At 43.2% G+C, this 72089-nt stretch overlaps 3 protein-coding genes across 3 annotated transcripts in view; 1 reads left to right on the plus strand and 2 right to left on the minus strand.

Moving 5' to 3' along the window:
• Positions 1–3361, plus strand: part of cspg4ba (chondroitin sulfate proteoglycan 4ba) — a 27808-nt gene extending 24447 nt beyond the window's left edge. The window contains exon 10 of the mRNA XM_076269869.1: positions 82–3361. Within this exon, the coding sequence (XP_076125984.1) occupies positions 82–2159 (2078 nt within the window). The 3' untranslated portion in view covers positions 2160–3361. The remainder of the gene's footprint in view (positions 1–81) is intronic.
• An 11251-nt stretch (positions 3362–14612) lies between these two features.
• Positions 14613–33211, minus strand: snx18a (sorting nexin 18a). Its single transcript, XM_076271431.1, has 2 exons — positions 31327–33211; positions 14613–16636 (listed from the first exon to the last, which is right to left on the minus strand). The coding sequence occupies exons 1-2, from the start codon at positions 32816–32818 to the stop codon at positions 16383–16385; spliced, it is 1746 nt and encodes a 581-aa protein (XP_076127546.1). The 5' UTR covers positions 32819–33211; the 3' UTR covers positions 14613–16382.
• A 1307-nt stretch (positions 33212–34518) lies between these two features.
• Positions 34519–35221, minus strand: hspb3 (heat shock protein, alpha-crystallin-related, b3). Its single transcript, XM_076270335.1, has one exon. The coding sequence runs from the start codon at positions 35184–35186 to the stop codon at positions 34743–34745; it is 444 nt and encodes a 147-aa protein (XP_076126450.1). The 5' UTR covers positions 35187–35221; the 3' UTR covers positions 34519–34742.
• Between the last annotated feature and the right edge of the window lie 36868 nt (positions 35222–72089).

The raw sequence follows: 72089 nt of genomic DNA on the forward strand, positions 1-72089 counted from the left end.
TAAACTAACTAACTAACTAACTAATTTATGAACAGTACATAATGTAAAATGTCAAAAAATATGTGCTGTTTTTGTCACCAGGTGCTGTAGTGACTGAGGGAGATAAAGTCGTCATCGACAAGTCTAAGCTGGACGGCAGCAACCTCATAACCAAGCGTCCAGAGTCACAGCGCCAATCCTTTGAGGTCTGGTACCAGGTCACCAAGCTTCCACAGCATGGTTTTATTGTTGTGGGCGAGCGGAACGTCACCAAGGAGAAGCCCAACTTCTCTCAGTTTATCCTCAACAAGTATGGCATCACCTACCATCACGACAACTCCGAGAGCACCAGCGACAGATTCGTGTTCGACGTCTTCCTCAACTTGAAGAGCAAGCCCACACAGCGTCCCCTGGATGACGACGAGGTAGTGCAGGAGTCCTTTAACATCACGGTCACACCCGTGAACGACCAGCCCCCCGTGCTGAAGACCAAAGCTCCAAGCCTGAAGGTTGTCCAGGGCGACATGGCAGTGCTGGGCCCAGGCAACCTGAATGTGGTGGACCTGGACAACCCTCCAGAGGAGATCCGGTACACGGTGATCAGTCAGCCCAACAACGGCTTCCTAGCAATGGAAGGAAAGCTCAATGTGTCGGTGCAGACCTTCACCCAGGCTCAGATCAACAGTGGGCAGCTTTACTTCGTCCAAGACGGGTCACCCGCCTCGGGTGTGTTCTACTTCAGCGTAACGGACGGACACCACCGTCCAGTTTACAAGCTCTTCAATCTGGAGGTGACCGAGATCACTGTCTCGCTCGTCAACAACAGCCTCGTGCTGCTGGAACAGGGTGAGACGACCGCCACGATCACATCTGCACAGCTGGCCGCAGAGACCAATGGCAAGAATACCACCATCCGCTATCGAGTCACAGAGTCACCGCGTTACGGGAAGCTTCTGTTGGACGACATATTGTCGTCGTCTTTCAGTCAAGAGGACCTACAGGCTGAGAGGCTGGTCTACCACATGCTGGAGTCCACCTCGTCCACAGATAGCTTTGAGTTCATGGCCTTTACGTCTGAGGCCAACCTCACGGGCCAGGTGGTCAACATCTCGGTGACGCCCAGGGTTAAATTTGTGGAAAGGCTGCAGGTGCCCAATGGAGTTCAGTTCAAACTGAAGACACGCTTCCTCAATGCCACACGGTTGGCTGCTCTTAGTGGCAGCGATCCCATCTTCGAAATCCTGGCCCATCCGAAGTGCGGAAAGCTTGTCAGAGCCACGAAACACGGGAAGAGAGCCACTCCGCTCGAGTCTTTCACTTCCCGTGATCTTGAGCAGGAGAAGGTAGCCATCGACGTGAAGGCAAACTTGACAGGAATCCAGGAACTGAACGATTCGCTAGTGTTTGTCTTAAAAGCGGACACTGTTCCCCCAGCCAGAGGAGAGCTGATGTTCACTGTTGTGCCGTATAGTCCAGTGCTCTTCACGACTACTGTGAGTCCTGTCCCCTCCACCAGGCCGATGGTCCTCAACCACACCTCAGCAGCCGCGGGCCCAGGCTTGGCTCTCTCCCTGTCCACCTTGGCACCGGGCATCACTGCCACACAGCGCCAGTCCACCCGGCTCCTTCCAAAGAACCGGGGCCGTGACCGCTGGGGGAACCAGAACCAGAACCGGACCGACCCCGCGGCCGCCTCGACCGTCCCCCGACCGGCGCTGGAGGAGCCAGACGTGGCTCGAGTGAGGAACACGCCGGTGCGCGTGGAGTCCTACCCGCAGAAGAGCTCCAACCCCCTGCTGGTGATCCTGCCCGTGCTGGCCTGCCTGCTCCTGGTGGTCATCCTGCTCATGTTCATCGTCTACCTCCGCAAGAAGAAGAAGAAGCAGCAGCAGCAGCAGCAGCAGCAGAAGACCCTAAAGAAGAGCGACGCGGCGGCCAGCCTGACGGCCTCCCCCTGCCCACCAAGCCCCGCCGCCCAGTCGGAGAGGAGCGCCGCCATCCCCACGGTGACCGTCACCCCGCTGAGCCCCAGTTGCCCCGGCAGCCCCATGTCGGAGAGGCCTCACGGGGCCTCGGACGCCTCCCTGCCCCTCTGCTCCTGGGGAGGGACGGATGCCGAGGCCGAGCAGCTCTGCCGCACTCCCAAACCCACCCTGCAGCGCAACCAGTACTGGGTATGACCTCCAGGTGGCGCTGTGACTATTGGACTTGACTAACTAGCACCAGGCTACTCTGCAGCCCCTCCTCATGCTGGCTCACATGGTACATCTTATGGTGCAAAGTATGCTGGACTTAACCATTCATCTACCATAACCTTTGGTCATTACTGTATTTTCCAAGCTTTGCTCTGCTGTGCATGATACTGAACACTGTCTCACATAACTGTAATTCTTTATGCACCTTGGCGGTTCTGAAGATTAGCGTTTCCAGCTACGGTAACATTTCAAGCGAAAGCTAAGCTTCAAAAACTACTGAGCCGTTCTACACTAACCAAACATTATATCTGTGTTGCGGAATAAACATTGTTCTTGTTATGGTACTGTATTGAAGCTAAATAGGAAATCATTTCTTTAACTTGTATCAAAATGTCTCAGCATGTGACTGTTGAAGTGGAACCTATCAAACTGTTCAAAAACCACTGCACTCTTGAAAGATATTACAAGTACTATTTGAAACCAAGTCTAAATACAATCAAATCAAAGGCACCAGTTGAAATTGCATTAGCAATGGCTAGGATTGGTCTCCATTTTCTATGCTGCTGGCTGGCTGGAAGAGCAGGTGTCATTTGTTTTCAACCTAGTCTTGAGTTACTACCTCCATACATGAGCAGTCAGCTGGCTGAAGTGAATAAGGGAAGGCTTATTGATGTATTGTGCAGACTGTCAAGTTATGACCACTAGGTAACCAAGGGCACCCCGCTATTTTGTCTATGTTGGAAAAATTAAGGGGTTGCATTTATACCCTAAATCTTGATAAATCTCAAGAAATACTTTATTTTAACACTGAAAATGATTTTAACACTTTTAGATTCACATGGTATAGGTGTGAATATGATATTTTTGTGTTTTTTTATGATATTTTGTTATTCTTTTTTATGTATGGATCTCTTTTGTAAACTCAGGAATTAATATATGGGAATAATCCTCTGTATAGAGACTGCATCATGTCGATTTGTGCTATTTTTATTATACTGAGTCGATGTAAGGTAGAACAATCACTGTAATACCTGCAGTAGTCTGTGAAGGTATGAAAAGCATTATCATCACTTTAACTTCCCTCCAGTATTCACTGTGTAGTGCCAGTCTCTACCCAGGCTGATAGTGAATCAGAGGCGATATCTGATGTATGTTTATTTATGATGTCCTACGGATTCCTACCATGCACATCATGCCGAGCCTTTAAGGCTTGTTTTGCCGCATTTCATCCTTATATTGTGAAACACTCCTTCAATCCATGCTGAATCCATGGTGAATGACTGCTGAGTATTAAAAGACTATAAAGAAAACTCATAACCACTTATCTCTTCCTTTTGGTACGGAAGCATAGCATCATCTGCTGCAAATTAAATAATGGCCTATGTGTTGTCTTTAAGGCTTGCATAGTGTTTATTGTCAAGTTTGCCAAAAATATCTGTCTGTGGAAAAAAATCACACTTGCATACTGTCAAAGGCTTGTATCATTTAGCTGATATGCTGTCTTATATTTATTTTGATCTATGAGTATTAATTAAAAGCTGTACATATTTTAATGAAATGGTGTGTGATTTGTGGTATTTTTTTCACTTCAGGCCAGGGACAGTAAATTGTAAATTGCGTTGTAGTTTCTCATACCAAACCATCTGGTTTCTCTTATCTGGATCTCCCACTGCACTTGAGAAACGTGCAGATAATGAGGGCTGGAGATATGAAGAGTAATCCAGGGATAATTATCATGATTACTCCTCTTTCTGCCTGCTGTTAATTACTGTGATCTTGGAGACTAAGTGACAAGCAAGAATTCCCTTTCAAGACCCCCAGCTACTATAGATGGATACAGTGAATGGATGTTACGTGATTTATCCCATAATTGGGGAGTATTAAATAGTCAAAAGCTTGAAAATGAACTGTTGAAAGTGTATTGACTTAGCATGGTTTGGCTTGTTTTTTTTTTTTTTAAATGGCTTTATTTGCATGTTAAGTGCCTGCTTTGTACTGTCATTTGAGCGCATCCTTAAGTAGAGTCCCAACATACATACCCACAGCACTGATACCTGCTATTAAATATAAGATATTGTCAGCTCTACTGACCACATGCTGTCACAACAGTTGGCACTCACACAGTAGTAGAATTCAAACAGTGGCCTTGAATGTAAACACTACCAAGCTATGAGGATCTGGAACTTGGAATCCCAGACATGGCAGTGACTGCTGTGAGTGTGCTGCAATGCTGCTTGAAAACCACAGAATTTGTTGTACCCAAAACCCCTGAAGCACGCCTGTAATTTGGCTCCCGTTCATTTAGCTAACTATTTCAGACTTGTTTACTTCAACATTGCACTGCACAATGTACTCAGGCGGTGACCCTGTGACACAAAGGGAAGTACCCGCTGCTTCAGTATGAAAATGAGTGTGACTTTTCAAATGCCTGCCAAATGTTATGGAGTGAATTGTTTTTGACCGTATTTTTATTTGCTATGTTCTAGCGAAACCTGCTCACTTCTCTGCTATCAGTGTTTCCCTATCAATAATGGAATAAAGAAACTCAGTGAGATTAAAGTTCTCTGCGCGTAATTATCAAAGAACCTTTCAGTTGTGAATTCTAGGTCAATGTCATCCATGGTTTCCAATGTAATAGAGTCAACAAATCCGTGAGGGGGAAAAAAAAGATGACCTGTGGTAATGTAAGTGAAATTGGTTTGTGGCTTGAGGACAACACAATCTAAGCAGAGCACTAATGTGAAGCTTATCTCAGCGGGCAGGTCTTTGTTAATAGCCACCTTCTCACAAGCCTGGGTTTGCTTCCAGTCCTCTCAGCTGTAGAGAGGGGACCAGTTGCCGAGTAATTGCAAAAGCACATTTCACGTTTCTCTACTTTTATGGCTTGAAATCGAGTGTTCTCTGAGACTGGTGTGTGTGAGATGCACTGATGTGCATTCTCTGTACAAACTGAAGTTGATGCAGAATTGGAGAAGTCAAACAACCATGTAGAATAGTCTTTCCAGCCCTGAAACAAATGTGCTCTTTTTTTTTAGAGCAAGATGCAGGGACAGTTCAACACCAAACTAACAGCATAGAATAACTCACCATCAGACACTAGATGGACTCTGAGAACACTGATGGTTTTTAGGAGTCACATGAATTCACCTATAATAGGAGAAGAGTGCTCATGCCATTATGAGAGATACACAGAGACATCTTTTCTCCTGTGCTGCTGGGTGAACGCTAATCTAATTTGACAGCTTATCAGGCTGCATCTTGAAATCATGCAGATGCAAAATGCTCACAGTCCCTGTAGAATCAGGTTGTGTTTTAGTATTGTTCACGTGAGCTCAAAGCAGGAGCTCATCCAGAGAGGGGAAAGTTCAGTCTTTACTTACTTCAAATTTCAAATGTAATATTTACATTTATTCATTTAACAGGAAGAAAAAGAAAAAATGGGTTTATTTGGCGTTTTGAGAGCCTGTGGAAATGGATTTGGTTTAGTTCCTCTTGTTCACTGTGGTCAGTGGTCACTTGATCACTTTACAGGCAGGACACTAATAAAGAAAAAGTGAACTGACACTTAAACATGATGTTGAGATGCAAACCAATGAGTCATCGAATCATATGGTGCTTTTAGCTTACTCCTGAATGCACATATTTGACCCTTAATGAACTCTATGACCCCAAGTAATGTAATTCACAAACTAATTAGATCAGCCAGAATGAATGTCTATGGGACACAATTTAGATTCTCTAAAGGTTCTCTGCTCTTCATTCAATGATTATTATTCAGTCATGAATTTTCATTCATTTCGCAGAACACGTCACAAATCTATTACAAGCCAGCAATCAATATTTCAGCACTATTAATGGTAAACATTCAAAATGTATTGCCAATACAGCCAAGTAGACTTTTTTTTGCTTTTTTTTTTGGCTTAGATAATAATCAGTAATCTAATAATCAGTCTGGTTATGCTTGCAATCTGTACTGGCAATCTATTCATTCATACTGTTCATCTGTTCATACCTCAACATCATAGAGCAGGACTTACAGTGAATGGAGACCAGAGAGTGGATAAGAATAGATAACAATCATGAGCATTGCCAGGCCATTTTACCGGGGCTTCAGCCCCGAATGTTTAAGGTGTAGCCCCGAATAAAAATGTTAAAAGTAGACCGGTAAAGCCTATTATTTCGTGATGCAGCTAAACACTAGTCCCTCTCTAACCATCTATATAGAACTTCAACCAAGTAAATATTAAATGCATAAACAAAGACACAAGCATACAGACAAAGACATGCATGTGCACACACACACACACACACGCACACACACACACACACACACACACACACAAACATGCACGCATGCCGGTATGCATCATGAGTCATGTGCTTTACTGTTTCGCTTTTCATTTCATTAAGGTGTTATCTAGTTATGCAGACAGCGCAGTGCAGTCAGGGGGACAGCTGTCAGCTTGAGAGAGCGTCATCATCATAACAAGCTCAGCCCTTTCAATCACAAGAGCTGTTCCTCGGCGGGAATGCATGTGTAAAGCAGGCATTTGAACCTAACCCAATTATCAGGCAAAGTGCAAACACAGGCCAGGAGTGGAAGCAATACACAAAGGCAAAAACTCAAGGCACAAAGATAGATCACAGCCTCAGCCACAGACAAAGATGGTTTGATCCCCAAGAGTGGACTGATTTTATTGATCATCATATTCTTGCATAATTACGTTTTTTAACCGCAATTAGAATGATTTATCCATGCATGGAACTTCACTTGTGATGAATGTGTTCTAATTTCATATCCTTGAACCTAGAACTAAAGAAAATCCACTGAGAAATAACAATATCACTTAGTATTGTGTGAAGACTGGAGTGTTCCATGCATAGTGTCGGACTGTACAGGGATTAAGCGAGTACTAATTACCCATTGTGAAATCTCTCCTTGGACCATGAAGTACCACATTGGCATGAGAGTTGCTCAGGCAGTGTTTTCAGCTAAAAAGGCATCAAACAGATGAATGATGACGGTAAACAGGGTGTCTGGTCATTGTTTGGGCAGAAATGAAAATAGAGGGACTATAACAAATAGCATTCTCTCCATATCACTCTTCACCTTCCTCATATTCTTTTTAGCACATTAAACATATATGTATGCCATTACCTGACATTAAATCATGCAATTCTTAAATGAATTAACACAACTGTAATGGTTTAAAGGCTTCTCAGTGATATATGCTGAAAAAAACACAAGCAATTTGGATAAATGACATCTTGCTAATAGCTGGGAGAGGTTCCATTAACCCATGTCTCTATTGACAATATGTGACAGTAGCTGTCTAAACATTTTCCTTGAATCTGATCCTCTGGTTATTTGCTCTGCTTTCATTCTGTCCTCTTTGTGGCGCCCCGTCCTCTACTCAACTTCGGGCTTGACGAGATTAGTCCGCCCTCAAATTGACAGGCTTGTCCCCTATAATGTCTCCGGCGCTGCAGAAGGCTTTCTCACAAACAGATGCTGCCGAGGATTTTGATCTGCCGGCCCGGAAAAGGTCAGAGTTGATCTCATCTCCCTTTTCACTGGCACAAACATTCAGATAAGTGACACGAGATAAATCCCACCAGGCTCGTCCATCCTCGGTGATGTTATCCAGTCATGAAAGACCCATTGTATGCTGTTCTAAATGCATGTCCCAGAGATGATACTGTATCCTAAAACTCAATGGTCAGGGGAGCTGCGTCATAAACTCCAACAGTGTAACCTCTTGACGAAAAGATCATACGACAACCAGTAAAAACTCTATTAGGGTATTGATTCATCCGACCACACCAGACACCAGAGAATAAATCAATTTAAGTTTTTCATGGACAGATGTCAGACTTGTGACCTAACATGGAGCCCACTGACTCCAGACTGAACCCTTAACTCTGTGCTTTATTTATGTTATCCCTTTGCTAATACATACTGTATGATGATATATACATTAAAAAACATATGTACGTTAATTATAGCTGTTTTGATATATAACTATAATTTAAAGCTATATTTAATCTAACAGAAAAATACTTCATTTGATGCCATCAACATGGGGCCATTCATTAATTACAGACTTATAAATGAATATTTATATAATAGATTTGGCATTTGACAATGAACATGATTTGTTTGCACATATTCTTGAGCTATTATGACGATGAAGTTGAGTTCAGAACCTCGATTTCTTGATATAAGACAATGTTATATTGTAGCCTATTTACATAAGAATGCATGCAAATTACAGTTCAGCACCTATACTAGGAAATTAAAGCGTCATTGAGGTTATTTTCACATAGTTTCTCTCACAGTACAATGAGAGACGCGGTGGATGACTGCTGAATAACCTGCCAGTGAATCTGTTTTTAGATTTCCTTTTGTGCAGCATTTTTCACGGCTAATGACGTTTATGAGGATGTGACTACAAACTACATTTCGGAATCACCTCTCACACTGTTCTTCTGAAAGTGCACTGTGGTTTGATGAGTCGAAAGAAACTTCTTATCTTAGTCATGAGGAAGTTCTGAATCACACTAGTGCACTGCCCTGTCAGTGCAGACAGCAGCTCTATTGCCTAACATTAGTCACTTGCAGACACCACAGATACAGTGACCCCCCCCCCCCCCCCCCCACCCACCAGAGTTCCCATCCTCAGCAGCCATCTGCAGGGGCTCTGTGACACTTCAGCACCACACAGGAACACACATCATTACAGTTAATGGAGGCGTAAAATGCTGACTTGGCACTTCAGTCATCCCAGGAATGCTTCAGAGTCTTAGCCGTGAGGCTTTAAGGCCATCTGAGTATCAGGTAGGACCCTTTTAGCTGTTTATGGTGATGAGAAGGCCATACATGTGTGTGTGTGTGTGTGTGTGTGTGTATCTGTGTTTATGCATTAGTGTGCATGTCTGTAAGTGTGTGTGTGTGTGTGTGTGTGTGTGTGTGTGTGTGTGTGTGTGTGTGTGTGTGTCTGTGTGTGCATGAGCGTGTGTGTCAGTGGGGCTCTTGGAGTGCCGCCATAGGGAGGAGGAAGCGGTCAGCGTTTTTTCATGCGACATGAATGAGGCCCCATTGGCCAGGGCTTCCTGTGTGAAGACTATAAAAACAGAAAAAGGGGGATGGGGGTGAGGATCGCTCCCACATTCCAGAAGCCTCTGCCAGGTACAGACGACATGGATGGCTCAAAGCCCCTTATGTACAATGGGGAAGAATGCAGAATATGCCTGCCCCATCATACACATACATACACACACAGGCACACACACACACACACACACACACACACACACACACACACACACACACACACACACACACCTACACACCCTCTCACAAGGTATAATAACAACTAAAAAGAGCAAGGTTACATCATACTGAACACTGGGGAGGGTGAATACAAATAGAAAAACAAACAGGATTAAACAAATAGCAAACAAGGATTACAGCAGTCGTTTCAACAGCAGCGGGGATAAAACCAACCGTGTACTGAGGACAGACAAACAAGAACGGGGCGGACTGAGAGGCGTCTTTCTCCAGTCAACACTAACAGTAGAAGATTACGCTAGGGTTGTCTAGGATCACCGTAAGCCTGGGAGCTGATATGCTTGGGCTCTATCGCGTTTAACATACGTGTGTTTTGGAGTGGACTGGCCATCCTTTTGTCCACAGAGAAGTCCAAAATAAATACATGATGTCATGAGATGTGAAATGTTTGTTTTGTTAATAGGCTGGGTCCATTTGTTGGATACAGCCAAGTCTAACGTTGAGACATAAGTATAGGGTTTTAGTGATACTGATATGATGAACAGCATATAGTTCCAGGATCTGTCTTAGTTGTAAATAGTTATAAAATGCTGTCAAAACTGTTTTTTTTTAGATCTTTGAGCTGTGATATTTATGTTGGCTATATGTTGTGTAAATCCAATTGAATGTGTTGTATCTCTGTAAAATAAATGCATATTTGTATAACATGCACAAAATCATAGTGTTATATGGTGAGTTAAAACACACTCAGTTCTGCCAATGAATGGGTGGCACTCCTGCTCTGCATTCCAATTTTATAGCACAAATTCTACCAGCTTTATCACAGTATTCTTGCCAAAGGCAAAAATCAGTCACTGTGAACTTGGAATTCACAGAATTCTACTGATTAGCAAACAAAATTGACTGGAATTAATGGTTGGCGACTGGTTTTAAAAGGAAACTTTTACTCATCTTTGATGACTAGAGTACTATTAGTTAGCAGTGTTTAGCCAGTCGCATGGCTAGATGTTTGAATGTGAACAAATGTTAGCCTGTGCTTTGTACTATTGCTTCATTTGCAAATATTTGATCAGCAGAGGTTGTAGATTATCAGTCTATTTGCTGGTAATATTTTGACACCCAACCCAATCCTATACTCATCTCAGCTTCTGAGTTGGACACATGAACTAAAGGGTTCAAGGAAACACTGCTGCAACAATTCCTGTCAGTGTCAGGAGACATTTTCCCACCACAGCGCTGTCAAACCACTATGACGTCATCTGTGTAGGTAGGGTAGGTATATTAGTGAGCTGATGCAAAGCTTTCAAAATGATCTCACTTGTCATTGGACAGGAAATGGAAAGAAATGGAATGGAAGAAAGAACGGCTCAAATAGAAAAAAAATCATTGCCTCTGTTAAGAAGAATAAGAACAACTCGCCAACACAAGTCTATTGGCAATGATAGAATAGAGAAATGAGAAGAATAAAATTAGAAAACATTTGGCCACTACAGAAATGGTGCTAAATTAAACATACATTGTCTTTGTAATAAATTGAATCAGGTACTTTGTAATAAACTGAAAATGAGACTGTGATTGTAGGCTACTATAAACATAATTATGTTCTTTATGTGAACAGAACTGACATAGCAACACTATCTACCACAGCAGTTAATAGCACAACATTACATTATTGTATCCTGATGTGTGCATGGCATAGTGCCTGGCATTATTATTGTTTTTTTAGCTTTAGAGATGCTAACTGCATTCTCTCCCTCTCCTCGGTGTGCTGTTATTCCTCTCATTACTTCGTTAAAATGTTCTATTTGAAGGCTGTGTGTGTGTGTGTGTGTGTGTGAGTGTGTGTGTGTGTGTGTGTGTGTGTGTGTGAGAGGTGTGGTTAATTGTCTGAAAAGAAAACAAGAGTCTGGACAAAAGCTGAGCCTGTGTTGTTCCAAGTGTGTAATCGGAGCTTTGATCTGACAGGGAGTGTCTGACATTTTCCACTTGAAAGAAAGAAAGAAAGAAAGAAAGAAAGAAAGAAAGAAAGAAAGAAAGAAAGAAAGGAAGACAGAAAGAACGATGTGTGTGAGGGGGCAGAAACTGAGAGAGGGAAAAGAGATAAAGAAAAATATATAATATATATATATATATATTTAGAGAGAGAGAGAGAGAGAGAGAGAGAGAGAGATTAAAGAGACAGAATGAGTGATTTCCGTGCATTCAGTCCCCCTGGGTAGTTCAGTCAGTCCAGCACTATGCCAACCCTGGAGGCCCCGCTGTGATCAGAGCCTATCAAACGCTCAGTAATGGGAAGCAGAGCCGACTCCCTGAGTCACTCTGCCAAGCTCTGCAGGTGAGCCCAGACACTCAGGATGCAGAGAAACACTGCAATAAAAGAGGAAAAGGTGGCTTCTTTATCTTTAATACAAGACAACAAAGTGTTGGATTTTTGTTGTCAAATTTCTTGGCTTGTTATCCTCAGTGCACAGCACCACTGAATGCTATACGAATAGAGTTTAGGATTTGTTTTGCGCTTTTCAAACTCTTGATTTCTTTTCATTTGGCAGCACTGCTTTGCTATTGTTTGAAGGGTATGTATGACACTTGTGAATTGTAACAATCGAGGCCGTGTTTTTGGCAGGCAGCACATAATGCCACCAAGACTTCCTGTCACAGGCTGGTACTTCCCCTCCATTAAACCAAACATTATGAGTGTAATTCTCACTCGCCAAAATATTTCCTGACCATGAATGTTTTTGGAGTTAATCAACTCCCTGCAATTACAGGAAATGCCAATCAAATATTGAACCGAAAACAGTTAATCTGTAGAAAGGTCAAATAAGGATATCATGCAGATACATCACAGTAGTCTCAAATTGTTCAGCTCAGCACCTCTGACACATACTGCTGTCTGGTTATGCAGCCATGATCTGTCTCTGTTTACTAACTGTTGGATTGGTTTATGAAACAGAGATCTTTTGAAATGAGCTTTTCAGTTTAGGGTGGCTAAAGCGTGTTTTTGTTTTGCTTTCGTGCGTTGTTCCCCTGGACGTACCGGGCTGGGTGGAGCAGGAATTCCACTTAATCTAAGCAGGGATCTTGAGACTCCAATTGAGTTGTTATTATGAAAGAGAGCAACACAGCTGAATTCAGGCCTCCATATGCCAGATGTGCTTCCCTCAGTGTTCCATCATTCTTTATTCATTGTGAATCTTTTAGTCGTGTTTAACCCATTATTCTTCAACTCCCCTACACCTTCAGAGGGAAAAGACTGTCTTTCAAAACCTTGTATTCCCATTAATTTCAAACACTTTATGCCTTAAGTACTGTAGATTTTAGACGACACAGGGAAAGGCTACACTGAAATAGGACAGAAAACAGCAGCTCGTACAAGATCTGTTTTCTTATGCTAATGTAGTCGTTATCCAAAAATAGAAGCCTGTGAATGTTATTTTATTCTTTTTTTTTGTTTGTTGTGGTGGGGGACCCCCTGGAACACCACCTGAAGATTTCATTCACATCTCCCATGGGAAGCCCCTACTTCTATGGACTTTAAAACGGCATCTGGAGAGCATTTCCTGCTCTCTCTAGTTCCAGGCCAAACATTTCTGCACGTTCAAAACCTCCAGCTGCTGATGCTGGAGCTTCAGGCATTTCAGACGTGACCCTATTGCTAGTGCTGTTTAAAAGCACATCCTGCCCTGCCTAGCCTGCTCCCTCTTCAACCAATGCAGTAGTGATTCACTATAGCATTTGTGTACAAAGTTAAAATACGGCCAGCAGATGTTCAGTGCAGATGTTCCCATGTCTTCATTACTATGAGACACTGAAGAATAAACAGGAAAAGGACTTACAAAAATGTTCTATTCCACAGGGAGTGGTCAGAGGGTTATATTAGTCAATGCACTTGGGGCCTGTAGTGCATAGCATCCCCCTATATTTAATTGACAATGATGTATACACTTTCTGACTTTCTGACCTGTATGTTTCTACCATCATTTAAAAACAGATAAGGCTTTAATAAAGTGACTGATAATGTTTTCCCAAAGGACAGTTCTTTTTTTTTCTTTTCCAATGAAAGATACATTCCAATCTTTGTCAGAAACTGTTTTGGGGAAAACTATTGGGATCACCCATTTCTGGCGGCGCAGGCTCTCTTGGCGGACGGCCTGTGGGGTCCATCTTGCCTGAAAGCCGAGGATGCTCTGTTTGCTGAGGGCAGCCCAGGGGACAAGGGCGGCCCACGCCAGAGGCAGAGGAGGCAGCCAAGTGTGGCAGGAGACCAGGGCCCTGTTCCCACGCCGCCACCACCACCACCACCACCATGCTGAAAAGCATCTGTCAACACTCCAGGGCTAATAGGCCTCCTGTTAGCAGAGCCCTGAAGCTAAGCTAACTAATAGACTAGTTCATTCTGAGTCATCAAAGATGGGTAGCCTACATGCAAACTGCTTTATAGAGGAAGTGTTTTGAAGTTGCTCTCTCAATGAAAGGAACATCTGGACAATGACTAGATGGTACAGATTTGGTAAATACATGATGTCAAGCCCTCACTAGCATTTGCCCAAAAAGTATCGCGTAGCCTATGCCCACATCCCCTTTGTTCTGCAGGATCAGAGGGTTCCAACTCTGTGGGCATGAGACAAACAGCACATCTCACAGGTTTCCTTCCTTATCAGTTGAGATATTTGGGCTGTCTGGCGAGGGATGCCGGGTTCTCAACACTGATAACCTCATTGGGAAGGCTGCCAAGTAGGACTAAGGTGGAGGTATGACAGTTTGGAACACTTGATAAGGAGTTTGCTGGCAGATGACAGATAGGACACAAGTATGCACAAGCAGTTAAAATGCCACTGTACTGGGACTATAAATACTGTAAGACTAGTGCACATATAAGACTGGTGCACATATATACTGATTTTCATAACTTCTGTTTCTTATGTAAATATTAAGTTACCTGCAAGCAAATTTGCACACTGGTTTATTTCTGCCTTCAAATATGGTGCTTGTTGACTCCGGAAATATCTGGGGGTTCCAATATACCTGTAGACACAAACGTTTCTGAGAGTCTAAAAGTAACTCATATAAAGGGTTTGAATGATTTTAAACTGTCTAGAAGTACAAATATAAGGAGTACATACATATTCGGGACAATATGTGTTTGGATTCTTTTAACAAATCACCACAAACCAGGAGAGTTATTGTGAAAGGCTTTAATAACATTTAAAACCTTTTAACTATCCACATGTGGACAATCCAACACATGGTAGGATGAATTCAAATTGAATAAAATACAACAAAATGGAGACAGTGGAGACTGCCAAATGGCCTCTGTGGTCACATAAGTTGGGACCGCTCAGACTGTAGTGCCAAATGGCAGCGTCGGCAAGGCAACAGCAGCCCATAACTGCTGTACTGATGCGAGGAGAGCAGCATCAGAAAAGTGGCATATGACACGTAGCCGGCCAACTGTCTCCCCCACAAAACAACAAGACCTCTGAAACAAACACTAACTCATCGGTGGATCAGTGTTAAAGAAACAGTTGGCATTAAAACAAGCAGACAGGGACCGTCAAGAATGAAAATAAGTCAGCCCTCGCATTTCCCTTCTTGTGTGTGTGTGTGTGTGTGTGTGTGTTTTCTTCAGGTTCAGTCTCTCTTGGCGTTCTCAATGAAATGAGCCGGGACTAAATAAAAGTCTCCCCCCTGGAAGCCCCCCCCCCCCAACATCTAATGGTGCGCTCTAACTAGGATGACGTATCCTGGGAAAAGTTGTCCAAAACACCACAGAAGGGCATCGCCAATCAGCATAGTTCATCTCCTCCACCCCTCCACTCACCCTCACCTCCACAGACACCCCCCCCACACACAGCCTAGGCCAGGCACATACTTAGTAATGGCCATCTGTAAAATTAGGCTTCATAAAAACATGTCTGTGAGACTATATCATATATATATATAATATTTACACATAAACTTATTTTGTCTGTCTTTTAATTTTTTAATAGTAATTAGAAAAATACTAAAAAAAGGACATAGTTGAAAGGCACAACACAGTGATGGCAGCTGCTCTGCAAAGGCTCTGTAAACATTTGTTCTAGTTTGCTTGCCTTAGAGGAGGGGGCAGCTTCACCCCACAATGGCAGCACGCCATACATATAAATCTTTAAAATCTTACATTTCAACAGAGTGATAAGGCCAGAGTTTGATACATTAGAAGTGCAAGCAATCTTTGTGTACTTTTTGTCTTTATGAAGATTGGTTTGTTGCTTTCACTAAATAGACTGCCTCTCCCGTATGCAGAACTGCAGGTAGTGACCCACCATCACGTAAGTTCTCCCCTCTCATCTGATGGGCCGAGAGTGTTTCTTCACTTACACACACACACACACACACGCATGCATGTGGGCAGTCCGGTACGCCGTGGTGTTTTCGCTCAAAGATCCAAACACCTCCTCCTGAACAGGAAATTATCATTCTGATTCCTCTGCCTTAGGGTCAAAGGTCATAATGCTAAGCAACAGTTTACCAGACCCCCCCCCCCCCCCCCCCTTAGAAGGCTGGCTTTTTTTTACAGACTTATTTCATGCCAGTGTGGCCAAGCGGCAAAATTCCAAAAGCTTTGTTTTCTCTCCCTTTCTCCCTCTCTGGAATGTGCCTTGCAATCAGGGGATGGAAGTGTTCACCAAGTCCTCATGGTTCCGTCCATTGTATTGCTGAGGAAAGAATGGAGCTAGCTGGCTAACATGCTTGCTCTCTCTCTCTCTCGCCTTAGCTGGCTGGGTTTTAATACAAACATGGAGTGGTCCACGAGGTCCATCCCTGGACGTTCAACAGCAGCAAGATGTCACAAGGTCACAGATAGAGGTGGGCGTGAGGGTTAGGGGGTGTTGCAGGAGGAGTGTGCTGGGGGGGGGGGATCTCATCCGGTGGCCTTAAGCCTTGTCGTACATGTGCAGGGCGTCCTCCAGCTTGCTGGTAATCTTCTGGAAGAAGCCGATCTGCTCGCGCAGGTAGTGCTGCATCTGGGCCTTGAAGTCGCGCACGCGGATGTGGTGGAAGTGCTGGATCTCGGCCATGGTGGCGAAGGAGATGATGTTGCAGCGGTCCCGCACGCCCTCCGCCTGCGCCCCCTCCATCTTGCCCTCCTCCACGTGTTTCTGGCTGTCCTTCACCTTCGTCAGCGCACCTGAGTGGACGGCCGGGGAGAGAGGGAGAGGGACAGAGAGGGAGAGGGGAAGGAAATGAGAGAAAAAAGGGAAACTTGGTTAGAAATGTCAGACAGAAAGTGCTCCAGAAAGAGTTCTTCAAACTTCCTATTTCGTGTCTGTTATAAAGCTTTGGAATCCCTTCACTTAATTGTGAACCCAGTTAGTTGACTCTGAACCCAGCTCAGCGTGGATCTGGTATTTGGATTTTCAGACATGCACCCATTTCACAGACCCAGTTTTCCTAAAAGAGACGTACAAGACAGTGAAGGGAGGTCTTCTATAAGCAGTGGTGCTCCATGCCTGCTGTAAACATGCTCCGTGTCTGTCTGTCATCCATGGTATGGATGGAAAAAGGACAAAACGCATATGGTCTGTGGAGCAAAAACATCTCTTAAATGTACACAACTGCTCACTGACATCTATAAGGGACAAATACCGGAAATGCCCAAATACAGAAGGTGCTGTGTCCACACACGACTGCATGTCAGGCCTCTCTTGTGAAGCCCTCTCCCCCTGTTAGCAAAACTGGGAGTAAGTGCAGACTCGTGGGCTGAGTCGAGTGTGTCACAGGGCTCAGAGGTGTTTGTAAGTGGAGAGCAGTTTGCCTCACGAGCGTAGCGGAAGGACTGGTCTGATGGCTTCAAGAGGGTCGCGTTGGCTCTCCCCTGACCTCTCCTCTCTCCCTCAGATGAATACACCCGCACAGGAGCACTGTGAGTGGTTTCATTAGAATCACTTTGCGTGACCTTGGAGAGTTAGGATGGAAATACTTCTCGCTGACTCTGTGGCATGCAGTATGTTTGCATGCTATATTTACTTATACTCGGCGACACTTTTATCCAAAGCGACTACAATTATTACAAGGGCCATCCTCCCCTGAGCAACTCGGGGTTAAGTGCCTTACTCAAGGGGGCACAAGGGTGGAGGCTGGGAATTCAACCCACAACTTTTCCTCTTGACTATTGCATGCTAGCCCAGCTCCTAAGCCACTACACTACTACTGTTAAATGAACACAGCTAAGTGGATTTGCAGATCTTAGCTGAGGTGCTTGTTTAAAGAGAACAACACACACAAACACACACACACAAATAGGAAGACATTTTGTATCTGTTAAAGCGGAGTTGGCATCTGGACAGGATGGCGATGCGTGCTATCTTGAGTGTCTGGGTCACTCCACACGGAGGTGCCAAGCCACATGTCAGACAGACGAGAAATCATTGTTTAGTTAAAGAGCCAGATTCACACGCTGATGTTTATCTGTTATGTTGCATCAATAGCAGTAGCTAAATGTTGCGTCATTGGCGGACTGGGACATTCAGAGATATTTCATTCATTCAATTTTTTTCAGGAGTACTTTAACCAACAGTGGGCAAACTCTCATCATCATCCAGTCAGAACACATGGAACCAGTTATGTGGTTGCTCAGAAGCACCTTGCTCAAAAGGTTGCCCTCTGTATCATCACCTTTAGAGTTTTCGGACTGGATATAACACCTTGACAGTTTTGCAGCATGCACTGTGAGAATGACAACTTCCTGTGGCCCCACAATTTCACACCTCCACCCATGTGAATGCTGACAGAATGAGCTGTGAGGGTCTTGCAGACAGCAGCATCAACAGTTGTGCCGATTGCTTCTCTCCCTTTATCTCACTTGCTCTCCCCTCAAAAAAGGAAAACACTGTGAACAGCATGACCACAACTAGACTTGCGTCCTTATGTTTCATGCACTTCTACGGGCATCTAACCCAGGGACACTCCAGTATCTGACACTGATTCTTCCCAGCTAGACATAAAAGTCAAGCTACAGTCGTGCAGGCATTGGATGGGTTTGTGGATGAGATTTCTGCCGACTGCAGTGTAATGCATCAAACTGTGCTGTGTTCACCCAGGCCAGCAGGAGAGCCAGGTTAGAACCCCTTACAGTGCGACCCCAGAGTCTCACGCACAACACACACACGCTATACAGCAACTCAGCCCACACACTCCTCCTGTGCTGTCCACACTACAGCAAATAAGGCATGCGGGCATAACACGGCAGGCGCCCTCCCTCTCTCTCTCTCACACTCACACACACACACACACACACACACACACACACACACACACACACACACACACACACACACACACACACACACACACACACACACACACACACACACACACACACACACACACACACACACACACACACACACACACACACACACACACACACACACACACACACACACACACACACACACACAGAGAGAGGGTAGGAAGCAGCGAGCTCCACTCCAGTGAGATGGCCCACTAATTGGAACGCTGCAATGGATCAGAGATGAGAAGAGGAGGAGGAAAGGAGAGGAGGAGGGGAGGAGAGGAAAGGAAGAGAGATCTGTGGAGTGGGCCATGATGATGAATAGAAGGGGAATCGGAGCGACACCCTGTGCTGTCCTCCAGCTGGAGGCAGATTACTTTGAGGTCAGGGGAGGACAGCAGAGAATGTGTGTGTGTGTGTGTGTGTGTGTGTGAGTATGTGTGTCCACTTTGTGTGCATGCATGACTGAGTGTAAACATATTTTTGTATGCGTTTGTGTGAGTGTGTGTATTTGTGTTTGAGTGTGTGTGTCCACATTGTGTGCGTGCAAGTGTGTGTGTAAACATATCTTTGTATGTGTTAAGTGTGTGTGTATGTGGTGAAATGCGTTTGTGCCTGTGTTTGAGTGTAACTATCAACATTGTGTGCGTGCACATGTTTGTGTAAGATGTGTATTTTGTGTATGTTTGTGTAAGTGTGTAAGAGTGTGTGTAAGAGTGTGTGTGTGTGTGTGTGTGTGTGTGTGTGTGTGTGTGTGCGCGTGTGTGTGTGTGTGTGTGTGTGTGTGTGTGTGTGTGTGTGTGTGTGTGTGTGTGTGTGTGTGTGTGTGTGTGTGGTTAAACATGCAGGAGGGAGGGCAGACAGGATGTGTTCCAGCTGGGCAAATTTCTTTGTCTGTCTATGGTGTGTCCGCCTACACCCTGCATGCAGCCTAAGCCCACAAGACAAGTCGGAAAGCGCGCATGTGTGTGTGTGTATGTGTGTGTGTGTGTGTGTGTGTGTGTGTGTGTGTTTACATGTAGTAAATAAGAGTAAATAAGAGTATAAGTAGAGAGCTAGTGGATAAATAGAGTAGGCTTAACTTAACTCATTTTGCCAGACATGATTACTCAGTGTGGCTCCTCTGCAGCCTACACACTGCAGTGCTGCACTTCCCTACGCTTGTCTACCCTAGACATCTTAAGTAGGAACTAGGAAGTGAGGTCGTAAGTGGTACGCAAGTCACGTAAAAACTACTCACAGGAGAGCACGGTGGAACAGATGGCAAGTGACATATACACCAGACGGCCTCTTTTTTTAGCCCACGTTAGATGATAAGAGCGAGATGTTCAGTGCAGAGTTTATATCAGTGCTGACTGCTGTCTAATGGAAAGGAAGTCTTTTTGCCACAAATCAGTCAAAGGATCTTAAAGTCAAGTCTGCAACAGGTTGAATGTGAGCGCACTCAAGCCCTCAAGTATCTTCCCTTCATTTCAATGGTAAAGGAAATATGTTATTCTGGACTTCAGTGTCTGTTCACAGCTGAGGGTGATAAATCAGATCATAGGCAAGCCAAATGAACATAGGTCCAGTAAGGGAGTAAGAGTAGTTCATCCTACTGCATTTAGGGTACACACACACACACACACACACACACACACACACACACACACACACACACACACACACACACACACACACACACACACACACACACACACAAACACACACAAACACACACACAGTCCTAATGCCGCATACATATTGGCAGCAATACACTTGTAGCCTGTTGCTTCAAAGTCAAAATGACTTTAGCGTTGTTGTGCAATGTTTTCACATCAGCAGTGGCTATTCTGCCTGGGATGGCTGAATTCCATTAACATTCCATGGTCTCTCGTTTCTCTCCTCTCGCAGTCTGAATGGGCCTTAACTCAGCACTCACGGGCAACTCCTCAGAGAGCACAGACAGAGCTTGAGCACACTATGAACGCCAGTAAATCCAAAACCTGCCAGCCCTTATACGCGCTGCACTGATTTTCTGCAGTTACAAGTGCCGTTGAAGGAGCTCTCCTAGCCCACTACAGCACAGCGCAGCACTTCACCTCACCTCAGTCAGTGGACAGCCATCAGAGGCTCCTGAGGTGATGTCAGTATCAAGGCTTGCAACAGACCAATAGGCCTATAGACCTGGCCTGTATGGCAGTAATAGATGCCCAAAAGAGAAACCCTACAAGCAACCTCAATTCAACTCCATTCTCTCTTGCAGAGGGAGCTGCTCTAATGCATAGGGAAGTGTGTGTGTGTGTGAGTGTGTGAGTGAGTGTGTGTATGTGTGTAGGCCTGTCACGATAACAAATTTTGCTGGACGATAAATTGTCTCAGAAATTATTGCGATAAGCGATAATATTGTCGTTCTGAGAATTTTCCTCGGGAAGAGGAAGACGGCCCACTTGTTGTTGTTTTTTTCCCCAACTGGGAAAACTGCAGCGGATGATTGTGTTTTAGATGCATATGCATGTTTGTTGTGTTGCCGCTTTTAATTGCGACTGTTTTCCAACAAATGCGACACCGACTCGCACACGTTCAGTGGTTCACCACGGGCATTCGGTTTAAATCCGAAATGCTCCCACACTGCAGCTGTCGCGTTTGGCTTAGATACCAATTCCATCTTTTTTGTCTTTATTAGGCGTAGCCTATTCGAACTCGCAACTAGCTTTCTCTCTGCCTAGTGCCTACCGGTATACTTCTCACGCGGCTCTTTAGCTGCACTCTGTGGTAGGCTACGCCAGTAGTCCCGCCTCCCCACACACCATGCGACTGACAAGTGACTGACATGAGGGTTCACTCATCGTTACTCTAAGGACCCGAGAGAGAGAGGGAGAGAGAGAGACGAGGAAAACAAACAAGCATGCAAATGGCATTTATCGCGGCCAGAAAAATTATCGAGCTAATTTTAATTATCATGCGATTAATTGATTTATTGAATATCGCGACAGGCCTATGTGTGTGTGTGTGAGTCTATGTATGTTTGTGTGTGTGTGTGTGTGTGTGTGTGTGTGTGTGTGTGTGTGAGTCTATGTATGTTTGTGTGTGTGTGTGTGTGTGTGTGTGTGTGTGTGTGAGTCTATGTATGTTTGTGTGTGTGTGTGTGTGTGTGTGAGTCTATGTATGTTTGTGTGTGTGTGTGTGTGTGTGTGTGTGTCAATGACCGATGACTTATGAGTCAGTGTGTTGGTGTTCACTTAGAAGCCCGTGTGTTTGCTCAAGGTTGGTGGTGGTGGTGTGTCATTCTCTCAGAACGGGGGCAATCCAGGAAGTGTGACGGCAGACTGACAAACGGTTGCTCTGCTCTACAGGGACTCTGGAAAATGCATCGTGAATCTGAATTGGGGTGATGGCCAAAGAGACATTCGCAAACATATGGGCTTCTGAGTGAACACCAACACACTGACTCATAAGTCATCGGTCATACACACACACACACACACACACACACACACACACACACACACACACACACAGACACACACACACAGAGAATGACACTGAGAGCTCTTCTACATAGTGTGTCTTTCTTTTTGCATTACTGGTCCTCTCTAACCCAATCTGTCTCCATTTAATTTAAGTATTCTCTCCATGAATGATACATCAGCAGACCAGCCTTGGCCGTATGTTCCCTGTGCTACTTCGCAGTGTGTGAGAGCAACAACGGCCTCTCCTCTACAAGCAGCTGACACTCAGACTAATATAGGAACCAACCACTTCCAGTTATCTGCTGGCTTGGTTAGTGTCTAACCAATCACAGATGGGAAGATTCACTGCCGTGGAAGCTTCCAGAAACGCAGACAGACATTCTCGAGGTTGATCCATCCAGCCTCCGCCCATCCCATCCTTCCTCTCATCCTCTCCCTCCAAAAATCTGCACATGAGTTTGCCTCCTGGCTACGTCGTGCTGCTCTTCGCTGTAGCAGAGTAACCCAGATCCATGCAACTCACAGAGGCTGAGACTGAGCACAGCTCCACTAGTTAGCCTATGTGTGTGTGTGTGTGTGTATATATGTGTGTGTGTGTGTGTGTGTGTGTGTGTGTGTGTGTGTGTGTGTGTATATATGTGTGTGTGTGTGTGTATATATGTGTGTGTGTGTGTGTGTGTGTGTGTGTGTGTGTGTGTGTGTGTGTGTGTGTGTGTGTGTATATGTGTGTTCTCAACACAGGTGCATGGAGACGCTTATGTCACTTCATGAGGAAAACATTTGCACCATAAAAAAGGGGCTGCCCTGCAAAAGGTGCGTAAGTGTGTGTGCATATGTGAGAGAGAGAGAGAGAGAGAGAGAGAGAGAGAGAGAGAGAGAATGATAGAAAGAGAGAGAGAGAGTGTGTGTAGGTGCATCTTTCATGAGGAAAATATTGTCACCATAGAAACAGGTGCTGCCATGCATAAGGGGTGTGTGTGCGTGCATGCTTATGTGTGTGGACAACTCGAGCGGATATGTTGGACAAAGAGGCTGACCTTTCGTCTACATACACGGGCAGCTCCTACTAGTCCCACATGTGTTGCTGGGGCCTTGCATGCAAACACAGCAACAGACCTGCCAACCACCGAACTCCAAAAACTGTGCTCAATATCTATTGAGCAAACGTCTCCCAGGAACTGACCATGTGTTCTAATCGGGTATGTGATAGCCGGACTTCCTGAATTACCTTCCAACTCACTTGGTCGGCAGACATCTAGATTCAGTGTGGGTATTTTACAAGAAGCACTTCTACTGCCAGAGAAAAAAGGAGAAAACAAAAGAATCACTGCCAGTTAAACACCAAAGTAAAGTGACTATTTCAGATTAAGAATGACATTTAAATGACGGAGCAGGACACAAGGAGAAGCAGACTAGGGAGACAGAAAAGGATACAGTGAGGAAAAACTAAATCAGGTTTCGCTAAGGCCTTGCAATGCAATTCTTTTGCCATGCCAATAAAGCTTATTGAATTGAATTGGATTGAGAGAGAGAGAGAGAGAGAGAGAGAGAGAGAGAGAGAGAGAGAGAGAGAGAGAGAGAGAGAGAGAGAGAGAGAGAGAGAGAGAGAGATCATGCCTGAATGATTCACTAGCACTAGTTTCTACTTTGCGCATTACATAACCCTCATTACACAACAGCCTGTGACCCAGCTACGGTAAACTCTCCGACTTGCCTGTACCACCCCCCCCCCCCCCCCAACAGAACACCCAGGAGGACCACCGAGAGGCCTGCGAGACCTGCCAGAGCCATGGCTCCAGACTCAGTGTTAACAGAACACACTCATTTTCATGCACGCTGTTCAGCTGATGGAAAATGCCTCACAGAACAATTAAGACAACATAGCTCCCAGTTCAAAATAGAAAAACAAAAATTGGACGCTCTCCAAAATCGCTTTCTTTTTTGCTAATTTATTTTCACATAGCAGCAGGGGTGACAAACATTTCGGCCTTGTGGGTTCAAAATAACCTAGGAACCAGAAACAAGTGGTTGTGGGAAAATCTTACACCTGGCACCTTCTTTTAGAAGACAACAGGAACACCTCAGGGTCTCGTTCCCCCTCCTAACCATCTGGTTGAGTTTCATTAGAGAACTCCGATGGATTTTTCAGATTGCTGTTTCAGAATTCCAATTTAGAACCAATGGAAAAATAAGTATTGTGGTTCTGCTGATGGTCATGATGTGTTGTAAGTTTGCAGGTATGAACTTTCACCGGCACTCCAGAGAGACGGAGATGCTGGGCTTGAAGTGAAGCCGGGGGAGTGTATCGACTCTCTTTGCCTTGACGAAGGCCCAGAGTATCTCAGCAGAGTCCAGACACAGCGAGTGGAAGAGAGAGTGGTGTGTGGTCATGAGCGGTGGGGGTGGAAAGCTGGTTTTCCGCCCTAAAAAAGCCTGACTAAAGCATGTAGGCTAAAGTATCAGTGGTCAAATCAAAATATGCCTGGTGTTCAAACACATTAGCTCCTCATATTTCTGCAAGAATTCTAATTCAGTGAAAAACAAAACAAAACAAAAAAAAACACCCACCGACAGCCCAGAGGTATTTCTCAGAACGACAGCTCTTTCCCCTTCTCTTTGTACTGCACGTCAGACAAACATTATTGCAGTCTGCCTGGAGCAGTGTGTAATTATCTGCCCTAACTGCTCTCCTGCTTCCACACTAATGGTTAATGGAAGCCTGGGCAGACCCAATCAATAGCCAGTGTGAGTGTATGCGCACATGCAGTGGATATGAGAGGCTAAGGAGCTGTGTTTCAGGCATCTTTTGCTGTCTGCATGACCTTGGTGGCTAACAACTCTGTAGTACTCTGGCATAGGCTAAATAAAACAAGTACAGTCGGCGACAAGAGTTTTAGACCCGGCTGACTTAGAATAGAACCATGAAGTACACTGAAAATGTATTGAGGTTTCTGCTTTAAGCATGCGATATGTGTGCAACTGTCTTGTGGTCCACAGAAAGTGGGCAAGCAAAATGTGTGATGAGACAAACAAAGATGCTTCTGATCTGTGGGTGCTAGTGTTGCACGGTGTATCGATACTAAAAAGATATCGCGATGCCTTCACGCAAAAAACGATACGATTTCAGAAGTTTTTAGAATCGATCCTTTATTAAAATAATAACGTTCTGTGTCAACTGCTGCTCCCACTGCTCCTTGCACGCATCTAGGCAAGTGGGCGTGTCAAGCAGGCAGCTCTGAGTGAGTGAGTGCGCAGCCAACGTCAACATAGTTCGTTGCCGACAGTTCTAGGCCTTGTGGATAAAACAAAAGGTGTGCTATTTCTATTTCGGATACATCGCGTGAAGGCAAGCCATCAGGTACACAAAGTCATTTAAAAGCAGTAGGCTACGCATGGAACTTGGCTAAACACCTCGCAGATATATCCCAACATTTTTAAAGAGTTCAAAGAACGACAGGTTAACGAATATGCTATAGAAAACACGACTACATGGTTAGTGCCAAGTTCTTCTCTTATGTTTTAGTCTAGCCTAAGTGAAACGAGTATGGTTCTCTGGGATAAAGCGAACCTTCCTTCATCAATGAATTTTGACGAGACAGAGCTGTAATCATTTTGACAAGACATAACGAGCTGTAATCAAGGGTGCTAACGCGATGAAAGCGCAATGTTCACGCCAGAATAACATTACCATAACTTGTAAACGATCTATTTCATGTTCGGTCAGTAGCAGCCTACTACTGGTAATATTTGTCATGGCATGTAGACTGCAATTTGTTCAATAATTATTGCCCAGATGTAGGATAGGCTACCCGAAATGCGCTAATAAAGCCCACAGCATAACACCACCAAAGCGTGTTGAGTCCTAATAATAATAGCGGCTTATTGTTACAGTACGTGGTAGCAAATCATGTTATCAAAGAAATAGACGTAATGTAGGAATGCACACAGATATATTGCAACAGGTAATGGTGTAGGCCTATCTGACGAAGACCTGAGTGGTTGGAACGTCGTACTTGTACACTGGGCACAAAGAAGACTATCCTCACATTTTCCCCTTTGCAACTGTCAAAGAAATCCCATGAACACGGGAAGGCCTAGGGTAGCCTATACTGTACATCAGATGGCCTAAAGATTAGGCCCCTCTGCATAGCATTCAGTGATTTACATGCAGTAATTTTAACACTGACCTTGATCTAGCCTAGTTTGGCTATTTAAAGCTACTTTATTGCCACAACACAATGTAAATGAACTATAACAAACAATAAAGGACTTAATCACACAAAGTAGGCCTACTATTTTACTGACTATAAAAAAATAATAATTATGTAGGAAGTTTAGAACCCAGAATTGACCTACACACTACAAAAGTGCACCAAATTCAACACAAATGACTCAATACACTTGGAGGAGGTATGAGTCCTTTCTTCTCCAGATATCTTAGGATTTCGCCGTAGTATCGTTTTAGTATCGAGCATCGTGATATTTATGGCAGGTATCGTATCGAAGTCATAATTTTGGTATCGTGACAACACTAGTGGGTGCAAGATGTGTAGTTTCTGCAATCATGCCAGGCAGTTTCAAGACCTCTGGTTCAGCAACATATGCTTGAGTAAGAAGTACAAGAATGTCAAAGTACAAGATATACTGAGCTGTGATGTGTCTACACTCACAGTAATCCAGTTAAATGACATAGTCAAGCTATAAAGTAGCTTGACTTAACTGTGCATGTAAACATACAAAGTGTACAAATTATTAAGAAGTAGTTTTCTTAGAAATGTCTTGTGCCCAACATTAGTCAACCTAACCTACAAAGAACAGGGGGTGGGGGTTGGGGGACCACCCTCATGAACTGATCATATCAGAGAGAAAACTGCTTTAAGGTTTCGTACACATCCGGCTCTACCGAGTTGCTACCACTACAAGCTGCACTCTGTGCTCTGCTGGAAGATCTGATGAAGTCTGGTCATTTTGTGGTTTTTCTGATGTTTGGTAAAGGGCCCAGTGAGAGGGCTGGAGGCTTGTAGGAAACAGCATTGATTAGAAACCTATTAGATGAATGAAAAATAGACTGAATGAAAAATATTGTTCTAGGTTGCGTTTCCCAAAACCATAGTTGCTAACCTGTTAGCAACTAAGTTGGTTGGCTATGGGAAATTGCATTGCAACCAACAAAGTTGCTAACTTAGTTAGCAACTATGGTTTCGGGAAACGCTCCCCTGGCTGATATGAAGGGCAACGTCCACAGATAAACTATAACAATAACGGCACCAGTATCATTGTAGCTATAGTTATCTTCATAGTTATCATTCCTGGTGTGAACATTGCAATAGTGCTGCAACAGCTTTGGTGAACAGCACGTACAAATGGCTGAAGTTGGGAGGAAGAAACAAACCACATTCTTTAAACTACACATGCATTTGGCCATGCGTGTGGATGATGCACGCTCAGTGGTTTAGCAAATGTTGCATGTCTGCGCTCTGATGGGTCAGCTGAGCAAACACATTGCCGAGGCAGAGCCTTCATATGACCAGGAGTGATTACTACAGACACAGCAGACACACAGAATGGGGCAGGAAAGAGAAACGCAAGACTGGTTAGATTTTTAGAACAGAAACATATAGCAACAAACCACATTCATACATAAATTCATACAGGCAAACAGACAAGCAGAAAGCATGCTTAGATAATTGAGCACCGAATTACTAGGGTCAGCGTGTTCTGTGGTGCAGATACTGCAAGACCACATTTCATTGTGTCTGTATAAGAGTGTTATTTCATATTTGTGTGTGTATGGGTGTTCCTGTAGGCTTGTATCTGTTTGTGTGTGTGTGTGTCTGCATGAGTGTGTTTGTGTGTATCTTCATATTTTGTCTGTCTGTGTGTGTGTCTGTGTCTCTGTCTCATAACTGTGTGTATCTGTGTGCACTGTGCAGTAACAATTGTCCTCCTCCACACAATGAAGACTGGGCTGTCTCTGATCCTTTACTGCTGCCTTTTATTAGACGCCTCCGCTTTTCCTCTTTCTTTCTTTCTTTTTTTTTTTCTCTTTCATTCTTACTTTCTTTTTATGACCTCTGCTGCGGCTCTGTGAGGCGCATTATAGTTCAGAAGGGACTGAACTGCCCGTACAGGAACAATGTTGTCTTTCTACTGCCACCACAGAATGCGTTGTTGGGATCTGTGAAGCCTTGGGAGACAGTGAGCCAGATTCAGATGCCCTGGTGCAGGTTACATTCAGCACAATAATAACTGTTTGTAACGGTCTACATAACTGACATAACTTTATAATATATAGAGCAAAACAAAACAAAAACACCAAACTGAATGGTTTCTCTCCCTCCATTAATACACAGATCCAGTAGTCGCCCTAAACTCGTGAAATATATTTAAAAGTGAATGCAAAATTTCAGGGTTGAATGCTTCATAGGTTAATTTATAGCAAAAACATTTATTTTAAAATATCAAAAACACTCTTTAGCTACCATTACCAACGCCACCCATAACATGCAGCAAACCTTGTCTTGAGGGATTACATTCCCTAAATGAATTACTTGGCGGCATAAGAGATGCACCATGCTACAGTACCGGAATTCATTAAGCAGCCGATCAATTTGATATTAGCCCCATTTATTAGAGGATCCTCCTGGAGCTGTTATCTCTGTAAGGAACTAATGAATTTCTTCAAATCCCCCAGAGGCCCTGGAAATAGCTGAGCCAGCAAAACAGGCCCATCTCTCCGACGCCTCGGTCAGCGAATCTGCCTCGACGAAAATGGTTAAGAGCCAAATACAAAACCAAATCACTCACAAGTACTTTTACTCTGTCACTTCACAGCAGATGTAACTTCAATTGACTGCCATAATCTAGCTTCAAACCACAACTTTATTGGGCCTCAGCTCAAAACCCACAGCTCTTATGGTGGCAACAACTTCCGAGTCATATTTGCTCCACACTGAAGTTACACACTTTGAGGAAATAAATGGGTATGTTCACAGGATATTCTGTTATTCCCAGCACTTTGTGTTGAGAGAGTGCACACTAAGAGCCTCAGCGTGAACCCAGCTAAGCAGAGCAAACTTGTAGTACACACCTCGGCTTTTACAGGAGATGAAAATGTTTTCATTTTCCCCGCCTCATTGCACTTAAGGCAAGTCTGTGATGACCAGTTGGCAGATTTAAAACCTCACACACAGACACACACACACACACACATTCCAAACCAACTGCTGTGGTTTGGCCGCTGTCCAGCTCTCCTCGCGGAAATGTTTACAACAGGCTAACAATCATTAGGAAAAAAATCCCACTCGCCTCCTCTTCAGGGCCCACGGGCAGCTATTTTAATACTGTAAATTCCAACCGCGTGCCTGTAGTATTGATGTAATCACAACAACAATTAATATTAAGGGATATAAAGTAACACTCTGGATAGGTATTACTAATATACTGTATAATAAGAGTGGACTAATCCTTGATTTGGTCTTTCAGAGATTAGAGGTCCATTACTGGACGCTGACCTGACCAATCAAATCCACAACACAAGGTCAGTGAGAATCCACTGTGTCACTGCACTAAGAGCTCTGGTTTCAGGGAGGTGCTGCCACTGCTAACAAGACTCCTGCTTATTCTGTGTTATCCAACCTCCTGCCCGGATGAAAACACAAGGAACTAGCTGTTGGAAACCTTCTGTAGCGTAAACAGTGCCGATTTAGGCCATGAAATACCATAAACAGAGAGAAGATACATTGTTTCAGGGAAGATAAACTGTTGGTTGTTTTTCTGTCACAAATTGTATAACAGTAACTCCCGTAATGGGGAAACCATAAAAATATTACAGAAGTCAACAGCTTCCATGGTACCCATTTAAGACACTCACACAAGTGCAAATAGTCTCTAATGACAACGGAAGTAAACTTTGAACTGAGCAACATGTACCCAGACACATGGACAGAACACATACTATCTGTGGCTGAACTTTTCTCAAAACAATCCATGATGTACCAATACAAGTTTGTGTAATTACTTGTGCAATTACTATAATGTGACACATACAATGCAATGTCAAGCTGTTTACTGAGATATTGATGGGACTTGGCAACAAGCAAGCTCTCTTTGGAAAAGCTAGAGGTGAGGCGAAACTTGCAATCTCATATCACTGTACTCATGTGCTTACAATAAAATGCAGGCTTCATATCTGAGCAGCCCAAAATAGCACAATGCAAAGACTACTGTACAAACTTAAGTCTTTCACCGTTAATTACTGCCAACACGTTGTGGCAAAGTGTGCCTTGATCATGAAGCATACTCAAATAGGGAACTTCTGGGCACTGCCTACACTCACCACGCGATATGAGTTAAAAAGCGGAGATGTGAATCTGTGCTGTGCTAAAAGTAAAAGCATGCAACAATTTGGTACTTTCTAAAATGCATTCAAATTCATTTTGATGGTAGCCTGATATGGTCTTGAGGCAGATAAATACACCTGTTCCACAGCTGTGGTCTTGTCAGTATAGATTTCTGCATGCCTTTTATGGAATTAACTCGCCAGTTTTGGACCAAAACTCCTCCCTGTTGCCTTAACTTGTTATGGCCACAAAGCCTAGGTGGAGCAGGAAGGTGAATGACCGTTGATGCTCACCCTGCAGCCCTGAGGTTTTTTTTTTCCATTACAGTAAATTGACAGAGCCCACTGCTGGGCTGATAATTAGCCAGTCGGGGAAAAACATACACGGCGCCAGTGGTGGTGACATTCCCATGTGACTTACCGGTCAGATGAACCTGAAGGTGTGTGGGTTTGTGTGTGTGTGTGTGACTCAATTCAAAGTCATTCTTATCATAAAAGGTAACAACCTACTAAGTCCTTGCTAAGAAAAAATATTTGCATTTGAATGACATTTGTATTTAATCAAGGGGAACCTGAAAGAGATTTTTTAAAGAAATGACATGCATTTACCATCAATGACATCACCCCATTCCAGAAAGTGCTTCCGCTTGTGTGAATGAAAACCAAAACTATTACAGCCTTGACTTCATCCCAACTTCCAAGCATGACAGCTGAACCTGGCTGATGTCCAGGCACCAAAGAATGTGTATGGATAAGTGTAAGACAGAGAGTAAAAAAACAAAAACAATTACCTTTCTGAACATGAATGATGTCAGGATAGTTGGCCAGGTGTCCCTGGTAGAGTGCTAACAAATCCATCACTGGGTCCACATCGAGTTTTGGCTGCTCTGCAAAGTAGTCTCCAACTGCTTCATAAGCCTCACCTGTGTAGGCAATGGCTTGGTTCAGCCCCACCGAGTATGTCTGTTGGTCAAGTTCAAACGCTTGACTCAGTGATTTAAATGACAGTCCCACTTTCTGATATTCTTTCTTGAACCCTGCTATCTGCTTGCGGGCGAACTCGTTGAGGGTGGCATTGACGTGGAGCACACTGTCGTCCATCTTTTTGGTGAACGCCTTGAAGCCATCGGCCTTGCTCTCCACCTCCTGCAGGTCCAGTGGGGCCGCCAAGGTGCTGATGGTCAGGAAGAAGTTGGCTCCCACCATCTCGTCTTTCTCAGCCTTCCGCTTCCCCTGCTTCCAGGCCTTTTCATCGGTGCAGGAGAGGAAATGCTGGAAGACGTCGCACTTGGACAGCACTGGGTGACTGGTCATGTGGTTCATCCACCATATGAGGCCTTTCCGCCTCTTGGAGATGAAGTCCTCCTCGAAGCGCCCGGTGGCCTGTTTCTCTGGGATGTGAGGGACTGAGATGACAGGGAACTTCTCCACCAGTCTGGCGTAGAGCCAGTCAAAATGCTTATATCTCCTGCTCACTTGGTTCTGTGTGTGAGTGGGGGTCAGTTTATAGGCAATGTAACTCTTCATGCCCTTGAATTTGGTTTGCTTTGTTGGGTCATCAATTGTGCAGCTAAAGGGGTAGGGGTTCTCTTGCCACTCTGGGCCATACTGTCCCATTGTTACGCATATCTTGTCTCCATCTTTCACGAAGCCAGACGCTTCCCCCAGCACGAAAGCCTCGCCTCCAGACTTCACAAACGTCGAAAACCTGTTCAGGTTTCTGCTGACGGTGGCAGAGCTCTTTGCATGCTGTGCGTTTCCTCCCCTGGACGATGTGGATAGGCTGTACGTGGAGGGTCCGTTGGCGTCAAAATCACGATAACGTCCACTGACACCACCTGGCTCATCAGCCACGGTTGAGCTGTCATCCCAGTCATCATCCCAGTCGTCGTCGCTACCCTGGCTTGCCTGATAGGTGTGCTGCTGCTGAGCTGGAGCAGATAAACTTGACAAAGCTGGGGGGGGCGGTGGAAAGTTTTCGACTTGGTTGTTGGGTTTGTAGGACGCGTCAGACCCACCTGAGGGAACGTTGGAATAACGAGAGCCTTGGTATGCATCTCCAGATGTGCTGTTGTTGTATGACGTGGCCGTGTCGCTTTTGATCATTTCTACATAGGACGCGGGGACGAGACCCCTTTCCCCTTTGCTGTTCGAGCCCTCCAACCATCCCTCAATGTCTTGTTCACTGTGCAAAAATATGATTTCATTCTCCCGCACTGATATCTCCCCAGGGTTTTCTGAATTAAAGTCATACAATGCTCTCGCTCTTACCGCTGAAGCCATGGTTAGGAGAAAGTAGAGAGCGAACGCTCCAAAACACTAAGCGCCTAGCTAGCCAGCTAACTCCCTTGGAAGGCTAGCCAGTCAACCCGTGAACACTCTACCCGCGGAACAGCAGTATGTGTCGGTACAACTGTGCAACTATTTCACTTGTAGCATAAGAAAACGGTTCCGTTTTTTTAATCAAGTGTCTTGATTATTCCCCCAATAGTGCCAGCTTACCTCCAGAGAATGTCCATATTTGAATTGCTTTAGAAATAAAACCAGAAATTACGCTTGTTTACATCCACAGACTTTCTCCTAAAGACACAACCCGCTTACACTCCCGCCCCAGTCCAGTCCAGCAGTAACTAACTCCGTCTTCAGCAACAGCGCCAAACGTATTCAGTCTGAATAATCGAGGGAGGAGCTAAGTCGAGAGAGGCTGCACAACCAGACTACACGAATCAAATGCGTTATGAGTGGGTTTGGTTGTTTTGATTGCATCGCATCCAGTCTTCTGTAATGTAGAACCGCAGACAATAAGGACATTGGTAATATCCAGTCCTAAACAGTCTGGTTTGTAATCACAGGCATGACCTCAGCTCCGCTTAGCAGATGGTCCGACATTCCAACTTGGAATGTTATCTTGTTATCTCTCCTTTCTCAAGTCCCCATAGGGGTCTACCTATCTAGGCAACTCATCTCGTTTTCCTCACAAGTGTTTGAACTCGGTCAGTATGACCAGCGGCTTAATGAACTAATATGCAGGGATGTGTTCATGTTATAGGCTAACCCATTAAATAATAGGCTAATAATAATAATTTAAAAAAGTCACTTTGCCTGTGTAGGCCTACTCTTGGTCTTACTTAAAATGTGAAAAGCCTATGCCTATATTAGCCTACCCCAGTATCACATAATAGCACCTTAAATAATAGCTTTAGCTTATGAGCGCATCAGTCTGCGTATAGCCTACATTTCAGAAAGGATGCCAGCCATGTATTCCAGGGGGGGACAGTTAAGCCTAACTAAGTAGCCTAGGCTACATGTACTTGATTACTGTACTTAAGTATGATTTTTGAGTATCTACACGTATTTGAATAGGACTATTCATATTTTTGGAAACTTGTGACTTTTAGCCTAGTCCACTAATGACAAATACTGTAGGCCCTACATTTGACTCCACTACATTTGAAATATGAGCATTAAGTAGGCCTAATCATTACTTTTAAGCACATTTGAATTCTTTAAATGCAATCCAAAGGATGTATACCCTATTAATGACCAAAGACACATTACATTATAATACAGTAAAAAGGAAAAATACTTTTGAATCTGTAAACTTAAGTAAAAATCTGACTTAGCAAATATCACTTGTATTGGAGTAATATTTGACAAGGTGTATCTACTTTCACTTAAGTTAAGGAATTGTGTGTGCATTCCTTTATCAGGTTAATAGCTGTTCCCTAACATTTATCATTTCCAAGATCAAAAGAGGGTTTTTTCCTAATCTGATAGGTTGGCCACATGGTCTACATGTTTTTGGCAGTTAAAACTGAGACAATAAACAGGGTTTTTAATGTTGCTGTTTTTCTAACTGTATTTATAATGTCAGCACTAAAAATAACAAACCACATCAGTCTATTCTAAACAAGGAACCATTTAGCCTAGTTAAAGGACAATAGATAGAAGGTTGATTAGAAATTATTTATTTGGTACCCCACCTGTTATACTAAGGCCTGTGAAATAAACATTGCAAAATCACACGTAAAATATGAAACACTGGTGAAATTAAACAGAAATCATCATGCACTTTCCCCAATTCTTTGCTCACTTTCCCCAATTCTTTGCTCACACCCACACAGAGTAATCCACACTGTGATAATCATGTCCATACAGACATGTGAAAGGTTCACATCCACCATCTCCAATCACTCCCTTTCTCACTTCACGGCTCTTGCTCTTTGGTCTCCACCACAAGAATCCCATCGTAACACAAAAGAGCCCTCAGCTCTGCCGCCTGAAGCCCCTCTGGCAGAGGGTACTGCCGCGTGAAGCTGCGGGCGATGAAGCCGTGCTCGTCCATCCTGTTCCCATGCTGCCCCTTGATCAGCAGCCAGCCCTCAAACACCTGGATCATGATGTCCTCTGGCTTGAATTGGGTCACGTCCAGCAGCACCTGAAAGACAGGCTCCACAGGCAGCCAGTGGGGGCTGCGGCCGTCGCCACCCGATGCCTCTGCTCCGGACCTCGGCTTGATACCTTTGAAGGTGGGCCCCGGCAAGGCGAACAGACTGTGGTCCTCCGTGAGGTTGTCTGGGTCTCTCCCTTCAAAATGAGATCCATAGCGTACAGGGCAGGTCGCCCAGTGCTTGATGGTGACTCCCTCCATGGCAGCCCCTCTCTCTCGCTCTGTGTGTGTGGGACCCTGTGTCACTGCGGTCCGAGCCAGCTAAAATAAACAAGGAGGTCTAAAAAAAGGTCAGCCTGTGATAATGTTTCTCTTGCAGGGGAGGGGAAGTGGTGGGTGGCAAGGTGATTTTGGTCATGGGACGGGGGAGTGGGTCCTTTTTTTAGAGCTGGCAAAGATAAAGTTGCTTGGGGGGTGGGGGATCTTTTAACCTTCTAAATTAATTCTCTTCTAAATGCTGGTGGTGGTGGTGAATGGTTGGGGCTGGGGGGATGGGTCAGATATTAAGATGTAGTACAATAACATGACCGGGTGTGCTCTCACTGTAGGGTCAACAATAGACTACTAAACCACAAAGTCAGTGGACGACAAATCAAAACAAAACAAGAGACAGTCTTCATTTTACAATCTTCCATCACAATCAGATTAGCAGAAATCTATTTCTACTTTTCCATTTCCATATCTCTTGGTTAACATTAGTCATCATCCATTTTTCCATCTATTCAATCTCACTTGTGAAATAACTGTTCCTCCAGGACTCACTAAATAATAATAAAAATAATTTGGTACGCACATGTTGTACTTGAATTGTTAGTGGTCCCCAAGTCCCTAACAGGCAGGGTTGTAGTGGAGGCTAAACGCAAACACAGTTTATCCACCTCTGAAATTTCAGAAATAAAGTTTATCCGCACCTCTCAAAAGAGTTTATTCACCAATTGCAATTTTTAACATTCAAAAATCACACTTGTTATCCACATTCACATCATGTACACTCATCAACACTCAACCATTTACATGTTTTTCTTGATCATTTTGATGCTTTCACATTCTCAAAACAGTTAACACCCGTGTCTGAACAAAAGCACTCTGGCCAAAATGACAAATTTTTCTTGCAAAAGGCTGTTACTCTCTCAAAACACTTAAAACATGCAGCAAAAGCAAATCTTGCCTTCAAACAACACATCCCGGCGTCAAATCACTGTGTGATTTCAATCAATTATCATACACACTATAACAAAATGTAAATTCTCAAAATGAGCATTTTTGCTATGTCTGTTCCTTTCTCATTTTTCTGGTATCAGAAAAACCTGTGAAAAGACAAAATGTACTAAATAAAAAATAATGTATTCATTCCTCCCAAGATGTAACTGTCATTGACATGTGACCTACAGTAAACACCAGGCAAGACAAATTTCATTGAACTACAACTTGTCATTTTTCATCGAAATAGACCTATAGGCTAAACACCTTTTGTACTGTTTTCTTCACCAAATAGGCAATACTTTGTCTAAATACATTAGATCCATTGCAAATCAACAAAGAACAGACATGGCATCTCATATGCATAATGAATGATTGCTAATTGAAGAATTGTGCAAAGGAGTTTCACGCAGGTGTATGAGAGATTCAGACTTATGCAAGGAATCTATACCACCTGTGAAAAGATGTTTTCCTTTTTTTTAGCACGGAAAAAAACAATAGTTTTGAGTTTTTGAATGACATCTGTGTTAACTGTTTTGCAAAAGGCTGTGAAAATGTGTGAACCCAATGAAAATGTGTGAACACATTCGCAAGAGATGACTTCTGCTGTGCAAAGAAAGTGTTCATGAAGACCAAGGCCCAGTTTCCTTAAGCAGGTCAAAGCAATCGAGAAAAACTGTAATAGCACTGGTATTTTTATAAACATGGGACAATAACCTCCACCATCATCAAACATGTTCTGAAATGGCTTTTTTTTTTAATACAGCATGCCGCAGTCCACCTTACCTTAATTACAGAATTCATTGTTTACCCACCTCTTATTTTACCACTACACCACTGTTCACAGGTGTGCCTTTACTGATCTTATTGTTTAAGCAGGTGTGTGGATGGATGTGGAGTTGAGTTCGATTTATACAAAAACAACTAGTGCCATCTAGTGGATAATCAATGTCAAAGACATGGAGCATGGCCGATCTAACTAGCCCCATTTCACCTCTTAAAATACTGGATAAGTAACTGAATGATTTTATCTGATTTAGATTAGGTTTAATTAATGAGTGACAGGATCTATGCCTATGGCTATTTATTTCCTAATCTTTCCGTTTTCATACCTGTTTGTTTGACAAATCTAGGCTTAGGCTAATTGGAGTAAATGCGCACAATGCCACGCAGAGGATCTATTCAGTGTGATTGGCAACGACAACGTCAACATTCACATTTAGCAGTAACTGCAGTTAATTCAGACCATGGCGAAAATAAGGGCTGCAGATGATTCCCTGACGGAGTGGACGTGACACTGGTGACAGAACTACCATTGCACGCGCACTAAGCGGAAATGAAGCAGGCTACCCTACTGTCTTGTAGGCCCACACACCCGCGAAAGATGACAGCCTCGATATGGTTGCGCCTTGTTTGAGTAGAGGGCACAGGGTGGTGCACAAGAGACCGACCAGGTTTCCATCTGTCCAACAGAAAGGCGGGGAATATGAAGAGTTGTGTCTCCTCCCTGCTAGTGTTCATTCGAGTTCTAACTGTGGACTGGATTACTTCGGACTCGTCGAAACCTTGAGCCAGTTGTGTAGGCTAATTTACGCAAGAACCTTCGACCATGGAATTTCTGGTAAGGGCGGGCGGGTGACAACAATTCAGTTGCCTTCTTCCTCATTTTCCATTTCATACAAGTATTGCCTCTTGTTACCATTCAGTTTCTCACCATTTATCCCAGTCTCTCTACCGATAGTTAGGTAACATTAGGCTGCCATACCTTTTACAACTCTCATTAGGCCTATAACCTAATTAGCACACAGGAGGATAGGAGGCATATATTCAGGTTTAGCCTACCTATCAATAGCGTCATGGGGAAGGTTTTTCAAGATTAAGGCTATTTGTGCTAACAGGCGTAGTAGTAGGCCTACAACAACAACAACAACACAGATTTGTGGTACACGTGATAGGCGCTAAAGTGTTCAGTGGAAACAAATAAGTAAAATGTTATGATGGATATTACTTACTATTTCAATTTGTTTTCTTGTATGAAATAGGGGCTATTTTCCTTAATGTAGTCTTACCAACCAACTTAGGCTAGTGACAAACCTGGCTAAGTTAACTCATAGTAGGCCTAAGTGGTAAACTTCCTAGAAAAGCTATTAGTCAGGTAGAACTTTGTGGAATTTGGGCTTAAGTGTGACATAAGGTACTAATGCAATTTTTTTGCATAAATTGATAGGTCAGAGGGTGACCTTTCAGAATCTGACGGGTGCCGCTCCGGCACCCTTGAGCATTTTCTTTAAAATGGCATCAGCTGCCACACCCCTTTTTTAATCATATAAAATCATCTAAATAGACATTAACATATAAACCCATCATGTAAGGTATCAAATTAAAGCTATTTTCATACAGAAATCAGCTTAGACCATAAAAAAGTAGAAAAAATTGTTTAGGTCCCTCCAGAGAACAAAATACCTTTTGCAAAGTGACCTTTAAGGTCAAATTAGGTTCCTTTTTGCGGCATAATAGCTTATACCTCTAAATCGTGTCATGTTTGGTATTAAATTAAATAAATTATTGAACTGCCATGTAGCTTAATACATACAGGAATACAATCATTCAATAGTAATTCATTTTAATATGAATATTATAGCAAGTCGGATGTACCCTAGTTCACCAACTTGCGGGTTAGTTAGCACCTTAGCTTTAATTTCCCTTGAATCAGTCGCTGAATTTCAGACAGCAATGTTGTGAGGTACTTCCCAGGTAGTAAGCACAATAATTATAACTGTCCTTGGATTTCCACCCAGAATTAAAGACAACAATATTTTTCATCCTAACATTTTTTAATGCTTTAAAAACAGACACCACAGTCCCGGATTGATACAAACTAGTCTGAGTTATGAGGTACTTGCCAGTTAATCAGCACATTACATAACTATAACAGTCCTTGAATTTGCCCCCTTAATTACAGAGTAAACTGCAAAGTTGATTACAGGAGGAGAGGACCGAATCAAGAAAATGATTTCTTCCAGTATTCCATATATTCCAGCAAGGAATGAGACGTATCATTTGGAATTACAACAACAAATATAATTTATGTAAATCAATTTTATAGCCCAAGTATACTTGCATATACAAGGAATTTGGTCTCTGCATTTATCTCACCCATGAATTAGTGAACACACAGTGAGGTGAAGCACACAATGAGCACACATGAGGTGAAGCACAAACTAGTGTTCACTTGCTACAGTGGCGAGTGAGGGGTCAGGTGCCTTGCTCAAGGGCACTTCAACCATGGTTGTGGGCATGAGAGAGCAGTGCTCTTCAACCACATCCTACTGGTCAGGGATCGAACTGACAACCCTTTGGTTTCAAGCCGGAAGCCCTAACCAGTAGGCCACGGCTACCCAAGTATACTTACATATACCAGTACGGGAGCGTGCCTATGTTCCCTAACCCACACCTCAGGCCTAACCTTAACCCTAATCCAATAAATGTGGGACACGGATACAAGGAATTTGTGCTCTGCATTTTACCCATTCGGGGGTAGTGTACAAGGGGGGAGTGGGGGAGTGTACAACATACCCACACAAATAGTGAACACCCATTCAAACACACACACCCTAGAGCAGTGAGCATACTAGGAGTACACATACACACCCGGAGCAGTGGGCAGCCCTTGATCTGGCGCTCAAGGGCACCTCATCCATGGATATGGATGTGGGAAAGCGCTGTTAAGTCACTCCCTCTACCTTCATTTTTCCTACCAGTCGGGGATCGAACTGGCCACCCTTCAGTCACAAGTCCGATTCCCTAACCAGTAGGCCATGGATGACCAGAGTAATTGACATTAATGCTATGGCTGACAAATTAGGAGACAAATGTTATGATTTGTTGGCTGTTCATGTATTGTTTGGTTGTGACAGTGTGTCATATCCATATGGCAAAGGAAAAAACTCAGCAATCAATTTGATGCGCAAGAGGAATCTTGATTGGAAGAATTTTACAGATGTACTGTAGAAGCTGATGAGCATAAAGGCAGGAATGGATTTCCTTTCTTGCCTCTACTATGGAAAGATTTTTGAAAGCCTCAGTAACTTGAGATAAATGCTATTCACCAAGAAAAGAGACCATCCTAAAATAAAGAGTCTTCTTCCAACAAGAGAATATGCAGTGGAACACATCAAAAGTCTTTCTGTGGAGAGCAGCTGACAAAAAAAAACACCTCCTGTGCCTGTTCATGGCAACACTGACATTGCACCCAAAACAGTTCTACAGCTTGTTGCTTGTGGATGCAAGGCAGTGCCAGCATGCTCCAGGGCCTCTTGCTGGTGAACAGTGTGCAAATAAAAATTTGAAGATTGGTACACTTTCAGTGGAGGATACTGATGACAGCGAGGGAGAAATGTCTGATTGAATGAATGTTTTTTGGAGACATTTGATGTTTGTGATGTGTACCAGGCCAGCCTGGCAACATGTTCTGTATATAGTTGCTTTCAGAATCTGTGAGAAAGTTCTACTTTGTTCCTTATAACTTTGTCTATTTGACTAATTGTTGAGGGTTGATACAATTTGTTGCTCAGCCTACCATTTCAGCGGTGTGACCTTACCAGGCTTTAGAGTTATTATGTTCTCTGGTGGGACTTGAAATAATTTTTTGCTTGTTTTATTGACATAATTGATTTCTGTTTGAGAAGAGCTTTCATTTGATACCATACATGATGGGTTTATACAGTAATGTGCATCTAGTTATTTTTTATGGTAAAAAAAAGGGGGCGTGGTCATTAAAAAAAAATGCTCAAGAGTGCCGGAGCGGCACCCGTCAGATTCTGAGTCTACACCCCCTAAACTATCAATTTATGCAAAAAAATTGCATTAGTACCTTATGTCACACCTATCCTGGGGTTCTACCTGACTATATGGCTTTATTCTCCTAACAAAATAATGACATAGAGCTCTTGTTGGAGGTTTACCACTTATTCGGAGTTAATTTACCCAGGTTTGTCACTAAACCAAAGACTTGGAATAGGGTATTCCATCAACCTCGCTAAAGGCCAAACCTGGCTTATTTTGATAAGTCTCGCTAATTTTAGTGAGAATTCCGTTCCATTAATGAGGTTAATATAACGTGAATCCCAGCTTGGTAACTATGGGAATTTATGCCACAGAACTAACCTGCTCTGTAGCAGGTTAACTTTCAAGCTTAATTAATTAATCTGTGTTGCAAAAAAAAAACAATCAGTCAGGAAACGAGTCAAAAAAGATGGTTCCATCAACCTGTGCTTTCGTCACCTGTAGCCTACAACTTCAAAAATAGAAGTAGGCCTAGAAATGTTTTTTCCGACAGTGTCACCAAGCATGGATTTACACATTCACTTGCTCCAAAGAATTTATGAAGATTATGCGACTTAAAATGTTTTAACTTCACGTGCGTGTGGTTTTAGGGATCTTGCTACTCTACGTCATTTACGTTCTGTGGTGGTGTAACGTGCAGCGAGACGACACATCAAAAGAGTTACATTCTTGCGTGTTCACAGGTTCGCTTCCCAAACGAAGTATTAAGGCTTCATAGCTTATCACCTTGATAATGACATTTTTAGTACTCTTTAATGAAAGACATATACTGTTAATAAAGGGTCATGCACATTTGGTAGGCTGTTCATTGACAGTAATATGCTTTGCAGTGGGCTATATTATATCTGATGCAAGCCAAAGGATAATTCTGTAGCCTGTAGGCCTATAGTAATAGGCAGCTAATAATTAAAACTGCTTCATGTGTCGACGATTGTTCATGAATGTCAAATGAACTGTGTGCTACACAGATTAAATACTAGGCATAAATGACAAATTGAAAGCCATATTGCATTTCAGATAATTATATTTCAAACAATTTGGGACTTATGGGAGACAATACTATTATGTTGATACTTGAATTTCCCCTGGGGATCAATAAAGTATCTATCTATCGATCTATCTATCTAATTTATTTTATGACCACCTACACCTAGATAATAATTTCGAGTGAACTCTTTTACAGTAATCTAAGAACGTAGGCTATAGTATAGATAGTTTTGAATATCCATATGCCAAAGTTGTTTTTAAGTTATACTATTTATTCATTCACTCGTTTTGTTCAAGCATAGACTGTATAATAATAATAATAATAATAATAAGCTTTATTTGTATAGCACCTTTCATACACAGAATGCAACTCAAAGTGCTTTACATTTGAAGCATGTAACACAATAATAGTCAGTCTATAGTCAGTGAAGCTAATCAAACTCGCAATTTATTTTAAACCATTAGCATTGTTGTTTTAAATGTAGGCCTATGCTTTCATTATTGTCCAATTTCTTATATTTCAATGTTCTCCACTATCATTTTTTTTTCTCCCTGTTAAATTTGACGACTTTCGATGAAAATCCTGTAGATGGCGCTTGCCAAATCGAACAGAAATCGTCTAGTATTATCGTCTACTATATATCCTCTTTTTGTCAATCTACTGTTTTGGTCTACTGTTCTACCTCGTGCACGAGCAGAGATGAAGCTGAACTACACCTCGCTTGAATAAACAAGGCCAAGATGCTGCTAACTTGAGTTAATGGAACGGCTTCAGCCCCAAGTGAAAGTCTACGCTAGTTCAAGCCAGGCTATTTCTGTTAAGCACCGCCTTCATTAGCGAGGTTGATGGAATACCCCCCTGGTCAAGTTGATCAGGCCAGGCTATTTCTGTGAGTTGCACTATGACAGGCTGGACAGTGGCACCAAAGGCAACCTGTTGAGAAACAATGTGACAATCTTGCATGCCACATACATTCTTTGAAAACCATGTAATGTTATCCAATCTTGTTGATCACATTTCACTTTGTCATACTCTGACTTGGTGGCACATGAAATGCCTTTCCTTTGAACAAATTGAATTGAATCAGCAAAAATCCCCAAAAACACAATGTCAGTTAAATGGATGAAGTGTGCTATACCTATTTACGTTACATGACTTACAATGATGAATAGATTTCTTTGGGGATAAGTATAAACAGTAGAAGGCTCTGAAAACACCTTTGCATGATTGAGCAAAATGTTCAAAAGAATGAGAAACTGTTGTTAAGATGTACAAAATGGACTGACTGGAGGGTGAACCAACATTTTTGATCATTTTAATTCTGATCTGAGAAGTGGCTCAGACACTATATCGACTGCCAGCTAATATCTAATTAATATCTGTAATCTAATGTAGGTATTTCACTGAGGTTAAGATTAACACATCAACTACATAAAGGTGATAGTACACATTCACTAACTTACTGTAATTTCCCAAGTATTAGCCGAGGTTTATATATTGATTTTTCCTAAATTTCTTCAGCTATGAGGTTAATACCCAGGGGCAGTTAATATGGTATTAATATGCATTTTAACTTGCATAAAACACTGTCCTGCGGTTTATACACAATGCGCCTAATACACAGGAAATTACTGTAACTCAGTCAAAGCATGAGTTGACTGGTTATGTTGAGTGTGCTAATCTCTTTTACAACGGTGATGACAAGAGCTGTATTATTGGAAAAAACAGATGTTACATTCTGGCATGCTTGATGCAACTGGCTAGCCTGGCGAGCCAGACCCACATTAAAATGTAGGGTCTGGGCACTCACCGTTCGCAGTGCTCAGTCCGAGGGGCGGGATAATCAGTTGTCTTTCAAATTCCCTCTGCACGCAATAGGACGCAATAGGATATTTGTTTTCAAGTAGCAGGGAATTCAAGCCAAACTGTTGCAACTCTGCCATCAATCATTATGTTAAGCCCACCAAACGACTCTATACACGATTTCAATGTCCTGATTAAGTTTCGATTTCTGGAGCTCACAAGCCAACGGAGAGTTGCTAGACTAGCCCTGCTAGCTAGGGGCGCGTCTAGATTTCTAGGCTAGCAACTGGCATCTTAAACCAGTCTATTCTTGTAGCTCTTTGTGTATGAACACAGACTTGGCTGGAGTCAAATCTAATGCATTTGAATTCAATTACAGAAATATTGACACGATAATAGAGTGTAAACTGTTGCTTAAAGGTGCTCTAAGCGATGCCATGCATTTTTTAGGCTAAAACATTTTATGTTACAGCAAACATCACCTCACCATCCGCTAGCTGCCTGTGTCCTGAATACACTGTAAAAAAATCTCTGCAATCTCTGTGGACAGCCGAGGCTCCAAAAACGGCAGCAAAAACAACCTGGGCAAACCTAGCCCATAAAACATAACAAACAGGGATGCACGTTTAGGAGAGTTTCAATTGCACAGGAAGGAGGGGGAGGAGCGAGCTAGCTTTGTGTTTTGCTTGAATTTCAACAGAAGTGATGTTACCCAGCATCACTTAGAGCACCTTTAAGTGGCATGCCAAACTCACCTTTTCTTTAAAGTTGAGCCTGTCAATAGTTTAAGGGTAGATCTGGCTTTCTACGTAAGAAGTTTGAGTAGATGGCTGGAGACAAAAAAATTGTTGACTTAGAGCCCATCCCTAGAGCCCTACAAACTGTAGCTATGTCAGAGTTTTATTTATTTAATTTTAACAACTCTAACAAGTATAAATATTGCATACATGTCAGGTGACACTTTTTTTATTTTATAATTTTTCTCATTAAAAAGAAAAATAATGCCGTTTCATTCTACAAATTGATGGATGAGATTTGCTCAATAAGAGAGACTATCAGGGTAGTGGAGCTTTGGACTTTCACCTCTGTGACCCTTAAGATAAGGAGCCAACACAATGTTTAACTTTCTGGTGGAAGCAGTCTACATTCTCATAGATTTTCTTGTTACTAGAGCATTATATTGTCTGTTTTAGTCGGCATAAAGAGAAAGTGTCAGTTGTGCAACACAATTTTAATATTGAAAGAAAAAACTATAAAAGTGTAAAAATGTGAAATAATTATGAAACAATAATGTGAAAATGTAGATTATTCTTGATATTGATTTCTTCCTCTAAAAAAACAATATGTTACTTTTTAAATATATGCTCAGCAACAGTTCAGCTCAAATTCAGGGTCCAAAGTGCACATCTAGAATATCAGTCACAGATTCACAGATAGATGCTAGACCAGACAGACAAGGGAGAGGGAGGACTGGAATGAACAGAGGTTTAAAACCTTAATCTGTCATTTCAGTCAGATGATGTTTCTGCAGGTTATGTTGCAAAAAAAAGGCCATTGAACATACAATATTAAATCTAAGGGATTCCAATGTTTTGAATGTGTGACTTTTCCTCCCTTTGTTATGAAGGAAAAATAACTCATCCGGCACTTGAGCTTTTTAGGACCATTTAATACAAGCAATTGGATTACTGGAAGGAGAAGTGTTGTCTGTCCGTTGGTTGATCTCAATTCTGATCTTGCCCAGCTTCTCTAATGGAGCCTCCATTTGATTAATGTACTGATGGAGAGATCTAAGTCCCATTGATTTTTGCTTTTGAAGAATAGAAACCTCTCTTACTGCTTCAGGAAATCCATTCCCCACAACATGCAGGCTTTGTGGCTGCCTTCGACAGCAGCCACGGCAACCAAAACAAACCTCTCGCTCCTTCTCTCTCTCTCTCCGTCTGAGAGTGCTGTTATTCTCATTCATTCATTCAGACGTGTGTAGGTGTGTAATAGTGACTAATCCAATTTGTAGTGTAATTTTGGAACAGGGCTGTCACTGATCCGCTAATCCCACTGGAGAGATCTCTTCGCTAAGCTGCCCCTGTCGCCTGATTCCGTTCGTCTCTTTGATTGCTTTTCATGAATGGATCTGAATAGCGGCGTCTCCTACTCCTCCCCCCATTGCTTTGAAAACAGACCACTGTTGATTCTTGCCGCCGCTGCTCGAGATTTCGCTCTCAGGTTCGACGTTTGTGTGCGTGTTTGTGCTGCTTCTCACCTTCCCCCTCTCCTCTTCTTGCCGTCAGTGGTTGACTCTGGCTCGGCTTGTTTGTTGCCGGGGGTTACGCTGTTGCCGGGGACGATGTCTGAACACATTCAGCTTTCACTGGCTCTGTGCAGAATTGGCTTATATACGGTAAGATAAACAACTGTTGCTCCTCATAGCTGATACAGACTTGACCAAATGAGTATGTCCACGTTTTAGTTTTTTTGTGATTGCATGTCTGTATGCTTATCACCAGGTTTTTTTTTTTTTTGTGTGTGGTTCTTGTGTGTAGCACTGAGTCAGGCTGTGTGTCTGTGTCATTGACTCGAGAAGGCTTCCTCCATCCCTGGCATGTTTGCGTGGTGTGAAGTGGATCTGGATTCTTGACTCTGGATCAGGAATCTGGAAAACAAAGATCTCAAGAATCCTTGAGTAGCCTTTGGTAGTCTGGCTGCTCGTAAAAGTGTTTATTTTTGTCAATGCTGTGATTGGTAAACACCAGTTAACCCTGTTTACCTATAAGGTTAAAGTGCACTGAAATCCCATTTGGATTGAGCCTCAGTCTAATCAACAACCCTGCTCTTTGAATCCTAAGAAAATGAACAGTTAACAAGCTTTTCACCTGTTAAGTCCTCTTATTCAAATGCCCTGGGCGTAATAAGAGTAGAATATGGTTACGGCTTTGAAGGAAAAGCATAATCAGTTTTCTCTTCAGATGGAGGAGTTGTGTTACAGGCAGGCAGCAGGCAGCAGGTGTGTGTGACACTTTCCTCAGGGCATGTGCAGCAGCACAGTAGTAGTATCTCCAAGAAAACAACAGCGCCTCTAATAATAGGAAGCCACACTTTCAGTACTCAGTAGTATCCTCTGTAATGCCAGTTGAAACCAGTGCGAGTTCACACACGTGTACTTGAATAGTTTAGACATAACAAGTGTCATAGCATCTAACTTGTGGAAGGTACTTGCCTATCTATCTATTTATCTATCTATCTGTCTGTCTGTCTGTCGATCTATCAATTTATCAATCTATCTATCAATATCTATGTCCGTATAGATATATCACACCAGCTAGTGCTGAGGCCAGAGCCAGTTTACAGCTGGTGAGAACAGGCAGGCGTTGTTCTGTCCCTGTGTGCTGTGTGAATGTGACTGAGATCATATCGTGGCTGTGATGGAGAGCCTCTCTGACTGGTGAGCCTGCGAGGCTGGGGTTGGGCAGGCAGGGAGACGCACGACTGACCGACACGCTGGCAGGCCCTGGCACAGGCTACCGCAGGGGGCTGTACCAGCCCCGGCTATAACTCAGCTCTGGAGGAGGGCACCACTGGGTTGCTGGCTGTAAAGTGTCCTGTCGCACCTCAGCGCCGGCAGGCTGATGGATGGATCCCTTATGTTGTATGTGCCGGAAACTAGAGGCCTGTCTGTGTAAATATATTTTCCCAGCTGTAGCCAGACATATGGCCTGATGGAGTTTAGATTTTTATCTATTATTAGCTGTCACTTTGGTGAACATACGGATCTCCCTGAATATGATTCAAAATGTATTATTTTATTGATCCCTCAAGAGTGCATAACGCTAAGGAAGAATGTGTTTACTTCTTTTGAGGTGCCATGATTGAGGTAGTATTGTTGTAGAAGTTGTGGTCACATTACTCAAAATGCTCATTTTCAGCCCAATGTTAGTTTGAATTGACCAACAACAAATGCATGCATTGGCTTGGTGTGTATTTTCACAGCTCAAGTTCCCACTGGAAAATGTGGAAAGAAACATCCACATGTGCTCTATAGAAAATAAATAGCCCCTTTATCTAGACAAATATTGTGCTTTTCCATCCCCGATTCATATACAGTAAATTGGTGTGGCAGGAGGCTGTGTTGCTAAATAGTCACAGAAAGAGCAGTTCAAGTCAGGACAGTGAAAAAGTATTTGTTAGGATGAGGTGAATGGTGGTATAGGGGATGGATGCCTTGTTAGAGGAGCTGCCTCATTTTGTTTTTGTGGAGACAGTCAGGTCATGGGTAGCACCTCAGGAATACACATGTGTGATCTCAGCATTTCAGGACATTTTCAGAAATGTTCAGAATTACTGCTATTATTGTTGCAGCACTTTTGATTTGACTGTTTGAGCCCCAACCTCTTGCAGTGTTTGAAAGCACTAAACCTGATAATTTCCAACCACATTTATCCATATCCAGGTATCACTGAATGATGCAATTAAAATGTCTGCCTCTGTAAGACTATGTCTATGGAGACCAAAGGCAGACTTTCTTAATAATAATAATAATAATAATAATAATAATAATAAGCTTTATTTGTATAGCACCGTTCATACACAGAATGCATCTCAGATGCTTTACATTTGGACCATTTAACACAATAATAGAGAAAAAATTGTAATACAAACAAACAAACAAACAAAACTATAAATAAAACATCAGAGTTTTAGAATTAAGTAAAAATGAGAATTTACAAAATGGTAGGAAGATAGGTACAACTTAATGAAATGATATATTGTATATCACTGTCTATTGACGGAGAACAGACAGTAACACAGATTGATGTATTGGTAAGATTGAGCAGGACGTGACATGTTGGTTTAAAATAATGAAAGCAAACTAAGCGACTCAGATGTGTCCTAGTCCACAGATGTGTCCTACTAATGATATAACAACACAACACAATAATGCAACATAATACAAACCAAAAGGGAGCCTAAATAATCAAAAATACACAGAGCTCTAGCAAGGAACAGCCAGCAAGGTATGCTTTTTGACCTCTGATGATACTCTTTCTGAACCACTAGAGATTAGACAGACAAATGAAACGATTCCAACAGCAGATGCTTTTATGACCCGCCTCATTGCTATCCATGAGCCGTAGGTCGCATCATAAACACATTAGTATGTTGTTATGGCCATTATGCAGCAGCATGTCAAAGAAAATTACTCCTATCTTGCCTCTTCCTATCACTGTGAGGCAGAATTCACCTAGCTTTGGATATTTCACCCGTTGTTTCATAGGGCTGGATGAGCTGGTTTAAATGGTCTTGACTGACATATACTTCTACCAATTATTAGCAATTTGGTCCTGGGAGAAGATACGTCTTGATGATAACATGGATGGCACATTAGAAAATCACAACACTAATAGTAACCAGAAGTGAAATCAAATTCCAGCGTCTGCATTCTGAGACGAATCCGGATGATCATGTGATCATGACCCTCTGCCTTGTTAAAAAACCTTTCCGTTAATGCAATGTTAAAAATGTTCCATCTATGCACTTCTGTTGATGGTCTTGGTCAGGTTGTCCGGTCTTCCTTTTGTTTACCATGAAGGCTGGTTGTTAAAGGAAATACATTATGTACAGATGTGAATAAATGGATATTAATGTCAAACAAAAACCTGTGTCCTGTGCGAGCATTGATCTGTGTCTCTGTGTTTCTGTGTTTTTTTTGTTTTTTTGCTGGCTATCTTTGTAGACATGTTTGTTTGCTTTTGTCTGGTGCATGTGTGTCTGTATACTTATGTGCATTATCTGTGTCTACACGGTTGCTTCCCGTTGTGAGATCGTGTAAATATGCAACATCCTCCTACCCTTTCCCAGTGAAAGATAAACGGGAGTTCCCATCCTAAGAACCAGACAGCTTTGCCCAGTAAGAAGACTTTCACCAGCCTGGTCGTTTCACCCAGCTCATCTTACAAGAAACAGTGTTTCCCCATGCTAGGAAATGGAGTACTTCTCACCCACTTCTTTGAAAGCACTTCACTGGGCCATGTGCCAGGCTGAAGATAGCCACACAACACTGCTTTGCCTTGAGCTGAAGCCCTTTGTGTGTAGTGAAAGGACAGACTGTTGGCTCGCGCTCCTAAGGAATATCAATGGACTGTGTGTCAGATTGTTCTTCTAGCTGTATTCTCTCTACCTCACTCACTAGTGTTGCTCTTCCATGTTCTTGTATCGGTAACTTATTGGACTGTAAGTGGTCCCCCTTAAGCCAAGGAGCAGGAGGAAAAAAAGAGGACACAGCTTCTGGCAGGAAGTCACTAAATCTGTCTGGGAAACAACGAAGGAGGGTGACTGAATACTTGATTTATCGTTGCCCAGGTTCTTGTTCTCCTTCCCAGAGAAAACATACATGTTAGCTTTTACGTATATCTTTTTCATTTCACTGTCAGGGGTTGAGTGGAATGCAATCTTGACAGCTCCAAGACTCCCTATACATTTGACCATGCTTGGTTCACATCAGAGGCCAGTTTATTGTTTTTTTTTACTACTGCAGAGGGTGTTGTCAACTTTTCATCTCTTTGCCAAATATCACTGTCCGAGGCTAACTGGTCCATCAATGCTGATCTACTGTCCAGTGTATGTCCCTATCCTCCCTGTCCTCTCTGTCCCCTCTATGACAGACTGCCTGTCACGTTTGCTTGTTCTGCTCTCTGTGACGCAGTGAGTTATATGTCACAATAATTCCTCCAACATATGTTAATCATATCACAACACACCAACTATCCTGATGGCTGAGACAAGTATGATGACTTGAACCTATGCAGAAACACTTTGGCAAAAGAACGGCTTTCAGCTCCTTTTATATTGATGTGTATACTGTGTATGTGTACATCTTGTGGTGGTGTGGTAAACCGAACATTTCTTATGTTCCTTTCATCTTCAGCATATGTTTTCATGAGAGATTATACCTGCAGGAAAAGAAGTGGTTCTCAGTGGACCTCCAAGATAAGGATTCTTCATCTCAGCTCCAGCAGGTCTAAGTAAGGTCTAAAGAGCTCATACATCCACTGGAGACTTGCTTATTCGTCTTTTCACCACCAGTGCAGCTGGAAACCGGTGCGTTATTTGAGTCATCGTGAAAGTTAAGGACTCCCACTCCACCACCACCACCATCACTCCCCTCATTGTTATTTAGCCTGGTGTGTTTTTCCTTTTGTGAGATTCGTCATTACCTGTTGTGTGGACTATGAATGACTTGTTTCCGTGCTTTGAAAAAGCTGGCTGGGAAACGGTCCTTGACGTGTGAGAGTTGAATTTATTTTATCTGCCGCAGGGGATAAGCTGGCCCACTCTCCAGCGGGGCCGCCACCTTTCTCCTGGACCTCGAGCAGGATGACGGGCGCGAACAGCCTGCCACATTACCCTTAATCTGGGGATCCATCATCTCTGGAAAACAAAGAGTGGAGTCCTTGAGCGATCTGTTTCCTGTTTCGGGGGGAGAGCAGGGTAATATTCCTGCTTTTGTGTGGCGATATTGGCCCCCTGCTGCGCCGCTCTCAAAGCCACTATCCCTCTGAACTTGAACACGCGGAAAAATCTACTTCATTTTTACTAATGGCTGCTTGAATCGGCCCATTCACAGATGCAGACTGGTATCGGTTGAAAAGATGAGAGGTCTGTGAAGACTTTGTGGCCAAAATAGGCCTCTGTGTGTGTGGCATAGCGCTTCCAAATAACTGCTATTATTCATGTATCCAAAATACATAACTTTTTCCCCGCATTTAGCATCCGTGTGCTACTTCAAAAGCTCTTGATGATGGAGATGATTAACATGGCACTCATTCTCGTGATAAAGCAACACCATAGTTAAACTAGAAGAGAACACAGACCTGATAAAGACTGCTACACTACACTATACTTCATTATAATACACTCATCTACTCAACATTCGCACAACCAGCGTATCGTCATAGACATTTTTTTATCTGCACCACGCCCCCTTTTCAGTTAAAGTAAGCACCTACTACGTAGATGCAGCTCCATAGGTTTCCATTCAATCCATGCAGCCTGCTTTCCCCAAAAAGAAGGCGGCACATGCAGCAAATTCAGAATTCATGGATGTCTTCACCTGGTCTAGTGTATTGTAGTAAAGCACACTACACAATACAGTACCCAACACTACACTAGTCTACCCTACACTGCTATAATAGGCCTCTGTTTCCTTTTGGTACCATCAGTCATTAGACTGCCTGTTGGCAAGATAAATTTGACTCTCTGTCTGTTTCACCTACCAGGACTGCAAGAAATCTAGGAGTTGTTCTCGACAACCAACTAAACTTCTCAGATCATGTTGCCTCAGTCGCCCGGTCATGCCGTTTTGCACTCTACAATATACGGAAAATCAGGACTTACTTAAATCAAGATGCCACCCAACTTCTGGTTCAGGCAATAGTCATCTCACGACTCGACTACTGCAACGCCCTCCTGACAGGTCTCCCAGCCTGCACAGTGAAACCACTTCAGATGATCCAGAACGCGGCGGCGCGCCTGGTCTACAACCAACCCAAGAGGGCACATGTTACCCCGCTACTCATCCAGCTACATTGGCTACCTATGGCGGCCCGCATCAAATTCAAGGCTCTAACGCTTGCCTACAAAGTAGTCTCCGGTTCTGCTCCCACCTACTTGAATGCCTTCATACAGACATACGCTACCTCCAGACCGCTGCGCTCCTCAGACGAACGACGTCTAGCTCTACCTCCGGTACGCTCAGGCCAATCCAAACTTTTCTCATCTGTTGTTCCTCGCTGGTGGAACACACTGCCAGTTCCTACAAGGGCAGGGACATCCCTCTCCATTTTCAAAAAACTCCTGAAGACCCAGCTCTTTAGAGAACATCTCCTCTCATAGCAACACTTACAACAAGTCTTGCTGATCCTAGCACTCACCAGCCGTCTTAAACTGACACGTAACTGTTAAAAACAGCACTCACTGATGCACTTATTCTTACTGTACTCTAATGTTTTTTAAATTGTCCTAATATTGTTGAGAATTGCTCTAAACTTAAACTGTTTACCATGTTGTTAGTCGCTTTGGCTAAAAATGCGTCAGCCAAATGTAATGTAATGTAATGTAATGTAATTAGGTTAAAGGGGAATTCCGGCGATTTTTCACATACTGTAGATTTTTCTCGAGGACACGAGTACTGTCGGTACGAAAACCCCCTGAAAACAATCGTTTTACCTAGCTCGAGTTGCTACAGCCAGGCAGCTACACTCTGGGGACATGAAAATGGGGGGACATGCCCCCACTCTAGCTGCCTGGCTGCTTGGGCGGTGGTAGCGTAGTGGTTAAGGACCTGGGCTAGCATGCAGTAGCCTGAAAGTTGTCGGTTCAATTCCTGTTGTTGCTTTCACTGTTGTGCCCTTGAGCAAGGCAGTTAACCCTAAGTTGCTCCGGGGACAATGTAATCCCTTGCATATAGTTGACATATGTAAGTCACTTTGGACATAAGTGTCTGCTAAATGTAATGTAAAAAAAAAAAAAAAAAACTTTAATGTCCATTTAGTTCCTGTTAGCAGTTAGTGCTGCTAGTTAAGTGCAAAGGTGATCTTGTACATATGGCTCCTTTGGTAATCTTTGGCTGTTTGTGAAACTGAATACATAAACTTGACCTTTGACTAGTGCTGTGCAGTTAAGCTGTCTTTATTGTTTATTTCCCTAACTACTCCAGGTGAGTAGCAGGATTGTGTTGTTAGTTACCTAGCCAGATGGTGTGTGGATAGAGTTACTAGGCAAAAACTGCACTCATGTTGTCTGTGCCTGAGGATACAAGAAGATATATGGCACAAATATGGCACAAGGTAAGCACACATCATGTATTTGCAATGGTGTACAGATGTGTGAGCTGGAAAATTAAATTACATTAGGCTACTTTTAATTTGAGACAGAATTATTTACTAAACTTAAGACATGGCATGAGATTGTGCACCACCTTTTATTTACCTTTCATATTTACAAAGCCTTAAATCTCAAGCGAATGGATAGCATCCTGGTCTGATCTCTCGTGTAGAGAGCCTTTATATGATTGAAATGCAGCAGACAGAAGCTTTGTGTTAGTGGTCTGGGGCCTGTTGCCGTCTTATGGTGGGAGAATGCACATGCGTGGTCTTTGGTCAGATGTTGGGAATTAAGTGTTCTTACAAAAATATGCTAGAGTGCTTATGTCACCTGAAGCTATTTACATTATTTACCAGTGGAAGATTTAGATTTAACCCAGGAGTTGGGATGTTCATGAGAACAGGATGAACAACCATGCTCTCTTGACAGCAAAAAGCTGCAGAGAATCTCTGTGTCTCGCTTTCTCTATCTTGCATGCACACATTGCATGCACACTCACTCACTCACACTCACACACACACTCTCTCTCTTTCTGTGCGAGTGTGTGTGTGTGTGTGTGTGTGTGAGAGAGAGAGAGAGAGAGAGAGAGAGACCCAAGACACAACCCCGACTCTCACCAACAAATATGGTAAGGAGTTAGTGCATCTCTGTCGAGGCCTAGGCCTGTACTTCCTTAATGGTAGGATGAAAGGGGACTCATTAGGTCGGTTCACAGTGTGTAGTTGACTATGCAATTACTGACATGGACCCCTCCATCAACGCATTCACTGTAAGACAACAGCTTCCTCTTTCAGATCACTGTCAAATCAATGTATACCTAAAAAGAACTATGCAAATCAAGATAACAGATGGTGGTATTGGAACAATCTACAGCACCTGGACTCACCCTAAACAATACAGAAGTTAAATTTCTGCTTTTTGCAGATGACCTGGTGCTGCTGTCACCCTCAGAACAAGGACTACAGCGGCACCTAGATCTGCTAGAGCAGGGATTCCCAAACTGTGGTACGCGTACCCCCGGTGGTACGCGAGCTGCTTCTAGGGGGTACGCGAGATGCAAAGGGCTATGGCGGACAGGTGTAAAATGAAAAATGTAAATCTTTTGTAATTAATTCATGAATAAATACATAATTTCGAATCAGGTCGTAATGATACGGAAACATGAAATTAAAGGATATAATTTATAAACTCTGTATGTGTTCATCAAAAAAAGGGCAGCTTATTATGACGCCTGGAATAGCTAGAATGCGTTACTTTTGAATGCGTTGGATGGTCCGTGGTCCATGGGGGGAAAGTTTCGCGGATAAAACAGGTTTTTGAAAACAACAAAAACAGAAAGGAGGGAAGGAGCAAAGCTAGGAGTTATTTCAGATGGGCAAGAAAGGTAACATTAAGCTAGGCTTTACATTTAACAAACTAAAGGTAGCCTACGTTTAGCCTTTCTAGGCTGTATAGCCTAATGTTGTCCAAACGAATACATCCTTGTCAGGCGTTGTTGTAGGCCTATTATAAGATATTGTATGTGGATGTAGTTAGGCTACTATGCAGGCTACTTTTCATAACTTTTTAACTGACCAAATGCACGCACCTAAAACCGGGAAACGGACAAATATTGTTAACGCGGGGGGGGGGGGGGGGACACATATGTGTTTATGTGTCGGATGGTGGGGGTACGCGAGCCGAGTCGGAATGTAGGCGGTGGTACGCGGAGGGAAAAGTTTGGGAACCACTGTGCTAGAGCAATTCTGTCAGAACTGGGCCCTGACAGTCAATTTGGACAAAACAAAGATTGTAATATTCCAAAAGAAAGCAAGATCTCAGGCAGGCAGACACCTTTTCACTCTAGGAAACACCGCTCTAGAGCATTCTTTATCTTATGATTATCTAGGCCTGAAACTCAGTGCCTCAGGAAGCTTTGACCTTGCAGTGAATGTGGTAAATGATAAAGCTCGTAGAGCTCTATGCCATCAAAAGAAATTTCCATAAAATACAAATCCCAATTAAAATCTGGTGCAAAATATTCTGCAGTGTAATAATGCCAATTGCATTATATGGATGCGAGGTATGGGGTCCACTCAGCAAGCTAGACTACACTAGATGGGACAAACATTCCACTGAATCCCTGCATGCAGAATTTATTAGAAACATTCCAGTCCAAAGGAAAACACCAACAAATGCATGCAGGGCAGAATTAGGCAGATTCCCATTGGCATTAAATATACAAAAAAGATCTTTAAAATTCTGGATCCACTTAAATTCTAGTGACGAGAACACCATACAGTTTCAAGCATACAAAACCCAAGAGGTCAGCCCTAAAACCAGTCCCCTTTGCCAGTTGGTTCTGAAGTTAACTAATACTCTAACCCATCGATCTCAGACCAGCACTGCTTTTCAAAATCAGATCAAAGTAAAACAAATTATAAATCAAAGTAAGAATAAATATCTGGAACATTGGGATGATCAAACAAAATCACAATCCAAATTAGAATGTTACTTGCCATTAAAACGAGATTATGAATTGGCAGAGTACCTCTCCACCGTCAGAGATACAAAGCAGAGACAAATTCTTACCAAGTACAGACTAAGTGACCACAGCCTTGCCATAGAGAAAGGCCGGCACAAAAAAACATGGCTTCCCAAAGAGCAGCGGCTCTGTGGTCACTGTACGACTGGTGAGGTTGAAACAGAGATGCACTTTCTCCTATACTGTCCAAAGTTTGAACAGATTAGAAAAAGATATTTTTTACAATTCTCAAATAAAATTCCAAATTTTAGCTCCCTTAAAGACTGTGATAAATTGGCCCAACTGCTAGGAGAAGGACTGACTGCTCCGCTGGCTGCAAAATATGTTATAGCTTGCCACGACATGAGGGACAGTGAGTCGGACACTTTGCCACAATGCCCGACCTAATGTCTGTACTTAATCCAATGTATTATAATGTGTACGCTGCCCGTGTGTGTGTGTGTGTGTGTGTGTGTGCCTGTGTGTGTGTGATCACATGCGTGTGTGTGTGTGTGTGTGTGTGTGTGTGTGTGTGTGTGTGTGTGTGTGTGTGGAAAAAGACAGCGAAAGTGAGGGTATACACGCATTTTTTCATGTTACTGTTTTCCTTAATGCTGTCAATGTTCTAATTGTTATGCTGTTTTAATTGTGCTTTGGCAACACTACTTACTTACAGTCATGCTAATAAAGCAACCTTGAATTGAATTAAATTGAGAGAGAGAGAGAGAAACCATTAGATCAGAAAAGATAATAAAGCAAAGACAAGTAAGATCAGTTATAGCCAGCCAGGACACAAGCATAACACATACTGGGTCCTTCACACAGGGTTCAACCTACCCTGGGGTCTCTCATACGGCTCACACATTGGGCACACCTCTGATTGCCTCACAAGATGCCATCTCACTTCTGACACCGTACGTAGCGAAGAGAGAGAGCAGTGACCCCACACAGCCTCGAACCTAAGTCTCCAGGGTTCTAAACCAGCAGCTTGTCTGCAACGCCAAAGAGTCAAGCTTGTTGGTGTGGCAGTCAGAATGCACATCAACCATAATGGTAGCATTCCGTCACAGGAAGACAGCAGATTTAAAGTCAGTGACTGTTCAAGTCAGCAGCAGTAAATGCTGGGTAGGGCGCAGGGTTCTTCTTGAACCTTTAGTGGTTGTCCTCTCCCTAATTTTGCGACATTGCTGTAAGAAGATGTAAAACATGTACTGAATATTGGACTGTTCGTAGGAACTTGAATGACTGGCCCGCTCCCACATTTTGATATTAGTTTATTAGTTTTGTGGGTGCTTGGACTTTTGAGTACCCCATGGAGTTGATGCATGTGTTTTGATCTGTGATGTACCTTCAGTACCTTTCCGGAAATGTTGTCATCTTTGCTGCCATCTTTAGGGGAAAGTCCTTAGGAGTCAATTGCCAAGTGTGCTCTGGAAATTCACAATTTCGTCGCCGTTTAAAAAAAAAAAAACCATAGTCCAGTATTTCTTTTGAAATTGAAATGAAGTTGTATGGACTGGACTATGTTTTTTTTTTTTTTTTTTAAACGGCGAAGAAATTGTGAACTTTCCCCTTAAGATGACAGCAAAGATGACAACATTTCCGGAAAGGTACTGGCTTGATGAAATTCATTCTGGACTCTCTATCCGACCACATAAAGACCTTGGGATACTTCGGTTTGGCTTTAGGGACCCTCTACTCACTACCACGTAAGTGTAATGTTGTTTGGAACTGTAGAAGAGGTATAAAAATAGCGTTTTGTAGCGGCGAAATAATATGCCCTTCTCACTTCCACGCTAACGAGTTTTGACTAAAAACGGTAACATCGAACTTTCTTAAAACACATCCGAATGACATGATTTGGATGTCAACTCAACGTATGTACTCCCAATCATCCGTAAATTGATCTAAAGTGCATTTTACTCCGGATAATTCCTTTAACAAATCCTTCTTGCAAATAGGAACAATTGCTTAAAACAGTTTTACCTGTGCTCAAAACCAAACAATGTCTTCAGATCATTCACAAAGCAGTGAAAATGAAAACACTACCGAGCAAGCAATCATTACACACTGCATCAAAAATGGAGAACACAGTGTTCAGGGCAGGGCATAGGGGCTATAGATCCAGGAGAAATGTTCATTTTTTTTAATGCATTGGCATCTAAAAAATAAAGCAAAACAAAATAAACTAATATCACTTTTCAGGTTGTACCAAGAACAGTAACGTAGATCGGAAACCTCAATACTGACTCTTGACGTCAATAGTTTTTTCCCCAGTGGTTTTTACCAGTTCCTGTATGGACGCTTAATTGGTAAAGATTTTTGGCTTTTGGTTATTAGGATTGGTGGCTGAGGTTTCAAACTGTGAGTGAGTCACAATTTTTTATCATTGCCACTATCCTTTTCCTTATTCCCAGGCCTTGTTTACTATTTACACAGAGCAAAAAAGGGAAACAATTGTTTATAATAATGGTGTGCGAGTTTTTTCTTGATTGACTGTTACATTGTCCAAAACTAACGCACCCGCACGGCCTTGAGTAAGTGGCGTGAGACCCTACCTGTCTAACTTGAACAATTGTTTGGAAAGCAAACTGCTCTTCATCCTTGATGGAGAGATAGGCTTGAATAGATCAGTCGTCACCACTCAGATAAGCCTTTAAAGGTGCCATGTGTAAGAATTGAGGTAAAAATATCCAAAAATGAGCTACTGTACGCGCATCAAAAGAATGAGAATAAATTAGGGCGATGATGTCATTTAAAAAATGACAAGGTATAGTGCTGCAGGGATATCAACCTGAATTAGCATGCTAAATTACTAGCCACAGCCCGACAGGTGTCATAATGCCAGTTTCGGCCATTGGAGGCGGGCAACATAACCACCAGCCAAACTGCAATACATGTGTCTCGGTTGTTACTGTAGGGTAGACCAACTCACTTTCTGGAGGTATACTGCCCCCATCTTTTATGGAATGTGGAGTATGAATTGATTTTTTGGCGGACATTACAATTGATTTTTTGGCGGACATTACACATGGCACCTTTAATATGCAATCATTTGTTATGACATTTATTCATTGTTGATTTATTATGCAATGTTTAAAAAAAAGTGGTGCAACATAACTTCAATTTGAAAAGTTTATAATGCAGATGTCGCATGATTTAGCAGGTCATTACAATTGTTGTGGTATGACTCAATACATGCCACTAGATGGTGCTGTTTAACAAGCTAAAGTGTTTCCTTACATTTTATTTTCACAATTGTTTATGCCAATCCTGTTTGGATTTCTCTCACAGTGGAAGCGTTCAGACTGCACCTATAATCAATGAAAGCTGTTAGAGTTGTAGATTTTTTGAGTATCCAAGTTCTTTAACATTACTCTTCATTTTATATCCATTGAAATGAATATTGTACCAAACCATTAATGGGAACTCCCAAGAATGTAAGAACATTTTAAATAAAACAAACTGCACTGTAATGATTTGTTAGGGTTTACACTTTCACACATTAAAGTAACAATAAGGAGTTTTGGTCTAAAACTACTAGAACTAACTAAGTCACATATAGCATAAACAGCTCAGCTGTCATGAAAATATGATGAAATGCTAACTAGTGTTTTACACATATAGTTGCCAGTGATGTGCCGTGAAAGCTTTTCTTACAATTCCGTGGGCATGCCATGGGGTCCTCCATTCCGAAACACAGAACGACAAAGTGCACATCCTGGTTTGTTGGATACAGGCATCATTTAGGAGGTTATTCGAAGGCTTGTTTAAAATGTTTTTGAAACCCATTGTGCATGATTGTGATACTGTGGCTCAGATTCCCTGTCAATGTCAGTGTTTGCATGCTTATTTATTTATTTAATTATGTTTTTTCTCGCATGCCCAAATTTCCGTCAATGAGTCCCGGGACACTGAAAGACCGGGGTACACGAAACTTGGTGGGCATGTAACCCCACATGGATAGCATGGAACCATCGTTTTCGTTTTGATCTGTAGCCCCCCCGCTGGACTGGACCCCCCGAAAGGAGGGTAGGGCAGACACAGTTTTCTGTGAATATCTTGAGAACTGTAGGGCCTAGGACGACCATTTTTTTCCGTATGTTTCCCTCCAGGGGTCATGTTAACCCATTTCATGTGCACACATGTGCACAAACAGATACACACACACACCCACATACATTCACAGTAATCATACGTATAACACATACTCACACAGTAGACATATGTACGCTTGCATGCACAGGCACATACGCAGGCACACACACAAGCACACACACACACACACCCACACACACACACACACACTCACACACACACACACCCACACACATAACATAAACATAACACAAACAATCAAGAATTTCTCAGAATTATGAACAGGCAAGATGGAGGTGGGGTTATATAAAATTAATTTTACATGTGAAATCTATGAACTAATCATGTTTTGGTACTTGTTGTCCAGCAGATACCAAGAATTGAGTGTGGATAATGCAATTTAGTGAGACAGTTAGAATCATATAGGCCTTTCAGCGTGATTTCTTTTTGTGGAAAAAATGTACTGGACTGGGCGGCGGTCATATTTTGTACCGCTCTGCGGTACATCTAGTTTTAGTTCATAACGGCAGGCTAGTGCTTAAGAGACAGGTAATACAAGGGAACCAAAGAGAATAATATGCACATTGAATAGCATGGCTTCTGAGCACTAGGTCTTCTTTAGACAAGCCAAGAACCAGTTAGTGGTATTAGAGCTTTTTCAGTGTTTATGGAAAGAATTAAGTCTGAGTAAAAATCAGGACTCTTTCTTTATGAAAAAAGGAGTGTTTATTTTTATTTCTCGTCCTGTTTAGCCTCTGTGACAACCAGAAGTGATGGCAGTCCAGAAAAAGCAAGCAGTCAACTCTGCAGTAGCATGCAGAGAGTCTGGGTGTAAATCAGAGTCTTAATCAAACTTACCAAATGACACAAGTGGCCAATGCTCAAATGTACCGTACTATTCAAAAGTTGGAATCACAGAGAAGCGTCTTTGTTTTTTTAAAAACAATTACATGATATTATGTCAGCATGTTTAACATACTAATTCATCATTGGAAAACCTTTTTTTACAATTATGTCTAATTGGTTATAGCTCCTTGAGTATTTGACTTGTGATCTTAAGTAAGGTCTAAAAATGGTCAGGAGGAAATAGTTTTTTTCTTCAGAAACATGTCTTTCTACTGCTGTAACACATTCTACAGGGATTTAAGTTCTCCATCGTACGAAGGATTGTCGTCAATCGTGTTTGTGCTATAACACACAGACAGCCTTGCTTATTTTGGTTACACTGCGACAGGAGGTTATGACTGTATGCTGACAAAAAATAACAATGCAATTAAAATAGTCAACTTAAAACTTTGCTATAAAATATTAATTTATAGTACAAAACCATAACCAGTAGGCCTACCAGAACCTTGCATATTAGCGTCATGATTTGTGTGCATCTGATGTTAAAAACCATTATTTGGCAAGGCCACTAGCCGTCATGGATGCATTGTTGCTAAACAAAGGCACATGTGTCTGAGATAGACAAAACCGTTATATATGGATAATATATGGAGATGGCCTTGGTTGTTGGAAACGGGGGAAAAACGGCAAGCCATACAGTTCATGGTATAAAGAAATGAAAGTGCCAGGGGTTTGCTTTTACGTGGTTTGCTGCAAGAAAATTACTTATGGAAGCAATGGAAAAAAAGTTTTAGCACGCCACCAATCTGAAGATAAGGCTAACATTCGTGCTCTTTTCATTTTCATTTCATTTTCATATAATTTCATTATAATTTCATTTTCATTAAATGCTGACGAGGCAACAAATGGAAATATGGACAAGATCTTGAATGTTCTGATTTGTTACATTGATGAGGAAATGAAAAGTCTTGAAAACTTGATTTTATAGATTTGACTTGGTGTTGAATTGCATATTAACAACAAAAAGAAACCTCCCCTTTAAACACCTTTGGCCTGAAGTGATTAAATAAGAGTGTAAGTTAAAGCCTTTCTACAATATGATTGCTAGTAGAAAAGAACAGCAATGGTTGGTCAGCAATGGTCAGGGATGGTACTGAAATATTATTTTGTTCATCAGAAAAAGAAAACACTCACAATTTGCCTTATTCACGCAGTGGCTATTGCTGGCCAAAACGAGGCTACAGGGTCAAACCATAGGATTGTTATGTTCTATGCATTTGCCCGTAGATGGCATTTTCCATTGCTTCGCTGTGTTCTTTCTTTTAAAATGAGAATAAATCAATTTCAAGAGGTGAAAATCACTAGATCGAAACATGTGGAGGCTTTTATGTATTTTTCCGGGGTATTTGAAAAGTTTGCGCTAGTATGAAAGATAAAGTTTATAACGAAATGTAACAGTAAATTTGCCTAATCTGTTCTGATTAGGTCTACATAACGTTATTAGCCTGGCCTACTGTCAACCGGGGTGCTTCGGACACTTTTTTTTAAAAAATTTGGAATTTATTTACAAACCTGAAAAAAAATCGGCAAGTAGGCTATGCATTGATTGCATTCAGGAAGCATTGCACCATGTCGATAGCAGTTTACACCACGTTAGTTTCAGTTTTATTAATAAAAATGAAGAAGTTCTATTTTCAATAATTGCTTCAATCATCGGAGACACAAACTGCTTATCAATTTGCAAAAAAAACGTTCCTTTTCTATAAAACTTTGCTCTGGCATAGTATTTCACATTGTTAATTTGGTTTGTGTAGAACAGAAAATTGGTTGCTACGGAAACATGATGTCACACTTTAGTACTCTATTGGCCTGAAAAAAGTTCAGTCAATAGATTTTTTTTCACTTCAATCCCTGCATTCTATCACTATTTATAAAAGTAAGGATAGCAATGGGATATGAGCTGAAGACATCTCCCAAATGTGTGCACCATAGAACAGTGCAGTGTCTGTAACCAGGGTACAAAAAGACAACAGTGCAGGTAAATAACAAACAAATGCCTCATAGGTCCTCACCTGTCCGTTTTTTTTAAATATACCCCGATAATACCAAGTTAATTAGAGCCTTCCTTTGGAACAGTCAAAGAAAAAAGCCATATCTAAGACTGACCAACGAAAGGATAGGTAGGGTGGAACATTATAGACAAATCTAATTTGAAGTGTTTGGATCACAGAGGGAAAAAACTGTACAGAGTACATGAAATATGCTGGAGAGAAGTGCATAAGGCCATCTGCCAAGCATGGGAGAGGAAATGATGGTGAGGCTTTGTAGTATGTCACTTGTACAGATGAAAACAATAAATAGCACCACCATTTTATAACCCCATCACCAAGCAGTGCCCTGTGGACACTTAACACTTAACTGAGTATTTTTGGAAATCTGAATTTTTCTGTCATGTTCTTTGAAATGGGAATGTTTTGTGTCTGCCCATAAGTATGGCACCCTTGTGGCACAGGCAGACAGCTGGACTCTGTTATTGAATTGTTTTATTTCGCCAGATCAAGCAGTAATGTTTTACTATAGCAAAGTTAATGCCAGCTAACAGTCATTCCTTATTTGTCCCTCTAGCCAGCGAAGCTCTGGCCTCTGACTGATCTGGGTCCTTCTCTGTGAAAAGGCTTTTTAAATGTCTCTTCAAATGGACTATAATTCTCTCCCCTTTTACTCCCCCCCCCCCCCCCCCCCCCCCTTTGTGTATTCAAGACCGTTTTGCACAGGCACATGTTCAGGCTTTGATCGATGTTAGAGCACATTCTTTACAAGGGATTGTTTTCTCCCATAACAAAGTCATTAAGTGGTTTTATGGCTTGCATTTTGCAGCTCTGACTCGGCCTTTCTGAGAGCCGTTTCTTCCCTTACTGAGATTGGTCTCAGAGTGGTCTCAGACACTTACACTTTATGGCTTCAGTGATTCTCTGTGAAGTTACTCGGTGAGGGAGTCTGTTCAGTTACAAGTCTTTTAGTTGCAAGTGCGGACTTTGCCGGCAGGGGGCAGCATTGCACAGTCTATATATCATGTCAGGGAGCAAAGCACACCGGCTGTCCGTCGAACATCTTGAGATGAGTGGACTTAGCTCTTTACCATCATCTCTGGCTCATTAACCACTACTATGTCCAAGGAAATGCGCGGAGAACTCCCCCACAAAAGCCACTCATAACACACATCCTTCTCACTTTGATCAGCAGGGCCGGTCAGTAAGTGGGTGTGAAGCTTTACACCAAACTGACAAACACAACAACTGTGTTTCCACAGAGGCGTGAGGGCGCTTGCAGCAGAAAGGTGATCAGTCCCTCATGCTTCAGGTCAGGAGGCAGCATAGTTTATATTTCTGTCGATGCTGGGTTCTCTCATAGGCATATATCTTTCTGTGTGTGTGTGTTTTGTAGGGTGTGAGGTGTGTGTGTGTGTGTGTGTGTGTGTGTGTTTGTTGGAGTGTATGTGGGTGGATGGGTTGGGGGACCAGTGCTGCTGCCTTGTCTCCATACCAGCCTTCTCTCCGAGGGGGTGGAATGACTCCCAGGGAGCTCTGGGTGGGCTTGGCCTGAGGCGGGAGCCCACAATGTGCTTCCAGTTTACCAGGTTACATAAGCATGTCCCCCCCACCCACCCAAAAGATATCATGGCTTTTGACAACTCTGGTCTGCCACAACAAATCAAGACTGAAAAATAATAAAATAAGTAAATAAATAAATAAATAAATAAAATAAAAAACAAAACAAAAGGGGTTCCAAAGAACCAAATGTGGCATGTAAACAACTTTGCTCTGCAGGCCTTGCGATTGGCCTCTCACAGTGAAGGCTATTGTTCCTCCTTCCTTCTCCCCAGTGGGCCCAGTGCCCCCACCACCACCTCCATCAGCCTCCTCCTTTGCAGACAGCGGGGGGATGGCTGGAGGGGTGGTGATGAGGATTAGGGTTGTGTACATGTCATGGATCGACCTACAGAAGCAGTGGCTGTTCCACTAACCCCCTAGCCTGACGAGCCAGACCCACATTAAAATGTAGGGTCTGGGCACTCACCGTTCGCAGTGCTCAGTCCGAGGGGCGGGATAATCAGTTGTCTTTCAAATTCCCTCTGCACACTATAGGACAGCGGCAGCGCTATGAGTCCCATGCGTTTCCAACCAGCTGAGCTAGTTGGCTAGTTCAAACGTTTACCAACTTAATAAAAGCTTAACTCGTGTCACACTGTTCGCCAGCAGCAACATCTTATTTGTTTTCAAGTAGCAGGGAATTCAAGCCAAACCGTTGCAACTCTGCCACCAATCATTATGTTAAACCCAACCACTCTATACACGATTTCATTGGCCTGATTATGTTTCGATTTCTGGAGCTCACAAGCCAACGGAGAGTTGCTAGACTAGCCCTGGCAGCAAATGTAATTTGCTGCCACTAGGGGCGCGTCTAGATTTCTAGGCTACTAACCCCCCCGTTGCTAAAGGAACCCGATCACCATCTCCCCCTGATTCCATGTCCCCGCAAACGCCCAGGATCCCTACCCCCCCAACATCAAAATGTGAGAAATGCAGCAGGCATCAGTCTGAGGGAAAGAGCAAGTCTTCCGAGTTGTTTTTTCTTTTTTTTTTTTTTTTTTCTTTTTTTTTTTTTCAGGGCGCGGGAGTCGCGTATGGCGACCCACACATCTGTTACTCCTGTCTCCTACGCAAACAATGGGACAGTGTTGCCCAGGGTGAGGCCCTCCAACGTGTTTGGGTGGCTCTAATGGATTAGATGCCAGGGAGAAGGTGTTGTTTTCATGCCTGAGATAATGTATGCCATCCTGGGTAGCCTGGAACTTTGATTAAGCACCGCTCAGCAGCATGTGGCTAAGTTGCATCCGCATAAGAAGATGGCCGTCAAAGATGATGTACATCAGGACTGAAATGTCCGATCGCTTTAGCGCCTTAACGCTGCGATTATTACACAGACTGCGCCTAGACAAGAATCCAATCGACTGGCAGTTGCAGTTTAAGCTTTATTCCTTGCTGAACTCGTTGAACCCTTCTCTACAGGCCTACGTACTGGGAAGAGTGGGTAATGGGGGTTGGGGATGGTTTTGAAGGGGGGTTAGTGTTACTGTTGGGCTTCTTAAGGCGTGACTGCAATTAAGAGTTATCTGTGTTTGTCTCGCCTTCCACGCCATCCACACAAGCACTCCTAGACAGGGGGGCCTACTGTAGGACAAACAATATCGATGTGAATGAAGCCAAATGGTGGATACACACCACCCACCCACGGCCCAGGCTGAGCGCAGTCTTAGGAGCACTCGCTGTTTATTAGGGAACATAAACAACGACACAACATAAAACAACAACAGACATGGAGGGGTGGGGGGTGGTTGATGCGGGGGGGGGGATCTAAATGGGGGGGCGGGTACAAAAGGGCGGCAAAGATGAACAGAACAGAGGAGGAAGAGGAGGAGGGGAGAAAGCGTGTGATTATGAATTTCCAATGGCTTCCTGGCCTTTAGAAACAACAGCTCAGACATCAGATGTCTGATAGGAATGAAAGGGTGAAAGGCTGTCATTACCATCACTGAAACAATGCAGGAATTTGGTTGTCATGCATTTTTGCCTAATTGACTGTTTTGGTATTGGGGCGAGGGGGGTGGGGGGTTGTGCCTCTGATGGTCCAGGCGGCCCCACTCTCGGCCTGCTGGCTGGGGGGGCGGCTCGGCAGGGCTTTCAGCTGCACCCAGCAAGAACCTTCCGGAGAGCCTTTGATGGAAAGAGAGAGGCTAGAAAGAAAGACGGGAAATGTAAAGCAACGAAGAACGAAGGCTCCTAGACCACAATGGCCTCCATTTATGGACCCTCCCTCCAAACACTTGATTCTCTTTTCGGTTTTGTCGTAGTTTCTTTTTTCTCTTTCCTCCTCCCCTCCCCATCTCCTCATTGCTGCGAAGCAGGGGTGGCCCCTCTCAGAAGAGCCTGCGTCAAAAAGAGTTCCGTGGGTAAACACCCCCACATATACAGTTCAGCATTGGGGCGAGTGGGGGGGGATGTGTTCTCTTTTTATTTTTTATTTTTTTGTGAGGCGTCAATGAAGGGTGAAGAGAGTCCGTGATGGTACCCCCCAAAAAAAAATACTTGCAAGGCGGGAGCTCTGCTCGTTTGCATAATTAACTGTTGACACTAAGTCCTCCTAATGAAGGCCCATTGAAGTCAATGACCCCCATCTTGCAACAATGATGGGAATGAATGCCAGTCTGCCTCGGCAAGCACAGGGGTTAAAAGAGCGCCGAGACGGGCCACGCCGAACCACAGCGAGGCCCTCGGGGCTCGCCCTCGCCTGTTCTCCCCTCAGCAGGAAAAAAAGAAAGAAAAAAATGGAGGAAATTAGACACATATCGGGTTGTCGCCATGCAGACTGGGCCATGGACGTTTGATCCATCTGCGGTTCAGATGGACTAGCAGCGCTGTGACCCAAATGCCATGTCAGGCTTTTGTCCTTCGTTTTCAGGCTACACTTTGAGGGACGGACATGGTTGAAGAAGTTTATCACTGTGACACACACACGCACACACACACACACACACACGCAGTCTCCTCTGGCACAGTTTTGGTCAGGAGATGACTCCAACAAATGCAATCAAATGCTTGCTATTTGCCCGGTCCTCTCTTTTTTTGTGTGGGGCAAAATCAGCTTCCACTCAGGGGTTGCCTGAGGATACCCAAAGGGTGGAAATGGGCTCCCAAACAATAGGACTCGTTCACCAAAGCTTCTATGAATGTTATGCAACGGTTACAAGGAAATCAGGAACTTCATCTGGTTGTTGCTCAAGACCCAGGATCAGGATTTTTTAAGTCCCACTGCCCAGCTTTTTTCTCATTGTAGCCCATAACTTGAAGGACTTTTGCAGCCAGAGGTGTTCTTAAAATTCTCATGTCTATATGGTTTAATTTAAAAGTTAATATCGAGGGCTAAGCTGAAACTATGCCTTCACTGTAAATGTGCAATTGTCAAAGACAACACATGCTTACTAGACAATACAGACTGACACATTACCGTGTGTAGTTGAGTGGAGGCCTTCTAACCTTCTAAAAAAGTCTCCCACTTCACAGGAATAGTATATCCTTTGAAGGGTCTTTTCCGCTACTTGTGTATACTGATAGGAAAAGAGGAGAAGACATAAGGAGAGGAGAAGCAATCTAGTTGCAGGAAAGGCTCTCTGTAAGCCCATTTGTTTCCTGTGGAGCCAGGTGTGTTTGAACCTGCCTCTATTCTGAATGCAATTAGTGTCTATACACGTCCTTCTTTATCGTAAGATGCTCATTCACTAGGTGCAACACCCAACCGGGTCTGTGTAGACACTAATTACATTCAGAATAGCGGCGGGTTCAAACACACCTGGATCCACAGGAAACAAATGGGCTTACGCCTTTCGTGCAACTAGTCAATAGGAAGATATTTTGCAACAAGTTCACTAGAGGCATTGTGAAAGGCAGGATGGCCTTTTTGGCTGAAGTTTGCATACTTTGTGATTTGAAAGGTCTGGAACACTTATCACCTTATTTCGAGAACATGGTCTTGATTACAATCTGTCCCTTGTGCTCGAGCAGCTCCTTTCTGCGCTGTTGAGAACCATGCCTGAAATGAAAGCTTCGGCTGAAGTCCAGAAGGGGGGGGGGGGGGGGGCATTAGAGGCCGAAATATGTTTCTGGGGAAAGCACTTTACTACTAGTGTATCAAGCGTAATGACTACTACAATTAAAAGGGAACAATTACCTAAAATGTGTGTGTGTGTTTTAATGTGTGTATTTGTGACTAAGTAAGTGAATGCATGTGTGTGTGTGTGTGTGTGTGTGTGTGTGTGCGTGCGTGCGTGCGTGCGTGTTTGTGTGCACAGTCTTATGCCCCCTGTGAAATGCCCCTTTAGTATGAAGGTTTTTATTTGGTATAGTTCAGTCTGTGTTGCTTCCTGATTCCTTGGCCTCTGTACTGTTTTAAGAGGCTGGTGTCTCAGCTAACTGTCCCTGGGGAGACTCCGCAGTGGTTCCTCTGGGGCCATGATGTCTGTTGGCAGCCCTGACAAGCCCCTCACTTCCTTATGGTTTTGGTTGGTGTTATCTGGTGGTTGTCGGTGTTGTTAGTTTTGTTGGTAATGTTGTTCTGGATGATTACCTTGTCATACAACATGTGAGGCCAGTTATAGTGAGAGACATGTCATACATTGTCCTCATAAGCCACCGCTGGGTCTGCAATAGACTGCCAAGCCTTTTTAATGGCAAACATAACACTCCTGTACTCTATACTGATTGTAATAATCCCTGTGATGCTTTTTTGTTCGTTGTTTCTGGAGGTCATAAGGTCAATGGATGACTTTTGAGATGGACTTTTTTGCGCAGAAAGAAGCAGGCGTTACTTATGGTAACTGCTCTGTCTGAGGTCCGTAAAAAAAAAGCAAAACACCACCAACCCCCCCCCCCCCGCCCCCCCCTCAAGCCTTTGCTGCACCTTGCCAACTTGATGAAGCTAGATCTCTTCCATAGACTGGGGTGACCAAGTAGGTGGTTAGTTTTCCAAAGTTTCCAAAAGCAATTGGATTGTTGCTGAACCAGAGAGAGATGGTGAGATTAAGGCTGTGTGTTCTGTGAAGTGGTTAGCACTCAGGTACGCTGCTGTGAACATGTGAGTCACATTCCGACATGCTACTGGTGGAGGATCATGGCTGACTACAGAACTCAGTTGTGTAAGACGCATTAACTGTTGCCTTGCTTCAACAATTTCGGAGAAATGCAAAATATTCAGCATGGCCGCCGGGGTAGATTTTCACGTTGAAAGGCCAAAAACACTGCAGTTGACAGGCGCTACCACACAGTTGGGTACTTACATTTATTAATTTAGCAGACACTTTAATTTTTTTCAACTTTAGATATGTCAATTACATTACAAGGGCCATTGTCCTCAGAGCAATTCGGGTTTAAGTGCCTTACTCAAGGGTACAACGGTGGAAGCCGGGAATTGAACCCACAACTTTTCAGGCTACTGGATACTAGCCCAGCTCCTTAGCCAATACGCTACCACCGCCCATTGGTACAAAGCCAGTTACTCTGTGAGATTCACACAGTTTTGAGAGGCTGTCTCATCATCCATGTGATGTTTTTTTGCGCTTCCCGCAAAATGAAGGCTCAGTGCCCAGACACCATAAATGAAGACGCTCATTTTTTTCAGCTCTGTTCCCATCAGTCTTCGGCTCCAACTTGATTTCATTGTTGATTTGGCCAATGTGCCACAAACCAGAGGTGTTCACTGCATGCTTCACAAAACCTAGAGGTCACAACCAGGTTCTTCCAAAAAATGTCACACGCACGCACACACACACACACACACACATGCACACACATGCACACACACACATGCACCCCACCCCCTTCTCCCCCTTCTCCTTTTCTTGTCTGTGAAGATGTTACTCATCTCATACTAATAGCTTTTCCATTTTATTCGTCTCACACCCCCCCAGAGACCTGTCTGGGGCCATTTTAGGGCCTTTAAAAAGTCTGACGCTCCTCCTGAACGTCTTTCTCTCTTGCTTTCTCGCTCCCTCTCTCTCTGTGTCTGTCTATGCCGCTCTCTCACTCCCTGTTTTGCGACATGATGAGCGTGGTTCATCATAAACCCCCCAGCCAGCCACTTTTGTCTCCCTTGTGTTGTCTAATGTGTGCATTACCCACGGCTGTAATTAATAGTGCTGTCCAGGACTGTGGGTCTGACCACTGGTCCAGGTGGTTTGAGTTGAGGGATTGTCTCCATTAGGGAGCCCTAAGCTCCCGCAAAGTCTTGCCTCGGAAGCCCGTTTGGAGTAAAGTGGGACCAGAAAGTGCATTTCCCCCATGTGAGCTTGATTGTCAGGTTGCTTAAGAACATACTGAAAGAAGTAGAAGAAGAAGAAGTAGAAAAAGAAGAGGAAGAGATAGAAGAAGTAGAAGAAGAAGTAGAAGAAGAAAAGGAAGATGAAGAGGAAGAAAACAATTTAGGCTATCGCTTTTTAGGACTTGCATCTTTCTTGGATCAGTAGGGCCTAGAGGAAATGAGGAGAAGGGACTGCATGTTTTAATGGCGCCATATCAATATAAAGAAATTTACCACACATGCAGATGTACCAGGAATGAAAGAGCAAAAGGGTCCACGGAATTTAGTACTCTACGAATAGAATGTAGTGTAGATAGTTTAAGTCTGGGCGATAGCTGGTGAATGTAGGGCGAGAGCTTTCCCTGCCACCCCCCCCCCCCCCCCCCCCCCACCTCACCTCACCCTCCTCCGCTGCTGTCAGATGGGGCCGCCCACTCCCGGGCCCCTCTCGGGCCTTCTCACATTTGTTGCCGGGCCTTCAAAAGGGGGCCCCTCGGGCTTTGATCCCCCAATACCGGTGAGGAAAACATCTTTTGGGGCGACATTGTGGGGGGGGGGGGGTTGTTTTTTTCCTCCTCACACTCTCTTTCTCTCTCTCTATCTCTATCTCCCTCTCTTTCTCTTCTCTCTGTTCTCTCTTCTCTTGCTGTCCTATGCTAATACCTCTGCGCTAATCACCCTTCCCAATTACAAGATTTATATTCCGCAGTGGGCTCACCCACTTCGGGGGCCCCTGTCTGGCTGTCCCCAGTGCCCTGTGTGCAGTGCCCCTGTGTAGAGAGGGTGCCCTCTGTGTGTGTGTGTGTGTGTGTGTGTGTGTGAATGCCACCAGAGAGAGCGACAGAAAGGGGAAAAGCATGAAAACATTCCTATGACGGGGGAGCCCTCCCACTGCCGCCACAACTCCCACCCCCACACTGCTCTCTTCCCCTCCCCTCCCTTTCGTGTACATTTTTAATGAGGTCACGAAAATCAAATTTGTTCCGGGATAGACTTCAGACAGATAAATGTTTACTCATTGTTTGGCGACGGT

This window comes from Alosa pseudoharengus, unplaced genomic scaffold (assembly GCF_046254945.1).
Source record: "Alosa pseudoharengus isolate Yale_2024_CS ecotype anadromous, Long Island Sound unplaced genomic scaffold, YU_APseudo_1.1 YU_APseudo_1.1_scf_6, whole genome shotgun sequence".
In the NCBI taxonomy this organism is placed as follows: domain Eukaryota; kingdom Metazoa; phylum Chordata; class Actinopteri; order Clupeiformes; family Clupeidae; genus Alosa; species Alosa pseudoharengus.

Coding starts and splice junctions, on each gene's coding strand:
- snx18a (XM_076271431.1), bottom strand. CDS start 32,818: ATGGCTTCAGCGGTAAGAGCGAGAGCATTGTATGACTTTAATTCAGAA. Junction 16,637..31,326: donor CATCATTCATGTTCAGAAAG/GTAATTGTTTTT, acceptor CCGTCCACTCAG/GTGCGCTGACGAAGGTGAAG.
- hspb3 (XM_076270335.1), bottom strand. CDS start 35,186: ATGGAGGGAGTCACCATCAAGCACTGGGCGACCTGCCCTGTACGCTAT.